We start from the raw sequence: 72,089 nt of genomic DNA, 5'->3' as shown, positions 1-72,089 counted from the left end.
ATTACTTGATGCTCTCATGATGTATTTTATTTTTTTGTTTAGAATTAATATTTAAAAAAAAATTATGATCATGCTAGTAATTTTGAAAATGATAATATTGCTTATTTTATGATAAACAAACAAAATGATTTTGATTGAAAATATGAAATCATGGTTAAGAAGTAATAATGTGTATCATGGTGATGTCCATTATTATTTCTCGATTTTGAGTATATTAAATCATGTTTAATTTGAAGTTATGATTAATGAGTATATATTTTTGAAATTATGTATGATGATTCTTGATAATTATGGATTATCGATTTTCATGATAATAAACAGTGGCTTTAAAAACTAATGCATGTTTGACATAAATGAAATAGGCATGGTTATATGAAATAGTGTAAGTGCCATGCTTGACGATTGTATACTCAATGATGCATAATGATGTAAGAAAAATACTAAATGTTTGGATACCATGATTTATGATTTTATGCATGAGATTTTAAAGTTATACATGATGATTTTTGTGACTTATTGGTCTTGATGGTTTTACGAAGAAATTCATTTTACGATCCTAAACGTTGATGCATGTTTTCATTTGACATAAATGAAAAGGCATGCTTACATGAAATCGGTCACTTAAGATGAAACACTTAAAAAAGGGGAAAAAATATATTATCAATGAAATCATGAATCTATTTATGTTATAAATTTTGTGAGCCATAAAAATGATTTTGACGATTTAAATTTGAAATGAGTTTTATCAAAACATGATCATGATTTGTCAAATTGAATGAATTGAAAATGAATGATGATTTTTCTCTTGAATGATTGTGACCTGTATTCCTTGTTTTCATGATATGATTTTTATGCAATTCTTTGTATTCATGAAAGGTTTATCTCATCACCCAATTATTTTCTTCTTGATATTCCTTATGTGATGATATGAATACATGAAATATTCATTAATTTATTTTGATGTATACAAATGAAAAGTTATGATCATGCATGGTAGGATATAATTTAACAAAATTGATACCATCATGATATGAAACATCTATGATTTGCAATGATGCACGTAATACTTGAGCTTTTTAATTATGATGTGATGTATTGCATATGATATGAATCATGATTTAAAATGCTATGAGTTGTTGCCAAAATGAAGTATTATAAATGTTGATTTAATGTCATGAATGTTGGTATCATGATCAAAATGAAGTGATAAATACTTAAAAAATATTGATTTAATGTTCGGTATCATGAACACTTTATTATCATACATGAAAATAGTGATAAATACTTTGAAAATAAATGTTTGTATCATGTTAGATGGTTTGACATATTGTGCATGATAAGCTATAAAGATGATTGAAACAATGATTGAAATAATAGGAATGATGATTTGGAATCATATAATAATGAGTTTATATATGATGATAATGATGCATGCAATGATGAAATATTCATGATAAAATAATTGTTTTGACATTCAAGACTTGAATTTTCAATAATGCTATTTACCTTTGTCATAATTTAGAAATTAACATAAAGGGTCTTCCCTTCTTTTTGACAATGACAAAGGAGGAGCAAAACATGCTTGAAAGCTAATTTGCTAGCTCATATAATTGAAAATAAAAGGAGAAAGAAAATAATTACACTTCTCAAAAGAAAAGGAATTGCTATCTTGAACATCACCAAGAAGTGCTATCTTACAAATCTCAAGATGCTCAAATGCAAACATGCAAAATTTGTAATTTTGCACATCATTAAAATTTATGATGCTTTAGTGATTATGCTGTTAGGATCGAGAGCACTAAGAGGGGGTGGGGGTGAATTAGTGCAGCGGAAAACTTTCTGCGATTAAAATCGAAAGCTGCGTTTAAACGATAAAAACAACTTCTGTATGAAAGTTGATACTAAGCAAGGTTAAAGTCAATCTATGCAGGCAGTTTGCAGCTATGATGAAAACCAGAATATCGACGCAAACTAAAATCCGACGTTCGTACGAAGAAACTGATTTACGTCTAAATGCTGATTCGTAAATCACTTGATTAGATAAGATGCAGTTTAAGCAGGAGTATAAAGGCAGTGTGCAGTTATGGTAAAGCTCAAAACGTAAACGCAATTTGCAATATGATGATCATACGAAAAAGCAGATTTACGTCTAAACGCAGATTTACGTTTGAACCTTGAAACTCGTTCGTAAAATCGCAATAAGCTATTGAGAAGTTTGCAGTGAAGGTAAAATGCTTAGAGGAAATGCAAACCGAGATTTTAGAGTGGTTCGGTCAATCTTGACCTACTCCACTTTTGGCTTCCTCCACCGACGAGGTCACCGACGTCAACTAGAGGCCTTCCTTCAATAGGCGAAGGCCAACCACCCTCTTACAGATTCACTCCTTTTGACGGGCTTAGGAGACAACCCTTACAGCAGTTTTCTCTCCTCTCTTTACAACTCAAACTTTGAAGAACAGAAAGAGGAGAACTAGCAGTTTTGAGCTCTAAGAACCACCGAAAGATAGCAAGATTTCGAGTGTGAGTTTTGTGCTTTCAGTGCTGAATGGGTAGGGTATTTATAGGCCCCAACCCAGTTCAAATTTGGAGCTCAAATCTATCAATTCACGGAATTCCTGGATCAGGCGGTTGCACCTCCTGACTGGGGCGGTTGCACCGCCTAGCAGAGCTCGAAGACTGAGCCTCTGGGTGGTGCCACCTCTGTCAGGGGCGGTTGCACCTCTCTGCCAGAGCTCGAAGACCGAGCTTAGGCGGTTGCACAACCTGACTGGGGAGGTTGCACCGCTTGGCAGAGCTCGAAACTTGAGCTCTAGCGGTGCTACCTCTTGACAGAAGAGGTTGCACCGCCTAGTCTCGCTCGGAGACTGAGCCCGGGGCGGTGCCACCTCTTGGCTGGGGCGGTTGCACCGCCCAGTCTCGCTGGGAGACATAGCCTGGGCGGTGCTACTTCCTGGCTTGGGCGGTTGCACCTCCCACAGCAATCAGGGTCCGAATGGGTTAATCCATTCGGCCCAATTTGATTCTTTCAGGGGCCCAATTGCCCCAAGATTAAGCTAAAGGGATCACCTCCCATTTCTAACTTAATCAATGTGCTAACTACGATTATTTCCTAAGATATATTCTGCAGCTTGCTCCGGTGCGTCAATTGCTTCTTCTGGCGAGTTTCCGACGAACTTCCGTCGATTATCCGACGAACCCTCGGTGATCCTCCTGAGGACTTCCGGCAAACTCCTGGACTTGCGATGATCCACTTGGCAAGTTCCGACGAGCTCCTTTGGCAAGCTTCTGGACTTCTCGGATTTGTTCCAGTAGAACCTCCGACGATTGTCCGAACTTTCGTCGAGCTCTCGAACTTCCAACGTGATCATTGTCATGACTCCGGCGTAACTCCTGCTGCATGTCTTAGTGTCATCGTAGTTAATCCTACACATGTAAAACAAAAACTTCGATCGAGACAATTAATCCTAAGCAATTAACCAAGTTGTCCAGCATGTCATTGGTCCCTCGATGCTTCGTCCGATTCTTCGGCGCATCGTCCTCTCCTACGGCCTAATGCCCAATCGGCCAGTTGACTCTGCAACTCCGATATCCTTGGCACAATACCCGCTCTTCTTGGCCCGATGCCCGAGTCCACAGCCCGAAGCCTTCTGTCGATACGTCGACCGATCCACCGGCCCGACGTCCAATCTTCTGACATGTTCCTCCAGCACAACATGATTTTCCTGCTTTAATTGTCTCATCCTGATCGAAGTATCCTGCGTTACTCAAAACACAGATTAAATCATAAACATATATCAAGTGGTTTCATCATCAAAATACGAGATTCAACAATCTCCCCCTTTTTGATGATGACAACCACCTGATGACTGAGTTAACCTTAACTCCCGAAGTTTAAAAAACTCCCCCTATCAATATGCCATATTGATAGAAACTCTTAGATTCAAAAATCTAAGCAACATGTCATCATAATCGGAGTTAACCTTAACTCCCAGAGTTTAAACAAACTCCCCCTATCAATGTGCCATATTGATAGAAACTCTTGGATTCAAAAATCCAAGCAACATGTCATCATAAACTTATGCATAACATGTCATGTCATCAACATACTTCTCCCCCTTTGTCATCAACAAAAAGGAGAAGTACCACAATCAAGTGTTTGTGATATAAGTTTAACTCATTACATGAAAAACATAATATCTACTGTTATTATCATGCAAGTTTGCTATCATCAAATGGTAAGATATCAACATGTAAAATTGCGATTCAAGTTCTTGATATCTTAACATGATATGACATTCATAGCACCTATTCATATGAATGCTGCTTTTGATATCTCATCATAATATGGCATTCATGACATCTATTCATATTCTTCAAATATGGCACTCATAGTATCAATTTATATATTTCTCCCCCTTTGTCATCAACAACAAGGAGAACGATATAAGCAAATTTTAAATATAAGTGCGATGCAATAAGTTGGTTTATGTCATTTTCCAACAGTGAGTGATAGGATACCAATTATGCAAACATCTCGAGGAAAACATGACATGGAGATAGCTTTTATTGCTTCTTCCTTTTTATTTGTTATCTTTTTACATGAAGGAGGAAAGCCATATGTGAAGTTCAAATTGATAAGATATTAAAACACACTTCATTTTTGCAAGGATTAAGATATGTAAGTGAGTCAAATCCTTGTATGTAAAAATATCTTCCTTTTATAAGAGGGAATCATCAAATATGTTTCTCGAAAAATATTTTTCACATGATAAGTGCATTTGCTAGATGATTCCATATGTCAAAAATCAATGATGTGAATTAAACTTGATATGACATATGCTTGTTAAGTTCGGAAGAGGATAATATATCAAGAAAATCCAATTGTTAGGATCAAGAAAATCCGAAAATGAAATTTGACACTTTCATACATTCGGACAGGGTTTTACTAGAGATATTCAATTACAATCATGAAGGTAAAACATGCTTATTATCATGGAAATTTTTGTATTCAAGCACATAATTTCCAACATGTAATCATGGTAAGTAATTGTGTAAAATCATTATGGCAATCAAGTGATTTGATCATTCAATCAAAAAAGTCCGAAAAATAATTTTAACACGTTTAATCATTCGGACATATTTTTGCCATAGTTTTTCAAATATAATCATGAAGATAAGGCATGCTCATCATCATGGTAGTGTGATAGCAAGTTTACCATATACAAGCTAGCAAAAATTTTCAACATTTTAAGGCCCGCAAGCTAGCAATTTTGAGATGTTCAAGAAAGCAACTCTTGCTTCTTGAAATATAAGTTTTGCTAGATGTGCAAGTTGACTTTTTGCTTCTTGAGATAGGCAAGATAGCATTCCTTGGTGATGTTCAATATAGCTAAGTTCTACATCATGCAAGCTAGTGAATCTTATAACATTTTAGAACATGCATAATCACCAAAGCATCATTCATATTATTTCAATCGTTGTTTCACTCATCACTATAGCTTATCATGCATAATATGTAAAACTATCTAACATGATATAAACATTTATTTATTTATTTATTTATTTATTTTTTTAAGCATTCATGATACACATCATACAAAAGCATATGCATCATTCCAAATCATAAATATTTCAAATCATCATGGTATTAATTTGTCACATTGAATCCTACAATGCATGATCGAAGCTTCTCATTTGCATACAGCAAAATAAATTCATGAATATCTCATTCATTTATATTATCACTTGAGGAATATTGAAAAAGAAATAATTGAGTGATGAGATAAATATTTCATGAATACAAAGAATTGCATAAAAATCATATCATGAATACAAGGAATACTAGTCACAATCATTCAAGAGAAAAATCATCATTCATTTTCAATTCATTCAATTTGATAAATCAAGATCATGATTTTGATAAAACTCATTTCAAATTTAAATCATCAAAATCATTTTTATGGCTCACAAAATTTATAACATAAATAGATTCATGATTTCATTCATAATATATTTTTCCCCTTTTTAAGTGTTTCATTTTAAGTGGTCGATTTCATGTTAGCATGCCTTTTCATTTATGAAAACATGCATCGATTTTTTTTTTTAAAGCCACTGTTATTATCATGAAAATCGATAATCCATAAATATCAAGAATCATCATAATTTCAAAAATATATACTCATTAATCATAACTTCAAATTAAACATGATTTCATATACTCAAAATCGAGAAATAAGGAAATCAACATGATACACATTATTACTTCTCAACCGCATATAGCATGATTTCATAAGGTATTTTTAATCAAAATCATTTTGTTTATCATAAATATGCAATTTTCATGATTATTTTCAAAATTACTAGAATGATAAGCATGATTCCTAATTGTTTGTATTTTCATTATAAAATTATTAAACATGCAATTTTCAAGAAAATTAAATAAAAAAGAAAAATGCTTTATGAAAAGCATCATGTAATTTCAAAGTAAATTAAAGGCATTTTGATAACCTCAGCATCGAAAGGCATAAAGGCATAGTTTGCCACCTCGCCTTTGTTGATTTTCTCCTCGTCTTCGGAGGAGCTCGATTCATCCCAATTTTTGTTCTTCTTCTTGCATTCAAAGCAAGTAGTTCCGTTCTTTTTACTTTTTAATTTTTGTTTCATTTGTAGTTTAAGTTCACCATCACTTGAGCCTATGCTCGAGTTGTCTTCAAATGTTCTATGTCCCAAATCCTTCCTGTTCTTTGGAAGGTGGTTCTCAAGTTCTTCACGTGCATTGCACGTCATTTCATATGTGATCAATGAACCAATTAGTTCTTCAAGTGGAAAAATATTTAAATCTTTTGTTTCTTGTAAAGCCGTTACTTTTGAATCCCACTTCTTAGAAAGAGAACGCAAAATCTTGTTCACAAGTTCAGAATTCAAAAAACATTTGCCAAGAGCTCTTAAACCATTGACGACATCCGTAAAACGGGTGTACATGTCACCAATGGTTTCGCTTGGCTTCATTTGAAAAAGCTCGAAATCATGCAGTAAAATATTAACTTTCGAGTCTTTGACTCTACTAGTTCCCTCGTGCGTGATTTCAAGAGTGCGCCAAATAGCGAAAGCCGTTTCGCACAAAGAAACCCGATTGAACTCATTTTTGTCCAAAGCGCAAAATAAGGCATTCATAGCCTTTGCGTTTAAAGAAAAATGCTTCTTCTCTAAATCCGACCATTCGATCATTGGAAGAGAAGACTTCGAAAAACCATTTTCGACAAGATTCCAAAAGTTCAACATCCATAGAAATAAGAAAGATCCTCATTCGGGTCTTCCAATAGGTGTAGTCCAATCCGTTAAACAATGGTGGACGAAAAACCGAAAAGCCTTCTTGAAAGCCATGAAGAGCCATTTCTCTCGGGTGTAAGTCCGAAATGAGAAATACCGGGCTCTGATACCAATTGTTAGGATCGAGAGCACTAAGGGGGGGGGGGGGGGGTGAATTAGTGCAGCGGAAAACTTTCTGCGATTAAAATTGAAAGCTGCGTTCAAACGATAAAAACAACTTCTGTATGAAAGTTGATACTAAGCAAGGTTAAAGTCAATCTATGTAGGCAATTTGCAGCTATGATGAAAACCAGAATATCGGCACAAACTGAAATCCGACGTTCGTACGAAGAAACTGATTTACGTCTAAATGCTGATTCGTAAATCACTTGATTAGATACGACGCAGTTTAAGCAGGAGTATAAAGGCAGTGTGTAGTTATGGTAAAGCTCAAAACGTAAATGCAATCTGCAATATGATGATCATACGAAAAAGCAGATTTACGTCTAAACGCAGATTTACGTCTAAAGGCAGATTTACGTCTGAACCTTGAAACTCGTTCGTAAAATCACAGAGGGCAGTAAGCTATTGAGAAGTTTGCAGTGAAGGTAAAATGCTCAAAGGAAATGGAAACCGAGATTTTAGAGTGGTTCGGTCAATCTTGACCTACTCCACTTTTGGCTTCCTCCACCGACGAGGTCACCGACGTCAACTAGAGGCCTTCCTTCAATAGGCAAAGGCCAACCACCCTCTTACAGATTCACTCCTTTTGACGGGCTTAGGAGACAACCCTTACAGCAGTTTTCTCTCCTCTCTTTACAACTCAAACTTTGAAGAACAGAAAGAGGAGAACTAGCAGTTTTGAGCTCTAAGAACAACAGAAAGATAGTAAGATTTCGAGTGTGTGTTCTGTGCTTTCAGTGCTGAATGGGTGGGGTATTTATAGGCCCCAACCCAGTTCAAATTTGGAGCTCAAATCTGTCAATTCCCGGAATTCCGGGATCAGACGGTTGCACCTCCTAACTAAGGCGGTTGCACCGCCTAGTAGAGCTCGAAGACTGAGCCTCTGGGCAATGCCACCTCTGTCAGGGGCGGTTGCACCACTCTGTTAGAGCTCGACGACCGAGCTCAGGTGGTTGCACCGCCTGACTAGGGAGGTTGCACCGCCTGGCAGAGCTCGAAACTTGAGCTATGACGGTGCTACCTCTTGACAAAAGAGGTTGCACCGCCTAGTCTCGCTCGGAGACTGAGCCCGGGGCGGTGCCACCTCTTGGCTGGGGCAGTTGCACCGCCCAGTCTCGCTGGGAGACATAGCCTGGGTGGTGCCACCTCCTGGCTTGGGCGGTTGCACCTCCCACAGCAATCAGGGTCCGAATGGGTTAATCCATTCGGCCCAATTTGATTCTTTCAAGGGCCCAATTGCCCCAAGATTAAGCTAATGGGATCACCTCCCATTTCTAACTTAATCAATGTGCTAACTATGATTATTTCCTAAGACATATTCTGCAGCTTGCTCCGGTGCGTCAATCGCTTCTTCCGGCGAGTTTCCGGCGAACTTCCGTCGATCATCCGACGAACCCTCGGTGATCCTCCTGCGGACTTTCGGCAAACTCCTGGACTTGCGACGATCCGCTTGGCAAGTTCCGACGAGCTCCTTTGGCAAGCTTTTGGACTTCTCGGATTTGTTCCCGCAGAACCTCCGACGATTGTCCGAACTTCCGTCGAGCTCTAGAACTCCCAACGTGATCATTGTCATGACTCCGGCGCAACTCCTGCTGCATGTCTTACTTTCATCGTAGTTAATCCTGCACATGTAAAACAAAAACTTCGATCGAGACAATTAATCATAAGCAATTAACCAAGTTGTCCGGCATGTCATTGGTCTCTCGACGCTTCGTCCGATTCTTCGGCGCATCGTCCTCTCCTGCGGCCTAATGCACAATCGGCCAGTTGACTCTGCAACTCCGATATCCTTGGCACAATACCCGTTCTTCTTGGCCCGATGCCCGAGTCCAAAGCCCGAAGCCTTCTGTCGATACGTCGACCGATCCACCGGCCCGACGTCCAATCTTCTGACATGTTCCTCCAACACAACATGATTTTCCTGCTTTAATTGTCTCATCCTGATCAAAGTATCCTGCGTTACTCAAAACGCAGATTAAATCATAAACATATATCAAGTGGTTTCATCATCAAAATACGAGATTCAACAATCTCCCCCTTTTTGATGATGACAACCACCTGATGACTGAGTTAACCTTAACTCTCGAAGTTTAAACAAACTCCCCCTATCAATATGTCATATTGATAGAAACTCTTAGATTCAAAAATCTAAGCAACATGTCATCATAATCGGAGTTAACCTTAACTCGCAGAGTTTAAACAAACTCCCCCTATCAATATGCCATATTGATAGAAACTCTTGGATTCAAAAATCCAAGCAACATGTCATCATAAACTTATGCATAACATGTCATGTCATCAGCATACTTCTCCCCCTTTGTCATCAACAAAAAGGAGAAGTACCACAATCAAGTGTTTGTGATATAAGTTTAACTCATTGCATGAAAAACATAATATCTACTGTTATTATCATGTAAGTTTGCTATCATCAAATGGTAAGATATCAACATGTAAAATTACGATTCAAGTTCTTGATATCTTAACATGATATGACATTCATAGCACCTATTCATATGAATGCTGCTTTTGATATCTCATCATAATATGGCATTCATGACATCTATTCATATTCTTCAAATATGGCACTCATAGTATCAATTTATATATTTCTCCCCCTTTGTCATCAACAACAAGGAGAACGATATAAGCAAATTTTAAATATAAGTGCGATGCAATAAGTTGGTTTATGTCATTTTCCAACAGTGAGTGATAGGATACCAATTATGCAAACATCTCGAGGAAAACATGACATGGAGATAGCTTTTATTGCTTCTTCCTTTTTATTTGTTATCTTTTTACATGAAGGAGGAAAGCCATATGTGAAGTTCAAATTGATAAGATATTAAAACACACTTCATTTTTGCAAGGATTAAGATATGTAAGTGAGTCAAATCCTTGTATGTAAAAATATCTTCCTTTTATAAGAGGGAATCATCAAATATGTTTCTCGAAAAATATTTTTCACATGATAAGTGCATTTGCTAGATGATTCCATATGTCAAAAATCAATGATGTGAATTAAACTTGATATGACATATGCTTGTTAAGTTCGGAAGAGGATAATATATCAAGAAAATCCAATTGTTAGGATCAAGAAAATCCGAAAATGAAATTTGACACTTTCATACATTCGGACAGGGTTTTACTAGAGATATTCAATTACAATCATGAAGGTAAAACATGCTTATTATCATGGAAATTTTTGTATTCAAGCACATAATTTCCAACATGTAATCATGGTAAGTAATTGTGTAAAATCATTATGGCAATCAAGTGATTTGATCATTCAATCAAAAAAGTCCGAAAAATAATTTTAACACGTTTAATCATTCGGACATATTTTTGCCATAGTTTTTCAAATATAATCATGAAGATAAGGCATGCTCATCATCATGGTAGTGTGATAGCAAGTTTACCATATACAAGCTAGCAAAAATTTTCAACATTTTAAGGCCCGCAAGCTAGCAATTTTGAGATGTTCAAGAAAGCAACTCTTGCTTCTTGAAATATAAGTTTTGCTAGATGTGCAAGTTGACTTTTTGCTTCTTGAGATAGGCAAGATAGCATTCCTTGGTGATGTTCAATATAGCTAAGTTCTACATCATGCAAGCTAGTGAATCTTATAACATTTTAGAACATGCATAATCACCAAAGCATCATTCATATTATTTCAATCGTTGTTTCACTCATCACTATAGCTTATCATGCATAATATGTAAAACTATCTAACATGATATAAACATTTATTTATTTATTTATTTATTTATTTTTTTAAGCATTCATGATACACATCATACAAAAGCATATGCATCATTCCAAATCATAAATATTTCAAATCATCATGGTATTAATTTGTCACATTGAATCCTACAATGCATGATCGAAGCTTCTCATTTGCATACAGCAAAATAAATTCATGAATATCTCATTCATTTATATTATCACTTGAGGAATATTGAAAAAGAAATAATTGAGTGATGAGATAAATATTTCATGAATACAAAGAATTGCATAAAAATCATATCATGAATACAAGGAATACTAGTCACAATCATTCAAGAGAAAAATCATCATTCATTTTCAATTCATTCAATTTGATAAATCAAGATCATGATTTTGATAAAACTCATTTCAAATTTAAATCATCAAAATCATTTTTATGGCTCACAAAATTTATAACATAAATAGATTCATGATTTCATTCATAATATATTTTTTCCCTTTTTAAGTGTTTCATTTTAAGTGGTCGATTTCATGTTAGCATGCCTTTTCATTTATGAAAACATGCATCGATTTTTTTTTTTTAAAGCCACTGTTATTATCATGAAAATCGATAATCCATAAATATCAAGAATCATCATAATTTCAAAAATATATACTTATTAATCATAACTTCAAATTAAACATTATTTCATATACTCAAAATCGAGAAATAACAATGGAAATCAACATGATACACATTATTACTTCTCAACCACATATAGCATGATTTCATAAGGTATTTTTAATCAAAATCATTTTGTTTATCATAAACATACAATTTTCATAATTATTTTCAAAATTACTAATTGATAAGCATGATTCCTAATTGTTTGTATTTTTATTATAAAATTATTAAACATGCAATTTTTTAAGAAAATTAAATAAAAAAGAAAAATGCTTTATGAAAAAGCATCATGTAATTTCAAAGTAAATTAAAGGTATTTTGATTACCTCAGCGTCGAAAGGCGTAAAGGCGTAGTTTGCCACCTCGCCTTTGTTGATTTTCTCCTCGTCTTCGGAGGAGCTCGATTCATCCCAATTTTTGTTCTTCTTCTTGCGTTCAAAGCAAGTAGTTTCGTTCTTTTTACTTTTTAATTTTTGTTTCATTTGTAGTTTAAGTTCACCATCACTTGAGCTTATGCTCGAGTGGTCTTCAAATGTTCTATGTCCCAAATCCTTCCTGTTCTTTGGAAGGTGGTTCTCAAGTTCTTCACGTGCATTGCACGTCATTTCATATGTGATCAATGAACCAATTAGTTCTTCAAGTGGAAAAATATTTAAATCTTTTGTTTCTTGTAAAGCCGTTACTTTTGAATCCCGCTTCTTAGAAAGAGAATGCAAAATCTTGTTCACAAGTTCAGAATTCAAAAAACATTTGCCAAGAGCTCTTAAACCATTGACGACATCCGTAAAACGGGTGTACATGTCACCAATGGTTTCGCTTGGCTTCATTTGAAAAAGCTCGAAATCATGCAGTAAAATATTAACTTTTGAGTCTTTAACTCTACTAGTTCTCTCGTGCGTGATTTCAAGAGTGCGCCAAATATCGAAAGCCGTTTCGCACAAAGAAACCCGATTGAACTCATTTTTGTCCAAAGCGCAAAATAAGGCATTCATAGCCTTTGCGTTTAAAGAAAAATGCGTCTTCTCTAAATTCGACCATTCGATCATTAGAAGAGAAGGCTTCGAAAAATCGGTTTCGACAAGATTCCAAAGTTCAACATCAATAGAAATAAGAAAGATCCTAATTCGGGTCTTCTAATAGGTGTAGTCCAATCTGTTAAACAACGGTGGACGAAAAACCGAAAAGCCTTTTTGAAAGCCATGAAGTGTCATTTCTCTCGGGTGTAAGTCCGAAATGAGAAATACCGGGCTCTGATACCAATTGTTAGGATCGAGAGCAATAAGAGGGGGGGGGGGGGGTGAATTAGTGCAGCGGAAAACTTTCTGCGATTAAAATCGAAAGCTGCGTTCAAATGATAAAAACAACTTCTGTATAAAAGTTGATACTAAGCAAGGTTAAAGTCAATCTATGCAGGCAGTTTGCAGCTATTATGAAAACCAGAATATCGGCGCAAACTGAAATCCGACGTTCGTACGAAGAAACTGATTTACGTCTAAATGCTGATTCGTAAATCACTTGATTAGATAAGACGCAGTTTAAGTAGGAGTATAAAGGCAGTGTGTAGTTATGGTAAAGCTCAAAATGTAAATGCAATCTGCAATATGATGATCATACGAAAAAGCAGATTTACGTCTAAACGCGGATTTACGTTTGAACCTTGAAACTCGTTCATAAAATCGCAGAGGTCAGTAAGCTATTGAGAAGTTTGCAGTGAAGGTTAAATGCTCAGAGGAAATGGAAACCGAGATTTTAGAGTGGTTCAGTCAATCTTGACCTACTCCACTTTTGGCTTCCTCCACCGGCGAGGTCACCGACGTCAACTAGAGGCCTTCCTTCAATAGGCGAAGGCCAACCACTCTCTTACAGATTCACTCCTTTTAACGGGCTTAGGAGACAACCCTTACAGCAGTTTTCTCTCCTCTCTTTACAACTCAAACTTTGAAGAACAGAAAGAGTAGAACTAGCAGTTTTGAGCTCTAAGAACCACAGAAAGACAGCAAGATTTCGAGTGTGTGTTCTGTGCTTTCAGTGCTGAATGGGTGGGGTATTTATAGGCCCCAACCCAGTTCAAATTTGGAGCTCGAATCTGTCAATTCCCGGAATTCCGGGATCAGGCGGTTGCACCTCCTGACTGGGGCGGTTGCACCGCCTGGCAGAGCTCAAAGACTGAGCCTCTGGGCAGTGCCACCTCTGTCAGGGGCGGTTGCACCTCTCTGCCAGAGCTTGAAGACCGAGCTCAGGCGGTTGCACCGCCTGACTGGGGAGGTTGCACAGCCTGGCAGAGCTCGAAACTTGAGCTCTGGCGGTGCTACCTCTTGACAGAAGAGGTTGCACCGCCCAGTCTCGCTCGGAGACTGAGCCCGGGGCGGTGCCACCTCTTGGCTGGGGCGGTTGCACCGCCCAGTCTCGCTGGGAGACATAGCCTGGGCGGTGCTACCTCCTGGCTTGGGCGGTTGCACCTCCCACAGCAATCAGGGTCCGAATGGGTTAATCCATTCGGCCCAATTTGATTCTTTCAGGGGCCCAATTGCCCCAAGATTAAGCTAATGGGATCACCTCCCATTTCTAACTTAATCAATGTGCTAACTACGATTATTTCCTAAGACATATTCTGCAGCTTGCTCCGGTGCGTCAATCGCTTCTTCCGGCGAGTTTCTGGCGAACTTCCCTCGATCATCCGACGAACCCTCGGTGATCCTCCTGCGGACTTCCGGCAAACTCCTGGACTTGTGACGATTCACTTGGCAAGTTCCGACGAGCTCCTTTGGCAAGCTTTTGGACATCTCGGATTTGTTCCCGCAGAACCTCCGACGACTGTCCGAACTTCCGTCGAGCTCTCGAACTCCCAAAGTGATCATTGTCATGACTCCGACACAACTCCTGCTACATGTCTTACTTTCATTGTAGTTAATCCTGCACATGTAAAACAAAAACTTCGATCGAGACAATTAATCCTAAGCAATTAACCAAGTTGTCCGGCATGTCATTGGTCCCTCGACGCTTCGTCCGATTCTTCGGCGCATCGTCCTCTCCTGCGGCCTAATGCCCAATCGGCCAATTGACTCTGCAACTCCGATATCCTTGGCACAATACCCACTCTACTTGGCCCGATGCCCGAGTCCACAGCCCGAAGCCTTCTGTCGATACGTCGACCGATCTACCGGCCCGACGTCCAATCCTATGACATGTTCCTCCAGCACAACATGATTTTTCTGCTTTAATTGTCTCATCTTGATCGAAGTATTCTGCGTTACTCAAAACGCAGATTAAATCATAAACATATATCAAGTGGTTTCATCATCAAATTACGAGATTCAACATATGCATGTTCTAAAATGTTATAAGATTCACTAGCTTGCATGATGTAGAAATTGCTATATTGAACATCACCAAGGAATGATATCTTGCAGAAGCAAAAAGTTAACTTGCACATGTAGCAGAACTTATATTTCAAGAAGCAAGAGTTGCCTTCTTGAACATCTCAAAATTACTAGCTTGCGTGTCTTAAAATTGTAAACTTGCCATCGTACTACCATGATGATGAGCATGCCTTATCTTCATGATTGTATTTGAAAAACTGTGGCAAAAATACGTCCTAATGATTGAACGTGTTAAAATTATTTTTTTGAACTTTCTTGATTGAATGATCAAATCACTTGATTGGCATAATGATTTTACACAATTACATGTTGGAAATTATGTGCTTGAATACAAAACTTCCATGATAACAAGCATGCTTTACCTTCATGATTGTAATTGAATATCTATATCAAAACCTTGTCTGAATGCAAGAAAGAGTCAAATTTCATTTTTGAATTCTCTTGATCCTAACATATCATGTTTACTCTCTTCCGAACTTAACAAGCATATGTCATATCAAGTTTAGTTCATATCATTGATTTTTGACATAATGTAGTCAACTAGCAAATACATCTCTCATACACATATCATGTGAAAAATATTTTTTTTGAGAAATGGATTTGATGAATATGGATGAAAGTATTTTTACTTGCAAGGATTTGTTTCACATACATATCTTGATCCTTGTAAAAATGAAGCATGATTTAATCTCTCATCGATTCTAACTTCACTCGAAGTAAACTCACAAATAGCATGTATCACAAATAGTCTTCCTCCTTCATGCAAAAAGATAATAACAGATAAAAAAGGAAGAAGTTTTCAAAGCTATCTCCATGTCAAGTTTTCATTGAGATGTTTGTACAATTGATATCCTATCACTCACTGTTGGAAAATGACATGAACCTAGTTATGACATGAATAATTACAAGCACTTATGCTTAAAATTTGCTTATATCGTTCTCTGTTTTGTTGATAACAAAGGGGGAGAAATATATGAATTGATGCTATGAACACTGATGCTATGCTTGCATCATCAAGAAATATATGAATTGATATGATTACCATATTTGCAATGCTTGCATCATCAAGAGATATATGAATTGATGCTGTGATTGCCAAACTTGCATTATGCCATGTTTGCATCATGCGTTAAGATATCAAGAACTTGTATCGTAATTTTACGCATTGATATCTTACCATGTGATAAAATGCTACAATTGATAAACACTTGAAATGTTTGCGTTATGATATCAAAAGCTTACATCGCAATTTTACATGTTGATATTTGATAATAGCAAACTTGCATGATGATAAAACTTGATATTATGTTTTTCATGCAATGAGTTGAACCAATATCACAAACACTTGATTGTGGTACTTCTCATTTTTGTTGATGACAAAGGGGGAGAAGTATGTTGATGACATGACATGTTATGCATAAAGTTTATGCATAAGTTCATGATGACGTGTTGCAAGTATTAATGATGAATATTGCAATGACTTGAATTCAGTTTGAATTCAAGGTTCTATCAATATGGCATATTAATAGGGGGAGTTTTGGAGTTAAGTTTAACTCCGTAATCAAGTGATTGTCATCATCAAAAAGGGGGAGATTGTTGAATCTCGTATTTTGATGATGAAACTACTTGATATAAGTTTTAAGTGACGCAAGATGCTTCGATCAGGATGAGACAATTAAAGTAGGAAAATCATGTTGTGCCGGAGGAACATGTCAGAAGATTAGACGTCGGGCCGATGGATCGGTCGACGTATCGACAGAAGGCTTAGGGTCATGAACTCGGGCATCGGGCCAAGAAGAGCGGGTATTGTGCCAAGGATATCGGAGTTGCAGAGTCAACTGGCCGATTGGGCAATAGGCTGCAGGAGAGGACGATGCGCCGAAGAATCGGATGAAGCGTCGATGGACCAATGACATGCCGGACAACTTGGTTAATTGCTTAGGATTAATTGACTTGATCGAAATTTTGTTTTAAGTGTGCAGGATTAACTACGATGGAAGAAAGACATGCAGTAGGAGTTGCGCCGGAGTCAAGACAATGATCACGTTGGGAGTTCAAGAGTTCGACGGAAGTTCGGACAATCGTCGGAGGTTCTGTGGGAACAAATCCGAGAAGTCCATAAGCTTGCCAAAGAAGCTCGTCGGAACTCGCCAAGTGAATCATCGCAAGTTCAGGAGTTTGTTGGAAGTCCGTAGGAGCATCACCGAGGGTTCATCGGATGATCGACGGAAGTTCGCCGGAAGCTCACCGGAAGAATCGATTGACGCGCCGGTGCAAGTTGCAGTAAATGTCTTAAGAAAAATCGTAGTTAGCACTTTGATTAAGTTGGAAATGGGAGGTGATCCCATTAACTTAATCTTGGGGCAATTGGGCCCCTAAAAAACCCGAATTGGGCCGAATGGATCAACCCATTCGGACCCTGATTTCTGCCAAGCGGTTGAACCGCCCAAGGTAGGTGGTTGCACCGCCTGGGCTCAGTCTCCGAGCGAGACTGGGAGTTGCAATCGCTCCAGCCAGGCGGTGGCACCGCCTGGGGCTCAGTCTCCGAGCAAGACTGGGCGGTGCAACCTCCCCTGACAGGAGGTGGCACCGCTTGAGCTTAGTCTTCGAGCTCTGCCAGGCGGTGCAACCGCCTCAGTCAGGAGGTGCAACCGCCTAAGCTCGGTCTTCGAGCTCTGTTAGGAGGTGCAACCGCCCTTGATAGGAGGTAGCACCTCCCAGAGGCTCAGTCTTCGAGCTCTGCTAGGCGGTGCAACCGCTCCAGTCAGGATGTGCAACCGCCTGATCCCGGAATTCCATGAATTGACAGTTTTGAGCTCCAAATTTGAACTAGGTTGGGGCCTATAAATACCCCACCCATTCAGCACTGAAATGGTATGAACTTACACCGAAATCTTGATCTTTTTTGTGATTCTTAGAGCTCAAAATTGTTGTAAAGGCCAAAAGTTCTTCTCTCTCTTTTCTTCCAAGTTCTGAGTTGTAAAGAGAGGAGAGAAAATTCTGTAAGGGTTGTCTCCTAAGCCCGTCAAAAGGAGTGAATCTGTAAAAGGGTGGTTGGCCTTCGCCTATTGAAGGAAGGCCTATAGTTGACGTCGGTGACCTCGTCGGTGGAGGAAGTCAAAAGTGGAGTAGGTCAAGATTGACCGAACCACTCTAAATCTCGGTTTGCATTTACTTTGAGCATCTTATCTTTACTGCAAACCTCCTCAATAGCTTGCTGCCTTCTGTGTTTTTACGAACGTGTTTCAAAGTTCAGTGCTTTTCGAATCGGGGTTTAAGACGCAAATCAGTTTTATCGTACGAACGTCGTATTTCAGTTTGCGCTTACATTCTGATTTCAATTATAACTGCAAACTGCCTTTATATCTTTGCTTTAACTACATCTCGCCTTATCTCTAGTTAAAGTGGTTTACGTATCAGCTTTTCTTACTAAAAGCACTTCTATCGAACGAACGTAGTTTTCGATTTTAATCGCAGAAGGTTTTCCGCTACACTAATTCACCCCCCCTCTTAGTGCTCTTGATCCTAACAATTGGTATCAGAGCACAGTTTTTCTCATTTCGGATTTACACTCGAGAGAAATGGCTCTTCATGGCTTTCAAGAGGGCTTTTCGGTCTTTCGTCCACCGTTGTTTAACGGATTGGACTACACTTATTGGAAAACTCGAATGAAAGTTTTTTTTATTTCTATGAATTTGGATTTATGGAATATCATTGAAAACGGTTTTCAACTTCCCTCTAAACCGATGAACGAATGGTCGGATTTGGAGAAGAAGTATTTTTCTTTAAACGCAAAGGCTATGAATGCCTTATTTTGCGCTTTGGACAAAAATGAGTTCAATCGGATTTCAACGTGCGAAACGGCTTTTGACATTTGGCGAACACTTGAAATCACGCACGAGGGAACTTGTAGAGTCAAAGACTCGAAAGTTAACATTTTATTGCATGATTTTGAGCTTTTTCGAATGCAACCAAGCGAGACTATAGGCGACATGTACACCCGTTTCACAGATGTCGTCAATAGTTTAAGAGCTCTTGGAAAATGTTCTTCGGATTTTGAACTCGTAAACAAGATTTTGCGTTCTCTTTCTAAGAAGTGGGATTCAAAAGTAACTACAATACAAGAAGCTAAAAACCTAAACAACTTACCACTTGAAGAACTAATTGGTTCGTTGATGACATATGAAATGGTGCATAATGCACATGTTGAACATGATGAACAAAATCACCTTCTAAAGAATAGGAAGGATTTGGAACTCCGGACAAATGAATACCACTTGAGCGATGACTCAAGTGATGATGACAATGATGAACTTGAACTTCGAACACTAAATCTTAATAAGTTTATTAAACAAAAATCTAAAATAGACAATGAACTTGAACGAAGGAAGAGGCCAAAAAAGAGGAAGGCAACCAAGGATGAATCAAGAACTTCCAAAGGTGAAACGGCGAATTGGGCTTTGACGGGCTTCGACTACAAGGTAAGTAACTCAACTCTCTTGAATTATTTTGAAATTACTTGATGCTCTCATGATGTATTTTATTTTTTTGTTTCGAATTAATGTTTAAAAAAAAATTATGATCATGTTAGTAATTTTGAAAATGATAATATTACATATTTTATGATAAACAAACAAAATGATTTTGATTGAAAATATGAAATCATGGTTAAGAAGTAATAATGTGTATCATGGTGATGTCCATTGTTATTTCTCGATTTTGAGTATATTAAATAATGTTTAATTTGAAGTTATTATTAATGAGTATATATTTTTGAAATTATGTATGATGATTCTTGATAATTATGGATTATTGATTTTCATGATAATAATAGTGGCTTTAAAAACTAATGCATGTTTGACATAAATGAAATAGGCATGGTTATATGAAATAGTGTAAGTGTCATGCTTGACGATTGTATACTCAATGATGCATAATGATGTAAGAAAAATACTAAATGTTTGGATACCATGATTTATGATTTTATGCATGAGATTTTAAAGTTATACATGATGATTTTTGTGACTTATTGGTCTTGATGGTTTTATGATGAAATTCATTTTATGATCCTAAACGTTGATGCATGTTTTCATTTGACATAAATGAAAAGGCATTCTTACATGAAATCGATCACTTAAGATGAAACACTTAAAAAAGGGGAAAAAATATATTATCAATGAAATCATGAATCTATTTATGTTATAAATTTTGTGAGCCATAAAAATGATTTTGATGATTTAAATTTGAAATGAGTTTTATCAAAATCATGATCATGATTTGTCAAATTGAATGAATTGAAAATGAATGATGATTTTTCTCTTGAATGATTGTGACCTGTATTCCTTGTTTTCATGATATGATTTTTATGCAATTCTTTGTATTCATGAAAGGTTTATCTCATCACCCAATTATTTTCTTCTTGATATTCCTTATGTGATGATATGAATACATGAAATATTCATTAATTTATTTTGATGTATACAAATGAAAAGTTATGATCATGCATGGTAGGATATAATTTAACAAAATTGATACCATCATGATATGAAACATCTATTATTTGCAATGATGCACGCAATACTTGAGCTTTTTAATTATGATGTGATGTATTGCATATGATGTGAATCATGGTTTAAAATGCTATGAGTTGTTGCTAAAATGAAGCATTATAAATGTTGATTTAATGTCATGAATGTTGGTATCATGATCAAAATGAAGTGATAAATACTTAAAAAATATTGATTTAATGTTCGGTATCATGAACACTTTATTACCATACATGAAAATAGTGATAAATACTTTGAAAATAAATGTTTGTATCATGTTAGATGGTTTGACATATTGTGCATGATAAGCTATAAAGATGATTGAAACAATGATTGAAATAATAGGAATGATGATTTGGAATCATATAATAATGAGTTTATATATGATGATAATGATGCATGCAATGATGAAATATTCATGATAAAATAATTGTTTTGACATTCAAGACTTGAATTTTCATCAATGCTATTTACATTTGTCATAATTTAGAAATTAACATAAAGGGTCTTCCCTTCTTTTTGACAATGACAAAGGGGGAGCAAAACATGCTTTAAAGCAAATTTGCTAGCTCATATAATTCAAAATAAAAGGAGAAAGAAAATAATTACACTTCTCAAAAGAAAAGGAATTGCTATCTTGAACATCACCAAGAAGTGCTATCTTACAAATCTCAAGATGCTCAAATGCAAACATGCAAAATTTGTAATTTTGCACATCATTAAAATTTATGATGCTTTGGTGATTATGCATGTTCTAAAATGTTATAAGATTCACTAGCTTGCATGATGTAGAACTTGCTATATTGAACATCACCAAGGAATGATATCTTGCAGAAGCAAAAAGTTAACTTGCACATGTAGCAAAACTTATATTTCAAGAAGCAAGAGTTGCCTTCTTGAACATCTCAAAATTACTAGCTTGCGTGTCTTAAAATTGTAAACTTGCCATCGTACTACCATGATGATGAGCATGCATTATCTTCATGATTGTATTTGAAAAACTATGGCAAAAATACGTCCTAATGATTGAACATGTTAAAATTATTTTTTTGAACTTTCTTGATTGAATGATCAAATCACTTGATTGGCATAATGATTTTACACAATTACATGTTGGAAATTATGTGCTTGAATACAAAACTTCCATGATAACAAGCATGCTTTACCTTCATGATTGTAATTGAATATCTATATCAAAACCTTGTCTGAATGCAAGAAAGAGTCAAATTTCATTTTCGAATTCTCTTGATCCAAACATATCAAGTTTACTCTCTTCCGAACTTAACAAGCATATGTCATATCAAGTTTAGTTCATATCATTGATTTTTGACATAATGTAATCAACTAGCAAATACATCTTTTATACACATATCATGTGAAAAATATTTTTTTTGAGAAATGGATTTGATGAATATGGATGAAAGTATTTTTACTTGCAAGGATTTGTTTCACATACATATCTTGATCCTTGTAAAAATAAAGCATGATTTAATCTCTCATCGATTCTAACTTCACTCGAAGTTAACTCACAAATAGCATGTATCACAAATAGTCTTCCTCCTTCATGCAAAAAGATAATAACAGATAAAAAATGAAGAAGTTTTCAAAGCTATCTCCATGTCAAGTTTTCATTGAGATGTTTGTACAATTGATATCCTATCACTCACTGTTGGAAAATGACATGAACCTAGTTATGACATGAATAATTACAAGCACTTATGCTTAAAATTTGCTTATATCGTTCTCCGTTTTGTTGATAACAAAGGGGGAGAAATATATGAATTGATGCTATGAACACTGATGCTATGCTTGCATCATCAAGAGATATATGAATTGATATTATTACCATATTTGCAATGCTTGCATCATCAAGAGATATATGAATTGATGCTATGATTGCCAAACTTGCATTATGCCATGTTTGCATCATGCGTTAAGATATCAAGAACTTGTATCGTAATTTCACGCGTTGATATCTTACCATGTGATAAAATGCTACAATTGATAAACACTTGAAATGTTTGCGTTATGATATCAAAAGCTTACATCGCAATTTTACATGTTGATATTTGATAATAGCAAACTTGCATGATAATAAAACTTGATATTATGTTTTTCATGCAATGAGTTGAACCAATATCACAAACACTTGATTGTGGTACTTCTCATTTTTGTTGATGACAAAGGGGGAGAAGTATGTTGATGACATGACATGTTATGCATAAAGTTTATGCATAAGTTCATGATGACGTGTTGCAAGTATTCATGATGAATATTGCAATGACTTGAATTCAGTATGAATTCAAGATTCTATCAATATGGCATATTGATAGGGGGAGTTTGGGAGTTAAGTTTAACTCCGTCATCAAGTGATTGTCATCATCAAAAAGGGGGAGATTGTTGAATCTCGTATTTTGATGATGAAACTACTTGATATATGTTTTAAGTGACGCAGGATGCTTCGATCAGGATGAGACAATTAAAGCAGGAAAATCATGTTGTGCCGGAGGAACATGTCAGATGATTGGACATCGGGCCGGTGGATCGGTCGACGTATCGAAAGAAGGCTTCGGGCCGTGAACTCGGGCATCGGGCCAAGAAGAGCGGGTATTGTGCCAAGGATATCGGAGTTGCGGAGTCAACTTGCCGATTGGGCAATTGGCTGCAGGAGAGGACGATGCGCCGAAAAATCGGACGAAGCATCGAGGGACCAATGACATGCCGGACAACTTGGTTAATTGCTTAGGATTAATTGTCTCGATCGAAGTTTTGTTTTAAGTGTGCAAGATTAACTACGATGGAAGAAAGACATGTAGCAGGAGTTGCGCCGGAGTCAAGACAATGATCACATTGGGAGTTCGAGAGTTCGATGGAAGTTCGGACAGTCGTCGGAGGTTCTACGGGAACAAATCCGAGAAGTCCATCAGCTTACCAAAGAAGCTCGTCGGAACTCGCCAAGTGAATCGTCACAAGTCCAGGAGTTTGCCGGAAGTCCGTAGGAGCATCACCGAGGGTTCATCGGATGATCGACGAAAGTTCGCCGGAAGCTCGTCGGAAGAAGCGATTGACGCACCAGAGCAAGTTGCAGTAAATGTCTTAGGAAAAATCGTAGTTAGCACTTTGATTAAGTTGGAAATTGGAGGTGATCCCATTAACTTAATCTTGGGGCAATTGGGACCTTGAAAAACCCGAATTGGGCCGAATGGATCAACCCATTCGGACCCTGATTTCTGCCAGGCGGTTGAACCGCCCAAGGCAGGAGGTTGCACCGCCTGGGCTCAGTCTCTGAGCGAGACTGGGAGGTGCAACCGCTCCAGCCAGGCGGTGGCACCGCCTGGGCTCAGTCTCCGAGCGAGACTGAGCGGTGCAATCTCCCCTGACAGGAGGTGGCACCGCCTGAGCTCAGTCTTCGAGCTCTGCCAGGTGGTTTAACCGCCTCAGTCAGGAGGTGCAACCGCCTGAGCTCGGTCTTCGAGCTCTATCAGGAGGTGCAACTGCCCCTGACAGGAGGTAGCACCGCCCAGAGGCTCAGTCTTCGAGCTCTGCCAGGCGGTGCAACCGCTCCCGTCAGGAGGTGCAACCGCCTGATCTCGGAATTTCGGGAATTGACAGTTTTGAGCTCCAAATTTGAACTGGGTTGGGGCCTATAAATACCCCACCCATTCAGCACTGAAATGGTATGAACTTACACCGAAATCTTGATCTTTTTTGTGATTCTTAGAGCTCAAAATTGTTGTAAAGGCCAAAAGTTCTTCTCCCTCTTTTCTTCCAAGTTCTGAGTTGTAAAAAGAGGAGAGAAAATTCTGTAAGGGTTGTCTCCTAAGCCCGTCAAAAGGAGTGAATCTATAAAAGAGTGGTTGGCCTTCGCCTTTTGAAGGAAGGCCTCTAGTTGACGTTGGTGACCTCGTCGGTGGAGAAAGCCAAAAGTGGAGTAGGTCAAGATTGACCGAACCACTCTAAATCTCAGTTTGCATTTACTTTGAGCATCTTATCTTTACTGCAAACCTCCTCAATAGCTTACTGCCTTCTGTGTTTTTACGAAAGTGTTTCAAAGTTCAGTGCTTTCCGAATCGGGGTTTAAGACGCAAATCAGTTTTATCGTACGAACGTCGTATTTCAATTTGCGTTTACGTTCTGATTTCCATTATAATTGCAAACTGCCTTTATATCTTTGCTTTAACTGCATCTCGCCTTATCTCAAGTTAAAGTGGTTTACGAATCAACTTTTCTTACCAAAAGCACTTCTATCGAACGAACGTAGTTTTTGATTTTAATCGCAGAAGGTTTTCCGCTGCATTAATTTACCCCCCCTCTTAGTGCTCTTGATCCTATCACGCCACTTCATCTTCATCGGTTTGCTCCTCGTCTTCAAATACATTCATTTTGTCCCAAGTTATCTTAATTGATTTCTTCTTCTTTGGCAGCTTCTTCTTTTTAAGTTCATTTTTATTCTTTGATTCTTGTTTTAAGCACTTTATAATCTTTATTGTTAAGAGTTCAAAGTCATCATCACTTGAGCTTTCTTTCGAGTGGTCTTTATTGGTTCTAAGTGTCATATCCTTCCTATTATTTAGAGGTTGTTCTCAAGTTCATCATGTGCTATGCATATCATTTCATAGGTCATCAAGGACCCGATAAGTTCTTCAAGCAGAAAGTTATTTAGGTCATTTGCCTCTTGTATTGTAGTTACTTTTGAATCCCAATTTTAAAAAGAGATTGTAAAACTTTATTAACAAATTCAAAATTAAAAAAACATTTGCCAAGAGCTTTTAAACTATTGATGACATTCATAAAATAGGTGTATATGTCAACAATAGTTTCACTTGGCTTCATTTGAAACACCTTAAAATCATGCATCAAAAGATTTATTTTAGACTCTTTTACTCTATTCGTGTTTTCATGAGTTCTCCTAGTGTGTGTCAAATCTCATGTGTAGTTTCGCATAAAGAAATATAATTAAACTCATTTTTGTTTAAAGCACAAAATAGAGCGTTCATAGCTCTAACATTTAAAGAAAAAGTTTTTTTTTCCAAATTATTCAATTTATTCATTAATTAGAAGACTTTTGAACCATTTTCAATGATATTCTATATATTGAAATATAAAGAAAGCAAGAAAACTCTCACTCGGACTAAGTCGGCACTAAGCGAGGGGGGGGGGGTGTGAATTAGTGCTATCATAAAACTTTATGTCAATTTGACAATCTCGTATGATAAAAGTTGATATTGGAAATGAGCTTGACATAGAGTGCATGTTCGTAGTAAATGTTAGGATCAAGAGCGGGGTCGGCACTAAGAGGGGGGGTGAATTAGTGCAGCGGTAAAAATTACGTCTTCAAAAACATTTCATTTTGATAAAATCTATTTACGTTGAAAACCAATTTCAGAAACTTAACTTGAAAGCATACGTAAAAGAGTAGTGGATATAAAGAGCAAGTAAGGAGGTTTGTAGTTAAAGTAAATTGCTCAAAGAAATGCAAACTAAATTTTAGAGTGGTTCGGTCGTCATGACCTACATCCACTTCATCAATTCCTCTTCCATCGAGGCCAGTGGCATCCACTATCGATCTTTCTTTAATAGGCGAAGATCAACCTCCTTCTTACACCCCTCTTCTCCTTTTCACAAGTTTAGGAGTCAACCTTTACAAGTACTCACTCCTCTCTTACAGAATTCTAACACTTAGACTAAAGGAGGATTCTTACAAGAGATTTCTACAGTGTTTTTCTACTTTTAAACTCTCTGTGCTTGTGTGTTTTAACCAAGGATGAGAGGGGTATTTATGGGCTTCAAGCTGATTCAAACTTAGAGCCTAAAAATATCTCATCCTAGATTTCCCGGCCACGGGTGGTACCACCGCTTGCGTTGGACGGTATCACCACCTAGTCTGGCGGTACCACCACTTGGGATGCTGTTCTAGGTGGTATCACCACCCAGACTGGCGGTACCACTGCTTGGCACCCTGTTAGGGGAGGTACAACTACCCAGATTGGCGGTACCACCGCTTGACATAGTCTTAAAGACTGTGCCACGACGGTGCCACTTCTTCGGGCACTATTTGGGCCTCTTATTGGGCCCAACATAGTCCTTACATGGGCCTAGCTGGCCCCTAATTAGGTTGGCCCAAATCCAAACCCAATTACATGCTAACTGTAATTCCTAAGACATTTGCTAAGCTAAATAAGTCCCTATGTCTTGGTTTCTTCCGGTGAGCTTCCAATGATCTTCCGGCGAACGTCCGATGATCTCTCAGTAATGTTCTGACGGACTCCCAGCAAGCTCCTGGACTTCACGATGATCTTCTTGGCGAGTTTCGATGAGCTTCTCTGGCAAACTTTGAGACTTCTCGGCTGGTTTCGCCATAATTTTCGACGAAAGTCCGGACTTCCGATGAACTCTCGAACTCCCAACGAAATCGTGTCCTTAACTCCGGGACTTCATTTTGCTTTATGTCTTGCTATCATAGTTAATCCTGCACATGTAAAATACACTTTGATCTAGACAATTAATACTAAGCATTAATCATGTTGTCCGGCATGTCATTGATCCCTCGACGCTTTGTCCGATTCTTTGGCGCATCATCCTCTCTTCTGGCCTATTGCCTAATCGGCCAGTTGACTCCGCAACTCTAATATCCTTGGCACAATATCTGCTCTTCTTGGCCCGATGCCTGAATCTATAGCCCCAAGCTTTCTATCGATACATTGACCGATACACCGACCCGACATCTAATCTTCTGATATGTTTTCCCCCGGCCCAACATGATTTTTTCTACTTTCATTATCTCTTCCTGATCGAAGCATCCCGTGTCACTCAAAATGCAGATTAAATTATAATCACTTATCAATTGGTTTCATCATCAAAATGCGAGATTCAACAATCTCTCCCTTTTTTATGATGACAACCAATTGATGACAGAGTTAACCTTAACTCCCGGAGTTTAAACAAACTCTCCCTATCAATATACCATATTGATAGAACCTTGAATTCAAGCTGAATTCAAGTCATTGCAAATTTCATCATGAATATTTGTAACACTTCATCATGCATAACATGATCATACTTCTCCCTCTTTGTCATCAACAAAAAGGAGAAGTGTACCTTTCATGGGTTTGGACATAAAATTTAAATCATTGCATAATTAACATAATTTTCAGTTTTATCATCATGCAAGCTAGCAATTTTGAGATGTTCAAAAAAGCAACTCTTGCTTCTTGAAATATACAAGTTTGTAAATTTTGCTAGATGTGCAAGTTACAAGTTTTGCTTCTTATAAGCAAGCTAGTGATATTCAAGATAGCAAGCTCTTTCTTCTCGAAATATGTAACTTAGAACACATTGCTTCTCTTGAGATTTGCAAGCTAGCTAGCAAGCTAGCAAAATTTGCTTCCCCTATGTCATTATCAAATAGAAGAGAATAACAATACAATAGTGTAATTCATTTCCCTTTACTATAATCTTCAAATCATGACAAGGGTTAAGTATCAACCTTATTTCAATATGTTTGTGCATCATTATAGTTTTAATTTACAACATACACAATTTTAGTGTAGCAGGGTCGGCACTAAAGGGGGGGGGGGGGTGAATTAGTACAGTGGTAAAAATTACGTCTTAAAAAACATTTCGTTTCGATAAAATCTGTTTACGTTGAAAACTGATTTCAGAAACTTAACATGAAAGCATACGTAAAAGAGTAGTGGATGTAAAGAGCAAGTAAGGAGGTTTATAGTTAAAGTAAATTGCTCAAAGATTTACAAACCAGATTTTAGAGTGGTTCGGTCGTCGTGACCTACATCCACTTCACCGATTCCTCTTCTGTCGAGGCCACTGGCATCCACTATCGATCTTCCTTTAATAGGCGAAGATCAACCTCCTTCTTACACCCCTCTTCTCCTTTTCACCGGTTTAGGAGTCAACCTTTACAAGCACTCACTCCTCTCTTACAGAATTCTAACACTTAGACTAGAGGAGGATTCTTACAAGAGATTTCTACAGCGTTTTTCTACTTTTAAATTCTCTGTGCTTGTGTGTTTTAACCAGGGATGAGAGGGGTATTTATAGGCTTCAAGTTGATTCAAACTTGGGGCCTAAAAACATCTCATCCTGGGTTTCCCGAGCACGGGCGGTACCACCGCCCAATCTGGCCGTACCACCGCCTGGGATGCTGTGTTGGACATTACCACCGCCTGGCACCCCGCTAGGGGTGGTACAACCACCCAGACTAGCAGTACCATCACTTAACACAGTCTTGAAGACTGTGCCACGACGGTGCCACTTCCTAGGGCACTAAGAGCAGGGTCGGCACTAAGAGGGGGGGTGAATTAGTGCAGGAGTGTGCCATATATCAAACACCAACTGCAAACTGAATTAGTGTAAGAGTGTGGCAAAATCAAGAGTGTGCCATATATCGAACGTCGTTTCGCATGTAGAAACCCGATTAAATTTCTTTTTGTCTAAGGCACAAAATAAGACATTCATAGCCTTTACATTTAGAGAAAACGTCTTCTTTTCCAAATCATTCCAATGGTTCATTGGACGAGAAGAACTTTGAAAACCAAATTCGACTATGTGCCATAAATCAAGATTCAATGAAGGTAAGAAAACTCTCATTTGAGTTTTTCAATAAATGTAGTTCGTCTCATTGAAAAAGGGAGGATGAATGAGAGAGTGGTCCTCTTGAAAGCCAAAAAGAGCTATTTCTCTTTGGGTGTTAAACCAAATGAGAAAACAAGGCTCTGATACCAATTGTTAGGAATGGGGTCGACACTAAAAGGGGGGGTGAATTAGTGTAGGGTAAAACTTATGTCTTCAAAAACTTCATTGCGATAATACCGGTTTTGTAAAGATGTTAACTTGAAATTGTATGGAAATGTAGTGAAGGAGGAATTCAGTTTGTAGTAAGGTAAATAGCAAGAGGTAAACACAAATCAGATTTTAGAGTTGTTCAGTCGTCGTGACCTACATCCACTTCGTCGATTCCTCCTCCGTCGAGGCCATCGGCATCCACGATCGATCTTCCTTTAATAGGCAAAGATCAACCTCCTTCTTACACCCCTCTTCTCTTTTTACCGGGTTTAGGAGATAACCCTTACAAGCACTCACTCTCCTCTCTAAACATAAATCTAAGTTTAAGCTAGAGGAGGGATTTCTCAAGTGATTTCTATAACGTTTCTTCACTTTTAAACTCTCTTTGCTTATGTCTTTTAATCAGGGATGAGAGGAGTATTTATAGGCCTCAAGTTGATTCAAACTTGGAGCCTAAAAACATCTCATCTTGAGTTTCCCGAGCACGGGCGGTACCACCGCCTATGCTAGGTGGTACCACCGCTAGTGTCAGTTTGACACTGATACTGCACTGGGTGATGCCACCGCCTAGTCTGGCGGTGCCATCGCCTGACATTGGGTGGTACCATCGCCCAGACTAGTGGTACCATTGCCTGCAGCCTCTCAGAGGCTATGTCTAGGTGGTACCATGTTAGGACCATTTTTCTGAGCTTTTGAATAATGTTTATTGAGTTTGTTTAGTCCAATTGTTTATTGAGTCGGTTTGGTTCAGTTAGAGTCAAGTAGAGGTTTATTTAATATTTATTTATTATTAGAGTTCAAGTCCTGATGGCCTTTGGGTGGAACTTTATAAATAGGGATGTAACTGCTTCTTTTCAGTAATCTATGAAAAATACTATTCTGTCTTATGACAAACCCTAGGAGGCCGATCCCCTCGAAGTAATCAAGGAGGGCCGATCCCCTCGAAGTGATCAAGGAGGGCCGATCGCCTCGAAGCGATCAAGGAGGCCGATCCCCTCAAAGTGATCATTATCATCCTCATTTCTCCCCTTTCTTCGATGATAAGACTTTAGGGTCTTATCATTTGGTATCAGAGCCTACGATAAGACTTTAGGGTCTTATCAATTGGTATCAGAGCGGCGATCCTCAACGTTCTCGCTGCAACTTAACAAAAAAAAAAAAAAGGCAAAGAAAGAAAGAAAGAAAGAAAGAAAGAAAAGAAAGAAGAGAGAGAAGAAAAAGAAGCCGCAGCCACGCACCCCTGCTTCCCCTGCTTGCGGCCAGCCCACCGCCGGCCGTTGCTGCTCTCCGGCCAGCGACCGTCCCTGCCCCGCTTCCGCCCAGAGTCCACTGTGGCCGTCGCCTCCCACTCGAGCCACCATCGCTGCTAGGAGATGACGCTGCCAGCATCTCATCCTACCGCAGCCCCGCTTCCCTTCTGCCCCACTGCCGCTGCAAGGCAACTTCTTCCCCACCGCCGCCGCTGCTTCCTAGCCGCTCCATCACCACCGCCCGCCTCTCAGCCGCAAAACTAACCGAGCCCCGCCCCCCCCCCCCCCCCCCCCCCCCTCCCTTGGGTCACAGCCGCAGTCGTCGGTTGCCGCAGCCCCTCGTTGCAGCAGTTGCAGAAACAGAGCTTCCTCCGTTGGCGCAGCCCCTCGTCGATGGCAGCCACGCCTCGAGCGTCGTCGCCTTCCAGCCGACCCACCACCACTGCCAGCCACCGTGCGACGACCGCTGCTCGCCTCCCAGCCGCCGCTCCCCCTGGCTCGAGAGAGAACGACTACCGCCACTCCCCCTTGCTCTGCCCCCTTGGTGACTGAAACAGGGCAATCCTCTTGCTGCTACGAACGGTTCCCACCACCGTCGCCGCTGCTGCCCAGCTAGCGACAACGCCACTCGCCGCCCAGCCTACCACCGTCGATTCTTATTTTCCCCTGCAGCCTCAGCCTCGGTAACACCACCGCAGCCACCCTCCAACAGCCCACGGAGCAAGCTCTTGTGCGGCCACTTCAACCTAGGCGATGCACGCACCGACTCCTCTTCTCAACCTCGGCCGCTTCAACGACACCGTTGTGTCCTCAACCGCACGCAATCCCTCAACGTCACCAACACCTCCGTAGTGCGGTAGAGACAGAGCAACACTGCCTTCCATCCGCACCATCGCAACCACCGCTGCGACAGGCCCTTGGCGACGCTGCCCCCAACTGCAGCCACATCAACGCAGTCGTCTTCCAATCCCGGCGCTCTCACCCCACGCAGCGATAGAAACAGGGGATCTACTCTTCCTCCAACGCAGCGACCGCAGCACTACCTTTGTCGTCCACCTCCTCGGCAACTTCACATCGACAATGTTGATGCCCTTGACCGACACCAAAAACAGGAGTTGAGATTACAGATTTGCAGTCTTATGCAATGGCCACTGATAACTCGGTGAAAGCACAAATGGAAGCATTGGAAATCAAAATTGAGAACCGACTATAACAAACACTTAATGATTTCAAAAAGAGCCTACTGGAGAGCCTTAGTAAATTTCAACAAAATGGGGGCTCAAGTTCTACGTTGAACAGATCTGAAAACATAGGAAAAGGGCTCCAAGATTGTAACACAAATTACTCACATATGAAGATGGAATTTCCGAGATGGAAAGATGGAGATCCGACCAATTGGGTCTCTAAGGCAGAAAATTTTTTCCGTTTTTACGGAACCCCTGAAGAATCCAAGGTAGAAGTGGCCTCAATCCAGCTCAAGCGAGATGCACTCTAGTGGTACGATTGGTATGAAACTTTCCACGGAGTTCCTTCGTGGGAGCTGTTCAAAAGAGGGCTTCTTGTTCGCTTTGGCCTATCCGAGTATGAGAATGCTGATTGCCAGCTCACCAAAATTCATCAAACTTCTACAGTGTTAGAATATCAGAGTAGGTTTGAAAGATTATCAAATCAAGCTAGAGATTGGTCGGACCGACAACTTCTGGATACATTTATTGAAGGACTTATTCCAGAGATCCGGTGTAAAGTTAAGGCTCGTCAACCCCGTACTATGGTAGCTGCAATCTCGTTTGCAAATCTACATGAGAAAAAAATTAGCAAGGAAAGATCAGCAAGGGGTTTGTATTATGATAAAAAATGGAGTATGGAGCACCGATGTAAACAAGGGCAACTTCTGATGATTGAACCAATTGGAGAGGAACCGAAAGCTAAGAATGTGGACTCCGATCATGAAGGTATAAATTCTAATGAAGATGTTGGACCCACCATACATACAATGCATGCATTAGTCGACTACTCTAACCCGCAAACTATGAAAGTTGGCAAAACTTTGGAACATCAGCCTGTTATAGTTTTGATTGATACCGGTAGCACTGACAATTTTATGAACAGTGAGACTATTGACCGATTGGCCCACCATATTGAAGACTATGATAGATTCGAAGTAAAGATCATTGATGGACGAATTTTCACTTGTGATAGCAAAGGTTCAAAGATAAAATTGATTATACAGGGCCAGAAGTTTCATGCAACGATTACTACACTAAAAGACCGACCTGTTGGTTACACTATCAAAAAGTAGAGACCATACTTACTTGATCAACGGGTTGTGATGTGTTGCAGATAGTCTATGGCTAAAGTGTTGAAAGAGAAGCTCCCTGAGATTGATGTTGCTCAGCCTTGAGGACAAGGCTGATTTGAAGAGGGAGGAACTATTAGGACCCTTTTTCTGAGCTTTTGAATAATGTTTATTGAGTCTATTTAGTCCAATTGTTTATTGAGTTGGTTTGGTTCAGTTAGAGTCAAGTAGAGGTTTATTTAATATTTATTTATTATTAGAGTTCAAGTCCTAATGGACTTTGGGTGGAACTTTATAAATAGGGATGTAAGTGCTTCTTTTCAGTAATCTATGAAAAATACTATTTAGTCTTTTGACAAACCCTAGGAGGCTGATCCCCTCGAAGTGATCAAGGAGGGTCGATCCCCTCGAAGCGATCAAGGAGGGCCGATCCCCTCGAAGCGATCAAGGAGGTCGATCCCCTCGAAGTGATCATTATCATCCCCATTTCTCCCCTTTCTTCGATGATAATACTTTAGGGTCTTATCATTTGGTATCAGAGCCTACGATAAGACTTTAGGGTCTTATCAATTGGTATCAGAGCGGCGATCCTCGGCGTTCTCGCTACAACGTGACAAAAAAAAAAAAAGGCAAAGAAAGAAAGAAAGAAAGAAAGAAGACAAAAAAGAGAGAGAAGACAAAGAAGCCGCAGCCACGCACCCCTGCTTCCCCTGCTTGCGGCCAGCCCACCGCCGGCCATCACTGCTCTCCAACCAGCGACCGTCCCTGCCCCGCTTCCGGCCAGAGTCCACTGTGGTCGTCGCCTCCCACTCGAGCCACCATCGCTGCTAGGAGACGACGCTGCCAGCGTCTCATCCTACCGCAGCCCCGCTTCCCTTCTGCCCTACTGCCGCTGCAAGGCAACTTCTTCCCCACCGCCGTCGCTGCTTCCCAGCTGCTCCATCACCGCTGCCCGCCTCTCAGTCGCAACCCTAACCGAGCGCGCCCCCCCCCCCTGGGTCGCAGCCATAGTCGCCGCCGCCGGTTGCCATAGCCCCTCGTTGCAGCGGTTGTAGAAACAGAGCTTCCTCTATTGCCGCAGCCCCTCGTCGATCGTAGCCACGTCTCGAGCGCCGTCGCCTTCTAGCCGACCCACCACCACTACCGGCCACTGTGCGGCGACCGCTGCTCGCCTCCCAGCCGCCGCTCCCCCAGGATCGGGCGAGAACGACCGCTGCCACTCCCCTTTGCTCTGCCCCCTTGGTGATCGAAACAAGGCAATCCTCTTGCTGCTGCTAACTGTTCCCACCACCGTCGTCGCTACTGCCCAACTAGCGACGACGCCACTCGCCGTCCAGCCTGCCACCGTCGATTCCTATTTTCCCCTGCAGCCTCGGCAACACCACCGCAGCCGCCCTCCAACAGCCCACGGAGCAAACTCTTGTGCGGTCGCTTCAACCTAGGCGACGCACGCACCGACTCCTCTTCTCAACCTCGGCCGCTTAAACGACACCGTTGTGTCCTCAACCGCACGCGATCCGTAGTGCGGTAGAGACAGAGCAACACTGCCTTCCATCCGCACCATCACAACCACCGCTGCTACAGGCCCTTGGCGACGCTGGCCCTAGTTGTAGCCACATCAATGCAGTCGCCTTCCAACCCCGGCGCTCTCACCCCACGTAGCGATAGAAACAGGGCAGCTACTCTTCCTCCAACGCAGCGACCACAGTACTGCCCTTGTCGTCCACCTCCTCGGCAACTTCGCATCGACAGTATTGATGCCCTTGATCGACACCAAAAACAGGAGTTGAGATTACAGATTTGCAGTCTTACGCAATGGCCACTGATAACTCGGTGAAAGCACAAATGGAAGTATTGGAAATCAGAATTGAGAACCGACTACAAGAAACACTTAATGATTTCAAAAAGAGCCTACTGGAGATCCTCAGTAAATTTCAACAAAATGGGGGTTCAAGTTCTACGTTGCACAGATCTGAAAATACAAGAAAAGGGCTCCAAGATTGTGACACAAATTACTCACATATGAAGATGGAATTTCCGAGATGGAAAGATGGAGATCCGACCAATTGGATCTCTAAGGCAGAAAATTTTTTCCATTTTCACAGAACCCTTGAAGAATCCAAGGTAGAAGTGGCCTCAATCCAGCTCAAGGGAGATGCACTCCAGTGATACGATTGGTATGAAACTTTCCATAGAGTTCCTTCATGGGAGCAGTTCAAAAGAGGGCTTCTTGTTCGCTTTGGTCTATCCGAATATGAGAATGTTGATTGTCAGCTCGTCAAAATTCATCAAACTTCTACAGTGTTAGAATATCAGAGTAGGTTTGAAAGATTATCAAATCAAGCTAGAGATTGGTCGGACCGACAACTTCTGGATACATTTATTGAAGGGCTTATTCCAGAGATCCATCGTGAAGTTAAGGCTCGTCAACCCCGTACTATGGTAGCTGCGATCTCATTTGCAAATCTACATGAGAAAAAAATTAGCAAGGAAAGATCAGCAAGGGGTTTGTATTATGATAAAAAATGGAGTATGGAGCACCGATGTAAACAAGGGCAACTTCTGATGATTGAACCAATTGGAGAGGAACCGAAAGCTAAGAATGTGGACTCCGATCATGAATGTATAAATTCTAATGAAGATGTTGGACCCACCATACATACAATGCATGCATTAGCCGACTACTCTAACCCGCAAACTATGGAAGTTGGCAAAACTTTGGAACATCAGCCTATTATAGTTTTGATTGATACCGGTAGCACTAACAATTTTATGAACAGTGAGACTGTTGACCGATTGGCCCACCATATTAAAGACTATGATAGATTCGAAGTAAAGATCATTGCTGGATGAATTTTCACTTGTGATAGCAAAGGTTCAAAGATAAAATTGATTATAAAGGGCCAGAAGTTTCATGCAACGATTACTACATTAAAAGACTGACCTGTTGCTTACACTATCAAAAAGTAGAGACCATACTTACTTGATCAACGGGTTGTGATGCGTTGCAGATAGTCTATGGCTAAAGTGCTGAAATAGAAGCTCCCTAAGATTGATGCTGCTCAGCCTTGAGGACAAGGCTGATTTGAAGAGGGAGGAACTGTTAGGACCCTTTTTCTGAGCTTTTGAATAATGTTTATTGAGTCTGTTTAGTCCAATTGTTTATTGAGTCGGTTTGGTTCAGTTAGAGTCAAGTATTGGTTTATTTAATATTTATTTATTATTAGAGTTCAAGTCCTGATGGACTTTGGGTGGAACTTTATAAATAGGGATGTAACTGCTTCTTTTTAGTAATCTATGAAAAATACTATTCAGTCTTTTGACAAAACCCTAGGAGGCTGATCCCCTCGAAGTGATCAAGGAGGGCCGATCCCCTCGAAGCGATCAAGGAGGCCGATCCCCTCGAAGCGATCGAGGAGGCCGATCCCCTCGAAGTGATCATTATCATCCCCATTTCTCCCCTTTCTTCGACGATAAGACTTTAGGTTCTTATCATTTGGTATTAGAGCCTACGATAAGACTTTAGGGTCTTATCATACCACTGCCCAGACCGGTGATACCACCGCTTGACATAGTCTCGGAGATTGTGCCATGACGGTGTCACCTCTTGGGGCACTATTGGAGCCTTTTTATTGTGCCCAACACAGTTCTTAAATGGGCCCAACTGGCCCCTAATAGGGTTGATCCAAATCCAATCATAATTTCATGCTAACTACGAAATCTAAGACATACTTAAGCTAAACAAGTCCGTAAGTCTTGGTTTTTCCGGCGAGCTTCCGATGAACTTCCGACGATTTCTCGGCAATGTTCTAGCGGACTCCCGGCAAGTTCCTGGACTTCACGACGATCTTCTTGGCGAGTTTCGACAAGCTACTCTGGCAAGCTCCAAGACTTCTCGGCTGGTTCCAACGGAACTTCCGACGAATATCCGGACTTTCGACGAACTCTCGAACTTCCAACGAAATCACATCCTTGACTCTGGGACTTCATTTTGCTTCATGCTTGCTATCATAGTTAATCTTATACATGTAAAACACACTTCAATCTAGACAATTCATACTAAGTATTAATCATGTTGTTCGGCATGTCATTGGTCCCTCGACACTTAGTCTGATTCTTCGGCACATAGTCCTCTCTTGCGGCCTATTGCCTAATCGGCTAGTTGACTTTGCAACTCCGTTATTGTTGCCATAATATCCGCTCTTCTTGGCTCGATGCCTGAATCCATGGCCCGAAGCTTTCTGTCGTTACGTTGACTAATCCACTAGCTCGACGTCCAATCTTCTAACATGTTTTCCCTCGGCACAACATGATTCTTCTTGCTTTAATTGTCTCATCCTAATCGAAGCATCCTACATGGGGCCTATAAATACCCCTCAATTATCAGTAGAGAATATAACTTTTGAGAAGCAAGAGATTGAGATAAAAGTCTTAGCAAAGCCTTTAGCAAGTTTTTGTTTTCAATAGCTTGAGTGTTCACCTCCCTCTTTCTCTTTGAAAATTTGTAAGAGTGTGAACCACTTGTAAAAGGTTGTGAGAGGGGTATTTGTCCTTCCCCTTCAAAGTGATTTGCTAGTGGAAGTTGGGAGCCTCTTCGAAGAAGGCTTCGCAAGTGGATGTAGGTCATTTTGACCGAACCACTTTAAATTGATGTGTTCCTTGAATGTGTGAGTTCTTACTTTCTTGAAATTTTTATTTACACTACTGCTAGTTTTCGGTTTTCATCTACTCAAGTTACTATCGAAACGAAATCTCCTCATATTTACGAATTCGGTTTCAAACTTACAAGTTTTAATCTGCTGCACTAATTCACCCCCCCCCCCCTCTTAGTACCGCTCCGATCCTAACAATTGGTATCAGAGCCTAGCATTTCTCATTTCGGATTTACACCCGAGAGAAATGACTCTTCGTGGCTTTCAAGAGGGCTTATCGGTTGTTCGTCCATCGTTGTTTAATGGATTGGACTACACTTATTGGAAAACTCGAATGAGAGTTTTCTTGATTTCTATGAATTTGGATTTATGAAATATTGTTGAAAATAGTTTTCAACTTCCCTCTAAACTGATGAACGAATGATCGAATTTGGAGAAGAAGTATTTTTCTTTAAACACAAAGGCTATGAATGCCTTATTTTGCGCTTTAGACAAAAATGAGTTCAATCGGATTTCTACATACGAAACGACTTTTGATATTTGGCGAACACTTGAAATCACACACGAGGGAACTAGTAGAGTCAAAGACTTAAAAGTTAACATTTTATTGCATGATTTTAAGCTTTTTCGAATGCAACCAAGCGAGACTATAGGCGACATGTACACCCGTTTCACGGATGTCGTCAATAATATAAGAGTTCTTGGTAAATCTTTTTCGAATTTTAATCTCATAAGCAAGATCTTATTATCCCTTCAAAAAAGGTGGGATCCTAAAATAACCGCAATACAAGAAACAAAAGATTTAAATATTTTTCCACTTGAAGAACTAATTGGTTCGTTGATGACATATGAAATGGTGCACAATATACATGATGAACAAAATCACCTTCCAAAGAACAGGAAGGATTTGGAACTCCGGACAAATGAATACCACTTGAGCGATGACTCAAGTGATGAGGACAATGATGAACTTGAATTTCGAACACTAAATTTGAATAAGTTTATTAAACAAAAATCTAAAATAAACAATGAACTTGAACGGAGGAAGAGGTCAAAGAAGAGGAAGGCAACCAAGGATGAATCAAAAACTTCCAAAGGTGAAACAGCGGATTGGGCTTTGACGAGCTTCGAATACAAGGTAAGTAACTCAACTCTCTTGAAGTATTTTGAAATTACGTAATACTTTTCATGAGTTATTTTTAATTTAGTTTAGGATTAATTTTCTTAAAAATTACATGAAAATAAAAAAAAAAAAGAAATCATGCTTATCATTCTAGTAATTTTGAAGATAATCATGAAAATTATATGTTTATGATAAACAAAATGATTTTGATTAAAATGCCCTATGAAATATGATATCATGCCTAATAAATTTATTTTTTGAAGCTATGCATGATGATGATAAGTTTTGGGTAATTTATAGTTTATTGATTATTGATGATTTCCATAATGATCTTTTACGATTTATGGATTATCGATTTATACCATGATGAAAGTTGCTTTCGAAAATGATGCACGGCTTTTGTATGCAAACTAAGCATGAAAAGATAGATTCACCTAAAAAGAAAAATGTATGACTACAACAAATAACAAATGATTTTGGTTGAAAATACTTTATACTCAATGAAACCATCATTGATGAATATGCTTTATGTTTAATAGTTTCTTTGGCTTATATGCTCTATCATGATAAATATTTTGAAAATAAATGAAATCATGTTTGATTTGAAGTAATGCATAATGATCATGCTTAATGATGTATTTTTTGATTTGACATAAAAGTGGCTTTAAAAAATGATGTATGTATTGATTTGACATAAATGAAATAGGCATGCTTATATGAAATAGTGAAGTGTCATGCTTGACAATTGTATACTTAATGATGCATAAAGTTGTAATGAAAATATTAAAATTTTAATACTATGATTTGATGATTTTATGCATGACATTGTAAAGTTATATATAATGATGCATAATGATGAAATTGTGTAATAAAAATATTAAATATTTTGAAACCATGTTTTAGTGTCATGCATATTGATCATGCTTAATAAATTTCAAAATTATGCATGATGAATCTTGCGATTTATGGATTATTGATTTTTACCAAAATGAAAGTACCTTATTGATCTTTGTTGTAATAAATCTTACTCTTTCGGTTTTAAGCATGATACATGTTTTTATTTGGCATAAATGAAACAAAATCATATGTTTTGAAACAATCGAAAAGAGGAAAACATTCTTGAAAATTATTTTGCTCAATCTTATTGATTTTGATGAATCCATTTGTATCATCTTTGTAAATCTCTTAGATTTTGATAATGATTTTGATGATTTAAATTTGAATAATTTTTTATCGAAATCACGATCTTGATCTCTTGAAATTTATAACATGAAATCTTTTATGAATCAAGATTATTTTCTATTTAAAAGGAGATTTGTCGAAATGTTTCATAGTCTTTTAGTATTCATGATATTGATAATTATGTTTTGAAACTTTATGTAAACCAAGAATGTTCATCATGATTCTCTCTTTGAATATTTAAAGAGGAGATTTTCTAGATGAATCATGATTTTGATGATTGAATATTTGATATGCATGAATTGAGATCTTGCTCTCCTACTATTCTTTTTGCTATTCACCAAAAGGAAGACTAATTCTAATAAACCTTGATATGCTATATGAATTTTATTGTATTCATGAAGTAATATCTCATTACTAATTTTTGTTTATATTCCTTCATGTGATGATATGAATGTATGAAACACTTATGATATGATTTTTTATACAATTCCATGTATTCGTGAAATATTTATCTCATCACCCAATTAATTCCTCTTGATACTCCTAATATGATGAAGTGAAATTATGCATGAAATACAAATGGGGAGAAGTTTTGATCATGCATGGTAGGATATAATTTGATAAGTTGATACCATCATGATATGAAACATTTATGATTTGCAATGATGCATGCAATACTTGTGCTTTCTAATTATGATGTGATGTATTACATATGATGTAAATCATGATTTAAAATACTATGAGTTGTTGCTAAAATGATGTATTATAAATATTGATTTAATGTTTTGTATCATGAATACTCTAAATGATGAATGTTTGGTATCATGATCAAAATGTTGATAAATAGTTAAAAATTTTAGTATCATGTATGATATCCTCATAATGTTGATTGATTTATTCAATATCATGCATGAATGAATATAAGGTTTTTGAAAATGTGCATATTCTAATTTGAAAATATGATAATGCACAAATAAGATTGATAATTACCTTTGTCATAATTGATGTAAAGGGTCTTCCCTTCTTTTTGCCAATGACAAAGGGGGAGAAAGAGTTGCTAATGTGCTATCTTAAATTGATATAAAGGGTCATCTCAAAAAGAAATTAGCTAGCTTGCACAAGTCAAGAATATGCTAACTTGCAAATCTTTAAATTTGCTAGCTTGTATGTAGTAAAACTTGCATATCATAAAAATTGCTAGCTTGTAGAGAAGCAAACAGTTGCTATCTCAAAAAAAGCAAAAATGCTAAACTTGCACATCTTTAATTGCTACATTGCATGATGATAAAACTTGATATTATATATTTTTCATACAATGTATTGAACTTTTTATCTCTAAACACTTGATACTTGGAATATTTTAAAATGTGATCTTGATAAGAATGTTTCAAGTTGCTCTTTGTGCTATATCTTTTCAAATGAATCATGAGCCTTGATATCATATATTTCATAATATAGAAATAACAAGATTTCTTTGCCTTGTATGCCTTATGTGATGATTGTATATCAATTTACTTTATTATGAATTATATGAATCTTGATCGTGAACTTGTTAAGAAGAATTTTAATGAACCATGAATCATATCTTTGGTATTCGTGAATTGATCCTTATTGATATATTTCATGAATTCTTTGCATATTTAGCTTGTTGAATGGTTGAAATTTTTAGCCATTGAGTCCTCCCTTTCTTTTTGACTTTGATAAAGGGGGAGAAGGTTTTGCTAGCTTGTGCATTGAAAATGAAAGTAAACTTTGTAGCATGCTAAGGAAGTAAAACTTGCAAGCTTGCACTTCTCAAAAAGAGAAGAAAGGTCTTGCCTATCGAAAGAAGCAAAAAGTGCAAAACTTAAAAAACTTACAACAAAATTGCTCTTGCCATGCTTTGTATCAAAAATAGGTTGATATCCTTAAAAGCATCACATTAAATTTTTTAGTGTATCGCAATGTATCACATGTATCGCAAATTGAAATTTTTGAGACTATTATTATATCATGTTTAACAATTGAAGTCTTTCATTGATATGATAAATTATCATCTCATGATGTATCGCATAATGATATCATGATTTGCGATTGTATCATGTGATCCTTGGTGAATTTTCACATTGATATCCTTCATGAAATGATTTCTTTGCATTATTGTCTTGTATGCATCATGTGATGATTGAAATATTGATTGATGCAAAGTTGATGTAAAAGTCTAAATCATTGGTTCCTCTCCTTCTTTTTGACATTGACAAAGGGGGAGAAAGTTATTGCTAGCTTGCACACTTGAATGAAGAATTTGCTAGCTCGATCATTGTAATGAAGAAATTTGCTATATCAAACATCATAAATATTGTTACTTGCAAAGAAAAGCAAAGTGCAATCTTGCACAAAAATTCAAGTGTTGAATTGCCATGATTGAACTTAAGAATCTGGCTATGCTTTTGTGCTTATATGTTGTGATAAAAATCTAGCTTCGTGTTGCAAAAACTTGCATATCTTTTAAAATAGCTAGAGCTACTTCTCCTTTTTGTTGATGACATCGGGGGAGAAGTATATTGATGACTTCATGCATTGAATTGAATATTTTATATATATTTGCATGATGGTTTAAATGTTTTTCATAATAGGTGATGAATGTTACTTGGATTTGGGATAATCCAAGTGTTCTATCAATGGCATATTGATAGGGGGAGTTTGGTTAAACTCCGGGGAGTTAAGGTTAACTTCGTTAGTCATCAATTAGTTGTCATCATCAAAAAGGGGAAGATTATTAAATCTCGGATTTTGATGATGAAACTAATTGATTGTGTTTAGATGTTTAACTGCATTTTGAGTGATGTAGGTCTCCTCGATCAGGATTAGACAGTTGACGCAGGAGGAATTGACGTTGCGCCGGAGGAGATCACGTAAGGATATTAGACGATAGAATGCTTCAGACCTCGGGCATTGGGCCAAGGAGAGCGGAATTACGCCAAGGATATCGGGGTTGCGGAGGTCAACCATCGATTGGGCAACAAGCCACAAGAGAGGACGATGCACTGAAGAATCGGACGAAAGGCCAACCAATGACGTGCTGGGCTACAGAATGTCAATTCGCGTTGTAATAATTGTCTAGATCGGAGTAGAGTTTTGGTTTGTGTGTGCAGGATTAACTACGATAATGATGAAGACATAAAGCGAAACAAAGTGCCAGAGTCAAGTGCGAAGGATTCGTTGGGAGTTTGAGAGTCTGACGGAAGTCAAAGGGTTCATTGGGAATGTTGCCGGAACTAGCCGAGAATGAGTAGGGAGCTTGCCGAAGGGTTTTCGGAAGCTTGCCAGAAGGTACGTCGGAAGTTCGCGGAGCTCGCCGAGAAAGATCGTAGCTTGCCAAAGAAGCTTGTCGGAACTCGCCAAGATCAAATCGTGAAGTCTAGGAGCTTGCCGGGAGTCCGCAGAATGGTTTCTGAGAGTTTATCGGAAGACCGCCGGAAGTTCGCCGAAAGCTCGCTGGAAGAAGTCTTGACTTGTGGACTTTGTAATAGCTTAGGAAATGTCATTAAATTCATAGTTAGCATGTTAATTAGGGTTAGGATTAGGTGTTAATCCTATAACCCAAGTAGGGGCCAATTTGGCCCGAGTTCGGACTGGTTTGGGCCAAGTTTGGAGCCCAACCAGTGAGCTGAAATAGTGTAGGCGGTGGCACCGCTGGATTAGGCAGTGGCACTGCTTAGAACCTGAGAACTGAGTGGTGGCACTGTTGGACTGAGTGGTGGCACCGCCCAGCACCCGAGAGGTCCGATAGTGGCACCGCCGGACTGGGCGGTGGCACCGCCAGTATACTGTCAGTGTCAGACACTAATAGGCGGTGGCACCGCCAGCCTTAGAAGCCCAAGAGAATTCAAAATTTGGAGCCCAAATTTAAATCCTCTTGGGGCCTATAAATACCCCTCAATTCTCAGCAGAGAATACAACCTTTGAGAAGCAAAAGATTGAGATAAAAGTCTTAGCAAAGCCTTTAGCAAGTTTTTGTTTTCAATAGCTTGAGTGTTCACCTCCCTCTTTCTCTTTAAAAATTTGTAAGAGTGTGAACCACTTGTAAAAGGTTGTAAGAGGGGTATTTGTCCTTCCCCTTCAAAGTGATTTGCTAGTGGAAGTTGGGAGCCTCTTCGAAGAAGGCTTCGCAAGTGGATGTAGGTCATTTTGACCGAACCACTTTAACTTGGTGTGTTCCTTGAATGTGTGAGTTCTTACTTTCCTAATATTGTTATTTATACTACTGCTAATTTTCGGTTTTCATCTACTCAAGTTACTATCGAAACGAAATCTCCTCGTATTTACGAATTCAGTTTCAAACTTACAAGTTTTAATCCGCTGCACTAATTCACCCCCCCTCTTAGTGCCGCTCCGATCCTAACAAAAGGTTTTTCAAATCTTGAACTTATGAATAAAGTTTTACATTCTCTTCCTATGAAATGACTTATGTGGCACATGACAAACTTGAGAATAACTTTCCAAAGAATAGGAAGGATTTGATACTTCGAACTTAAGAAAACTACTCAAGCGAAAGCTCAAGTGATGAAGACGACCGTTAGTGTATGCCGGTGGGTGATGATGAAACTAATTGAAACTGGTGGATCAAGAAATGCAAACTCGGTTTTATAGAGGGGGTGTCGTTCTTCATTGTGGGGTGTAAAATCGGTGAGTAATGTTGAATCTCAAATTTTGATGATGAAACTAATTGATAATGTTATGATATAATCTGTGTTTTGAGTGAGCAAGACTAGCTTCGATCAGGAGAGGCAAATTGATTGAAGCAGGAGGAATCAAATGTTGGGCCGAAGTGGAACATGTAAGAAGATTAGACGTCGAGCCAGAGGATCGGTTGACATGTCGGCAGAAGGCTTCGTACCATGAGTTCAAGCATCGGGCTTAGAAGAGTGGACATTACACCAAGAAGATCGGAGTTGCGGAGGTCAACATACAGATTGGGCAAAAGGCCACAAAAGAGGACGATGCTCCTAAGGATTGGATGAAGCGTCGATAAACCAATGACATTCCAAACAACTTAGTATTGTTGCATATAATAATTTGTCTAGATCGAGTTAGTTTAGATTGTAATTTGGTTGGTTTACATTGTAATTAAACCAACTTAATTATGGGCCAATTGAGCGCAAAGTGGGGCTATTTTGGGCCAAGAAAAAGACTCATTTAGTGACCTAAAAGTTGGGTCAGGCGGTGGCATTGCTAGTGGCTTACTCTCCGAGACACAGTCTCCAAGACTGTGCTAAGGTGGTAGTACCGCTAGATTAGGCGGTGGTACTGTCTAGTGTCAGGCGGTGGTACCACCCCAGCATAGTCTCCCAAACTGTATCAAGTGGTGGTACTGCTAGATTGGACGGTGGTACCACCCAATATCAGTGCTGCAGGCAGTAGTACTACCCAACGCAGGCGGTAATGCCACTAGTACCCCAAAAATCAGGGATGAGATAATTTTAGGCTCCAAGTTTGAATCTATTTAGGACCTATAAATACCCCTCTCATCACTGCATAGATCACATAAGAATTGAGAGCAAAAAAGGAAGAAAACGCTATTGTAATCTTGTGATAACTCCTCTCAAGCTCTAAGTGTTGGTGAAGTTTAAGAGAGGAGGTAGTGGGGGCGTAAAGTTTCTCTCCTGAACTTGTCGAAAGGAGAATCAAGTTATACGGGTAGTTGGTTTTTTCTCATTGAAGAAAGACTATTAGTTGAAGGTGGTGGCCTAGACGGAAGAGGAATCAGGAGTAGATGTAGGTCGCGACGACCGAACCACTATAAAACTCAGTTTGCATTTCTATTTTACTTTTCATTCCTTTACTGTAAACTACTTTACTTGCTTACTACTTTTACTATACTTATGAACACTTTCAAGTAAAACTCACATTTCCGATATGAGCTTTATTGAACGAAAGATTTTTGAACTGATGTGGTTTTTTTTTATTGCTGCAATAATTCACACCCCCCCCCCCCTTCTTAGTACCGAATCAATTCTAATAGTTTGGACGAAGTGCTGGATGAATAGATGATAGTGTTAAAGGCTTCATGATTGTAATTAGAGTGGTTAAGTCTTGATCGAAGTGGCTTGGAGTTTAATTGAGTTTGTTTTGAGTCGTAACCATGTCAACTTAATTAGAAGTCGATTGGGATTGAATCACGGTTGAATTGGGCCTGTTGAAAGGCCAATTCAGTGGCCTAGAGTTGGGTTGGTTGAATCTCGTATTTTGATGATGAAATCAATTGATAATTGTGTTTATGTTTTAATTTATGTTTTGAGTGACGCAGGATGCTTCGATCAGGATGAGACAATTAAAGAAGGAAAAATCATGTTCAGCTAGAGGAACATGTCAAAAGATTAGATGTCGAGCCGGTGGATCGGTTGACGTATCGACAAAAGGCTTCAGGCCATGGTTTCGAGCATCGGGCTAAGAAGAGCGGGTATTGAGCCAAGGATATCGGAGTTGCGGAGTCAACTGGCCAATTGGGCAATAGGCCGTAAGAGAGAACGATGCGCCGAAGAATCGAACGAAGTGTCAAGGGACCAATGATATGCCGGACAACTTGATTATTGCTTAGTATTATTTGTCTAGATCGAAGTTTGTTTTATATGTGCAAGATTAACTATGATGGTAGTAAGACATGCAGTAGGTATTGAGCCGGAGTCAAGACAAATATCACATTGGGGGTTCGAGAGTTCGTCGGAAGTTCGGACGGTCGTCGGAGGTTCCGTAGGAACAATCCGATAAGTCCAGGAGCTTGCTAAAGAAGCTCATCGGAACTCACCAAGAGGATCATCGCAAGTCTAGGAGTTTGTTGGGAGTTCGCCGGAGCATCGCCGAGAGTTCGCCGGAAGTTCGCCGGAAGCTCGCCGAAAGAAGTGATTGACGCACCGGAACACAATCTGCAATATTGATGTCTTAATTATCATAGTTAGCATGTAGATTAAGTTAGAATTGGGAGGTGATCTCATTAACTTAATATGGGGCCAATTGGACCCTGAATAGACCCAAATTGGGCCGAATGGATCAGTCCATTTGGACCCAGAATTCTTGCCAGGCGGTGGCACCGCAAGGGCCGGTGGTGCCACTACCCAAGAGACTTAGTCTCCCAGGAATTCTGGGCAGTAGTACCGCCCCTGTCAAGCGATGGTACCACCGGTAGTTATTACTGCCAACGGTGGTACCGTCCTTGTCAAGCGATGGTACCGCCTAAGCTCAGTCTCCGAGGGATGTCAAGTGGTAGTACCACCCAGACTGAGTGATAGTACCACTCAGTGTCAGATGCCAGGCGGTAGTACCGCCTAGCTCTAGCAGTGGTACCATCAGGACCCCGGAAATCCGGGAGATAACACTTTTGAGCTCCAAATTCAAACTGATTGGGGCCTATATAAACCCCACCCATTTTGCATGAAAGGGCAACCGAAAGCTTGCTTTTATTCTGAGTATTTGAGAGCTTAAAAGTATTGTAAAAGGCTAGAGTTCCTCTCCCTCTTTTCTTTCTAAGTCTTGATCATTCAAGAGAGGAGCGAAAACTTATAAGGGTTGTCTCCTAAGCTTGTCAAAAGGAGAAAAGTTGTAAAAGGATGGTTGGCCTTTGCTTATTGACGGAAAGCCTCTAGTGGACGTCGGTGACCTCGTCGGAGGAGGAAGCCAAAAGTGGATGTAGGTCAAGATTGACCAAACCACTATAAATCTCAGTTTACATTTATATTCTGCTCTTTATCTTAACTGCAAACTGTCTCCGTTGCTTTACATCATCTATACTTCCATTTGCTCTCAAGTTAAATTTCTTTCTGAAACGGTTTTCATACGAAAGTCTTTTTAACCAACGAAAGTTTTCCACTATACTAATTCACCCCCCTCCCTCTTAGTGCTATTGATCCTAACTATTGGTATCAGAGCCTCGTTATTTCTCAGTTGGTTTAACACCTAAGAAAAATGACTCATTTCGACTTTCAAGAGGGTTACTCTCTTATTCGTCCTCCCTTTTTCAATGGGATGGACTACACTTATTGAAAAACTCGAATGAGAGTTTTCTTACATTCTTTGGATTTGAATTTATGGCACATAGTCGAAAATAGATTGGAAATATCTTTTCTTCCCGTGAACCATTGGAATGATTAGGAGAAGAAGATGTTTTCTCTAAATGCAAAGGCTATGAATGCCTTATTTTGTACCTTAGACAAAAACAAATATAATCAGATTTCTTTGTATGAAATAACTTTCAATATTTGACGCACTCTTGAAATCACACACGAAAGCACAAGCAGTATAAAAATTCTAAAGTAAATTTTTTTATGCACGATTTTGAGATGTTTTATATGGAACCAAGAGAGACTATTATAGACATGTACACCCATTTTACGGATGTCGTCAATAATCTAAAAGTACTTGGTAAAAGTTTTTCGAACTTTGAACTCATGAACAAGATTTTGTGTTCTCTTTCTAAGAAGTGGGAATCAAAAGTAACAACTTTACAAGAAACAAAAGATTTAAATATTTTTCCACTTAAAGAACTTATCGGTACATTAATGACATATGAAATGGTGCATAATGCACTTAATAAACATGGTGAACAAAATCACCTTCTAAATAATAGGAAGGAGGATTTGGAATATAGAACATTTGAAGACCACTCGAGCATAAGCTCAAGTGATGGTGAATAAGAACTACTCACTAAGAAATTTAAAAAGTTAATGAAACAAAAATTAAAGAACAAAAAGAACGAAACTACTTACTTTGAACGCAAGAAAAAGAATAAAAATTGGGATGAATCAGGTTCCTCCGAAGACGAGGAAAAAATCAAGAAAGACGAGGTGGCAAACTACGCCTTAACAGCATTCAACGATGAGGTAATCAAAACCCTTTTAATTTATTTTGAAATTACTTGATATTTTCCATGATGTATTTTCCTTTTAAAATAATTATTTTTCTAGAAAATTATATGTTTAAAAAAATTAAAAATGCAAGAATATGATCTTGCTCGTAATTTGAAAAATAATAAAGAAAATTACATGTTTTATGTTAATGGAATAAAATGTTAGATTTAAATCTAATGATCATATGCGTATCTTGATGATTTCCGATTTTGATTGAAACCATACTTGATGTCTTAATGAAAATATTAAGAAGTTTAATATCATGCTTAATGATGATGCATGGCTTTTGTATGAAAAACTAAGCATGAAAAGATAGATTCACCAAAAAAGAAAAATGCATGGCTATAACAAATAACAAAATGATTTTGGTTGAAAATACCTTATGCTCAATGAAACCATGATTGATGAATATACTTTATGTTTAATAATTTCTTTGCCTTGTATGTCCTATCATGATGAATATTTTGAAAATAAATGAAATCATGCTTGATTTGAAGTAATGCATAATAATCATGCTTAATGAGTTTTCTTTCGAAATGATATATAATGATTTTTGTGATGTATGGATTATCGATTTTCACGATAATAAAAGTGGCTTTTTTGGTTTAAAAAATGAGACATATTTTGATTTGACATAAATGAAATATGCATGCTTATATGAAATAATGTAAGTGTCACGATTGTATACTTAATAATGCATAAAGTTGTAATGAAAATATTGAAATTTTGATACCATGATTTGATGATTTTATGCATGAGATTTTAAAGTTATACATGATGATTTTTGTGGTTTATTGATCTTGATGGTTTTTATAATGAAATTTATTTTTCGATCCTAAATGATTGATGATATGTATTTTTTTTTGACATAAAAAGGACAAAGGCATGCTTGTATGAAACAACTAAATAGATAAAAGTATTTTTCTTCAAAATTCTTTTTCTCTACCTTATTGACTTTGATGAATCTATTTTACCATCTTTTTATTAATCTCTTGAAAATGATTTTGATTTGATGATTTGAATTTGAATGAGCTTTATCTTGATTTTTCAAGATTTATAACTTGAGATTTACTCTATAAAAATTGAGATCTTTTATACTCAATGTTTCTTTTTGCCATCTACCATCCAAATGAATCATGATTGGTATCATTGCTATATTTCTTCTTGTCGTGTACTAAAGAGAAAATTTTTCTAAATAAATTATGATTTTTCGGAACCATAATTTTTTTATGATTCATAATGAATTGAGAAATTTTATATAGTTAAATTAATATCTTGTTCTCCAATAAGATTGAATGAATTTTATCTATCTCATGATCTCCTAAGAATTCCTTTCATTTATTAAAAAGGAGATATGTCAAAATGAATCATGTATTTTGCTATTCACATGATTTTATCTTTTCATGATATGATTTTTAAGCAATTCCTTGTGTTCATGAAATATTTATCTCATCACCCAATAATTCTTCTTGATATTCCTTATGTGATGATATGAATACATGAAATATTCATTAATTTGTTTTGATGTATACAAATAAGAAGTTTCAATCATGCATGGTAATGATGATTTTAATTTGATAAAATTAGTATCATCATGATATGAAATAAATAATAATTTGGAATCATGCATGTAATGATGATTTTATATACATGATGATTTGGAATTGTACATGCAATACTTTAACTTATGATAATGATGCATGCATGAAATATTCATGATAAAATAATTGTTTTGACATTCATGACTTAAATTTTCATCTATGCTATTTACCTTTGTCATAATTTAGAAATTAACTTAAAGGGTTTTCCTTTCCTTTTGACAAAAATGAAGGGGAGCAAAACATGCTAGAAAGCTAATTTGCTAGCTCGCACAATTTAAGAAGAAAGCAAAAATTACACTTCTCAAAAGAGAAGAAAGAAATTGCTATCTTGAACATCACCAAGAATTGCTAGCTTGAAATTTCAAGAAGAGGCAAAAATAGCTATCTTGAACATCACCAAAAATTTGCTACCTTGCATGATGTAAAATTTGCTAGAATTGCTAACTTGTGATCTAAAGAGAAGCAAAGAATTGCTATCTCAAAAGAAGCAAAAGTGCTATCTTGCCTATCTCAAGAAGCAAAACATGTTAAATTTGCACATCTCTAATTTGCTAGCTTGTATGAAGTAGAACATGCTATCTTACTACCTTACATATCTATGATGATAGCAAAATTGCATGATGGTAAAACATGGAGATTATGTTTATCATGCAAATGATTAGAACTTATATTACAAACACTTGATTGTGGTACTTCTCATTTTTGTTGATGACAAAGGGGGAGAAGTATGTTGATGACATGTTACTTGGATTTTTGAATCCAAGAGTTTCTATCAATAAGCATATTGATAGGGGGAGTTTGTTTAAACTCTAGGAGTTATGTTTAACTCCATCATCAATTGTTTATCAACATCAAAAAGGGAGAGATTGTTAAATCTCATATTTTGATGATGAAACAAATTGATAATTGTGTTTATGTTTTAATCTATGGTTTGAGTGACGTAAGATGCTTCGATAAGGATGAGATAATTAAAGCAGGAACAATCATGTTGGGTCGGAGGAACATGTCAAAAGATTGGACGTCGGGCCGGTGGATTGGTCGACGTATCGACAAAAGGCTTCGGGCCATGGATTTGGGCATCGAGCCAAGAAGAGCGGGTATTGTGCCAAGGATATTGGAGTTGCAGAGTTAACTAGTCGATTGAGCAGTAGGCCGCAAGAGAGGACGATGCGCCGAAGAATCGGACGAAGTGTCGAGGGACCAATGACATGCCGGACAACTTGATTAATGCTTAGTATTAATAATCTAGATCAAAGTTTGTTTTACATATGCAGGATTAACTATGATGGCAGTTAAACATGCAGCAAGTGTTGAGCCGGAGTCAAGACAAAGATCACGTTGGGGGTTCGAGAGTTCGTCGGAAGTCCGGACGGTCGTCAGAGGTTCTACGGGAATAATCCGAGAAGTCCAGGAGCTTGCCAAAGAAGCTCATTGGAACTCACCAAGAGGATCGTCACAAGTCCAGGAGTTGCCGGGAGTCCGTCGGAGCATCACTAAGGGTTCATCGGATATTCACCGGAAGTTCGTCGGAAGCTCGTCGGAAGAAGCGATTGATGTATCGAAACACAATATGCAGTACTGATGACTTAATTATCATAGTTAGCATGTAAATTAAGTTAGAATTGGTAGGTGAACCCATTAACTTAATATGGGGCCAATTGGGCCCTGAACATACCCAAATTGGGCCAAATGGATCAGTCTATTCGGACTTAGAATTCCTACTAAGCGGTAGCACCACCAGGGCCGGCGGTTGCGCCACCCAGGAGACTTGGTCTCGCAGGAATTCTGGGTGGTAGAATCGCCCCTATTAGATAGTGGTACCGCTAGCAGTTATTACTACTAGCGGTGGTACCGCCCCTATCAGGTAGTGGTACTGCCCGAGCTTGGTCTCCGAGCGATGTCAGACGATAGTACCACCCAGACTGAGTGGTTGTACCACTCAGTGTCAGATGCTAAGTAGTAGTACCGCCCAGCTCTGGCGGTGGTACAATCAAGACCTTGGAAATCTAGGAGATGACACTTTTGAGCTCCAAATTCAAATTAATTGGGGTCTATATAAACCCCACCCTTTCTGCATGAAAGGGCAACCGAAAGCTTGCTTTTATTCTGAGTATTTGAGTGCTTAAAAGTGTTGTAAAAGGCTAGAGTTCCTCTCCCTCTTTTCTTTCTAGGTCTTGATTATTCAAGAGAGGAGTGAAAACTTGTAAGGGTTGTCTCCTAAGCTCATCAAAAGAAGAAAAGTTGTAAATGGGTGGTTGGCCTTCGCTTATTGAAGGAAGGCCTCTAGTGGACATTGGTGACCTTGTCGGAGGAGGAAGCCAAAAGTGGATGTAGGTCTAGATTGACCGAACCACTCTAAATCTCGGTTTGCATTTACATTCTGCTCTTTATCTTAACTACAAACTGCCTCCATTGCTTTACATCATCTATACTTCCATTTGCTCTCAAGTTAAAGTTCTTTCCGAAATGGTTTTCATACGAAAGTCTTTTTAACCGACGAAAGTTTTTCGCTACACTAATTCACCCCCTCTCCCTCTTAATGCTCTTGATCCTAACAATTGGTATCAGAGCCTCGTTATTTCTCAGTTGGTTTAACACCCAAGAGAAATGGTTCATTCCAGCTTTCAAGAGGGTTAGTCTCTCATTCGTCCTCCCTTTTTCAATAGGATGGACTACACCTATTGGAAAACTCAAATGAGATTTTTCTTACTTTCTTTGGATTTGAATTTATGGCACATAGTCGAAAACGGATTTGAAATGTCTTCTCTTCCCATGAACCATTGGAATGATTTAGAGAAGAAGATGTTTTCTCTAAATGCAAAGGCTACGAATGTCTTATTTTGTGCCTTAGACAAAAACGAATTTAATCGGATTTCTTTGTACGAAATAGCTTCCGATATTTGGCGCACTTTTGAAATCACACATGAAGGCACAAGTAGTGTAAAAAATTCTAAAGTAAATTTTTTTATGCATGATTTTGAGATGTTTTATATGGAACCAAGAGAGACTATTGGAGACATGTACACCAATTTTACGAATGTCGTCAAAAATCTAAAAGCACTTGGTAAAAGTTTTTCGAACTTTGAACTCATGAACAAGATTTTGTGTTCTCTTTCTAAGGAGTGAGATTCAAAAGTAACATCTTTACAAGAAACAAAAGATTTAAATATTTTTCTACTTAAAGAACTTATCGGTACTTTGATGACATATGAAATGGTGCACAATGCACTTGATGAACATGATGAACAAAATTACCTTTTAAATAATAGGAAGGATTTGGGATATAGAACATTTGAAGACCACTCAAGCATAAGCTTAAGTGATGGTAAATAAGAACTACTCACTAAGAAATTTAAAAAATTAATGAAATAAAAATTAAGAACAAAAAGAATGAAACTACTTGCTTTAAAAGCAAGAAGAAGAACAAAAATTGGGATGAAAATTAAGAAAGGCGAGGTGGCAAACTATGCCTTAACGACATTCAATGATGAGGTAATCGAAACCCCCTTAATTTATTTTGAAATTACTTGTTGTTTTCCATGATGCATTTTTTTTAGAATAATTATTTTTTAAAAAATTACATGTTTAAAAAAAATTGAAAATGCAAGAATATGATCATGCTTGTAATTTTGAAAATAATAATAAAAATTACATGTTTTATGTTAATGGAATAAAATGTTAGATTTAAATCTAATGATCATATATGTATCTTGATGATTTTCGATTTTGATTGAAACCATGCTTGATGTCTTAATGAAAATATTAAGAAGTTTAATATCATGCTTAATGATGATGTGTGGCTTTTGTATGGAAAACTAAGCATGAAAAGATAGATTCACCTAAAAAGAAAAATGCATGACTATAACAAATAACAAAAAGATTTTAGTTGAAAATACCTTATGCTCAATGAAACCAGGATTGATGAATATGTTCTATGTTTAATGATTTCTTTTCATTGTATGTCCTATCATGATGAATATTTTGAAAATAAATGAAATCATGTTTGATTTGAAGTAATGCATAATGATCATGCTTAATAAGTTTTCTTTCGAAATGATGTATAATGATTTTTGTGATGTTTGGATTATCGATTTTCACGATAATAAAAGTGGCTTTTTCGGTTTAAAAAATGATGCATGTTTTGATTTGACATAAATGAAATAGGCATGCTTATATGAAATAGTGTAAGTGTCATGCTTCATGATTGTATACTTAATGATGCATAAAGTTGTAATGAAAATATTGAAATTTTTATACCATGAAGATTTTATGCATGAGATTTTAAAGTTATACATGATGATTTTTGGGGTTTATTGATCTTGATGGTTTTTATGATGAAATTTATTTTTTGATCCTAAATGATAGATGATATTTTTTTTTTTGGCACAAAAAGGACAAAAGCATGCTTGTATGAAACAACTAAATAGAGAAAAGCATTTATCTTGAAAATTCTTTTTCTCTATCTTATTGACTTTGATGAATCTATTTTATTATTTTTTTTATGAATTTCTTGAAAATGATTTTGATTTGATGATTTGAATTTGAATGATCTTTATCTTGATTTTTCGAGATCTATAACTTGAGATTTACTCTATAAAAATCAAGATCTTTTATTCTCAATGTTTCTTTTTGCCATCTATCATCAAAATGAATCATGATTGGTATTATTGCTATATTTCTTCTTGTCGTGTATTAAAGAGAAAATTTTCCTAATTAAATCATGATTTTTCGGAACGATAATTTTTTTATGATTCATAATTAATTAAGAAATTTTATATAGTTGAATTAATATCTTGTTCTCCTACAAGATTGAATGAATTTTATCTATATCATGATCTCCTAAGAATTCCTTTCATTTTTTAAAAAGGAGATATGTCAAAATGAATCATGTCTTTTGGTATTCACATAATTTTATCTTTTCATGATATGATTTTTAAGCAATTCCTTGTGTTCACGAAATATTTATCTCATCACCTAATAATTCTTCTTGATATTCCTTATGTGATGATATGAATACAAGAAATATTCATTAATTTGTTTTGATGTATACAAATAAGATGTTTCGATCATGCATGATAGGATGTAATTTGACAAAATTGGAACCATCATGATGTAAAATAAATGATGATTTGGAATTATGCATGTAATGATGATTTTATATACATGATGATTTGGAATTGTGCATGCAATACTTTAACTTATAATAATGATGCATGCATGAAATATTCATGATAAAATAATTGTTTTGACATTCATGACTTAAATTTTCATCTATGCTATTTACCTTTGTCATAATTTATAAATTAACTTAAAGGGTCTTCCTTTCTTTTTGACAATGACAAAGGGGAGCAAAACATGCTAGAAAGCTAATTTGCTAGCTAGCACAATTCAAGAAGAAAGCAAAAATTACACTTCTCAAAAGAGAAGAAAGAAATTGCTATCTTGAACATCACCAAGAATTGCTAGCTTGAAATTTCAAGAAGAGGCAAAAATAGCTATTTTGAACATCACCAAAAATTTGCTACCTCGCATGATTTAAAATTTGCTAGAATTGCTAACTTGTTATCTAAATAGAAGCAAAGAATTGCTATCTCAAAAGAAGCAAAAGTGCTATCTTGCCTATCTTAAGAAGCAAAACATGTTAAATTTGCACATCTCTAATTTGCTAGCTTGTATAAAGTAGAATATGCTATCTTACTACCTTACATATCTAATTTGCTAGCAAAATTGCATGATGATAAAAATGAAGATTATGTTTATCATGCCTATCTTAAGAAGCAAAACATGTTAAATTTGCCTATCTTCTCCTTTTTGTTGATGACAAAGGGGTAGAAGTATGTTGATGACATGTATGATTTGATCATGACATGTTGCTTGGATTTTTGAATCCAAGAGTTTCTATCAATAAGCATATTGATCGGGAGAGTTTGTTTAAACTCTGGGAGTTAAGTTTAACCCTATTATCAATTGGTTGCCATCATCAAAAAGGGGGAGATTATTGAATCTCATATTTTTATGATGAAACAAATTGTTAGTTGTGTTTATGTTTTAATCTACGTTTTGATTGACGCAAGATACTTCGATCAAGATGAGACAATTAAAGTAGGAAAAATCATGTTGGGTCGGAGGAACATGTCAGAAGATTGGACATCGGGCCGGTGGATCGATCGACGTATCGGCAAAAGGCTTCGGACCATGGATTCGGGCATCAGGCCAAGAAGAGCGGGTATTGCGCTAAGGATATCGGAGTTGCAAAGTCAACTGGCCGAGTGGGCAATAGGCCACTAGAGAGGACGATGCACCGAAGAATCGGATGAAGCGTCGAGGGACCAATGACATATCAGACCACTTGATTAATGCTTAGTATTAATTGTCTAGATCAAAGTTTGTTTTACATGTGCAGGATTAACTACGATGGCAGTAAGACATGTAGTAGTTGTTGAGCCAGAGTCAAGATAAAGATCACGTTTGGGGTTTGAGAGTTCGTCAGAAGTTCGGACGGTCATTAGAGGTTCTGCGGGAACAATCCAAGAAGTCCAGGAGCGTACCAAAGAAGCTCGTCGAAACTCGCCAAAAGGATCGTCGCAGGTCCAGGAGTTTGCCGGGAGTCCGTCGGAGCATCGCTAAGGGTTCATCGGATGTTCACCGGAAGTTCGCTAGAAGCTCGTTGGAAGAAGCGATTGATGCACTAGAACATAATCTATAGTATTGATGTCTTAATTATCATAGTTAGCATGTAGATTAAGTTAGAATTGGGAGGTGATCCCATTAACTTAATCTGGGACCAATTAGGCCCTGAACAGACCCAAATTGGGCCGAATGGATCAGTCTATTCGGACCTAGAATTCCTGCCAAGCGGTGGCACCGCCCAAGAGACTTGGTCTCCCAGGAGTTCTGGGCGGTAGTACTACCCTTGTCAAGCGATGGTACCGCTAGTAGTTATTATTGTCAACGGTGGTACCACCCTTGTCAAGCGGTGGTACTGCCTGAGCTCGATCTTCGAGCGACGTCAGGTGGTAGTATCGCCCAGACTGAGCAGTAGTACCACTTAGTGTCAAATGCTAGGTGGTAGTACCTCCCAGCTCTGGCGGTGGTACCACCAGTACCCCGGAAATCTAGGAGATGACACTTTTGAGCTCCAAATTCAAACTGATTAGGGCCTATATAAACCCCACCCTTTCTGCATGAAAGGGCAACCAAAAGCTTGCTTTTATTCTGAATATTTGAGAGCTTAAAAGTGTTGTAAAAGCTAGAGTTCCTCTCCCTCTTTTCTTTCTAGGTCTTGATCATTCAAGAGAGGAATAAAAACTTATAAGGGTTGTCTCCTAAGCCCGTCAAAAGGAGAAAAGCTATAAAAGGGTGGTTGGCCTTCATCTATTAAAGGGATGCCTCTAGTGGATGTCGGTGACCTCATCGAAGGAGGAAGCCAAAAGTGGATGTAGGTCAAGATTAACCAAACCACTCTAAATCTCGGTTTGCATTTACATTCTGCTCTTTATCTTAACTACAAACTGCCTCTGTTGCTTTACATCATCTATACTTCTATTTGCTTTCAAGTTAAAGTTCTTTCCAAAACGGTTTTCATACGAAAGTCTTTTTAACCGATGAAAGTTTTCCGCTACACTAATTCACCCCCCTCCCTCTTAGTGCTCTTGATCCTAACAGGGTTGGGCGATGGTATCACCAAGCCCAGGCAGTGGTACCGCCAGAGCCTAGGTTCTTAAGCTCTATCGGGCGGTAGTATTGCCTGGCGTAGACGGTAGTACTGCCACTACCCCGGAAACATAGGGATTTGAATTTTTGGCTTTATTTTTTAAGGAATTTAAGGTCTATAAATACACCACTCATGCTTGTTTGATAAAGTAAGAAAGGAGTAAGAATTTTTAAGTATAAAATTATTGTAAACTCTCTTGAAAAGTGTTGAGTCTCTTCCTCCTTGAGTTTAGAGGATAAAATTCATATGACTCCTTTGTATTCATAACTTGTAATCCCCCATTATCAAATTGATCTCTCATGACTTGAACTTATTTTTTATATTAATATCCTTATGTGATATTAAAATAACTTTATAAATGACACATTGATGTAAATGAAGAAAAATAGCACCATAAATCCATGATATCCTTCTATTCTTTTTTATGATGATAAAAGGGGAGAGAGAAGTAGTAGCTTACACATTTCAAAGAGAAGTAAAACTTTATACATTTCTCCTTTTTGTCGATGACAAAGGGGGAGAAGTCAATTGTTATTTTTTATGACATAAAAAATTATGATATTTTAACTTATGATGATTTAGAACTATGCATATGAAGTGTGTAATAATTATTTTGATATTGATGTTTTGCATATGACTTTTGCAACAAAAGTCACTATGACTATTTTGATTTTTGCAATGAAAAGTAAAATTATACATATGACCTTGGCAATGTAAGATACTATAATTTTTTTTTCATTTCGACTTGAATTCAAAAAGTTTCATTGAAAGGTTATCATTTTTTTTTAATTTGATTTCATTTCAAAATGACATATAGATAGGGAGAGTTTAGTTCAAACTCTGTCATCAATTGGTTGTCATCATCAAGAAGGAGGAGATTATTGAATCCTAAATTTTGATAATAAAATCAATTAATAAGTTTATGGTCTAATAAGCATTTGAGATAAGTGATGTAGGAGAAACTTTTAAACCATTGAAAGGTAAATAATTGAAGAAGGAGAATCAAACATTGGGCCGGAGAGCATCATGTAAGAGATTATACGTCGGGCCGAAGGATTGGTTTTTATGCCAAGGGATGCACTTAGTGCCATGAATTTGGGTATCAGGCCGGAAAGATCGAGTATTACATCAAGAAGATCGAATACTATGGGAGATCAACATACCGATAGATCAAGTAATACACCGAATGATCAAGCAATACACCGAAGCAAAGGACGATGAGTCGAAGGTTCAAACGTAGTATCGAATGAATAAATGACATACCAAACAACATGCTGAAGGCTTCATGATTGTAATTAGAGTGGTTATGTCTTGATCAAAGTGGCTTAGAGTCTAATTGAGTTATTTTTGGGTGATAACCATGTCAACTTAATTAGAAGTCTATTGAGCCTAAACCAAGGCTGAATTGGGTCTATTGAAAGGCTAATTCACTATCTTGGGGTTGGACTAGGTAGTGGTACTACTAGAGCTTGGGTTCCTAGCCTATTAGGTGGTACCGCTAGAGCCTGTGTTCATAGGCTTTCAGGTGGTCGTACCGCCCAAGCAGGTAATGGTACCGCTAGAGCCCAGGTTCCTATGCTATCAAGCAGTAGTACCACCTAAGTAAGCAGTAGCACTGCCAGAGCCCGGGTTCCTAGTCTCTATCAAGCGGTAGTACCGCTCGGTGCAGGTAGTAGTATCGCTAGTACCCCAGAAACCCAGAAATTTAAATTTTTAGCTTTATTTTTAAATCTATTTAGGGTCTATAAATGCCCTACTTATGCTTGCTTGATAAAGCAAGAAAGGAGCAAGAATTCTTGAGGATAAAAGTGTTGTAAACTCTCTTGAAAAGTGTTGAGTCTCTTTCTCCTTGAGTTTTGAGGATATACTAAGGAGGTGTGAGGTCTTTTGTAAAAGAGGGGTATAAAGGTTCTCTCCTAAGCATGTGAAAAGAAGAAAGGATTGTAATAAGAGTTGTTGATTTTTGCCCATTGAAAAGAAGATCATTGGTGAAAGCCGACGGCCTCAAGGGAAGAGAAATCGGGAGTAGACATAGGTCGGGATGACCGAACCATTATAAATCGGTTTGTATTTCTTTTTATACTTTTTCTTTCTATTACTAACTAATTTAGTTGCTTACTAACCTTACTCATATTTTAAGTTAAACACATTTCCGATACAGATTTATCAATCGAACTTTAAAATCAGAACTTTATTTCGAAAGCACTAATTCACCCACCCCCCGCTCTTAGTGCTTTTTCGATCCTAACAATTGATATCCAAGCCTAGTTCTATCAATTGGATTAACACCAAGGGATATTTAATGACTTTTTATGGTAATCAAGAGGGTCACTCTATCACTCGCCCTCCTATATTTAATAGGACGAACTACACGTATTGGAAAATATAAATGCAGATTTTCTTGCTTTATATAGATTTTGATCTATGGAATGTTATTGAGTTTGGTTTTTAAGAATCCTCTAAACTAATTAATGAATGAAATAATCTTGAGAAGAAAATATTTTTTTAAAATGTTAAAGCTATGAACATTTTATTTTGTGATTTGAACAAAAATGAATTTAATTATGTTTTATATATGAAATTATACATGATATTTGACACATACTTGAAGTTACTCATGAAGGCACAAATAGAGTAAAAGAATCTAAGATTAATCTTTTAGTACACAGTTATGAATTATTTATAATGAAGCCAAGTGAAACCAATGATGACATGTACACTCATTTTACGGATGTTGTCAATGGTTTGAAAGCTCTTGCTAAATATTATTCTAATCTTGAATTGGTTAATAAAATTTTAAGATCTCTTTCGAAAAGTTAGGGTCCAAAGGTAATTATAATTTAAGAAGCAAAGGACTTGAACAATTTTCCTCTTGAAGAACTCATAGGATCATTAATGACCTATAAAATAATTTGCAAAGCACATGATGAATATAAGGGAAACCTTCCAAAGGATAGGAAGGATATTTTACTTAGAACCAAAGAAAATCACTCAAGTGATGATGATGACAGCACTCTCTACAAGAAGTTTTAAAAAGTTTATGAAAAAGAATAAGACTAATTCTAAAAAATGAGAATTTATGAATAAAAATAAATTTAAAAATGATATAATAATTTGTTATGAATGAAAAAAGCCATGACACTTTAAAAATGCGTGTCTATAATTGATGAAGAAACTGTCAAAGAAGAAGAAAGCATTCAAGGCAATATGTGATGAATCAAGTGTATTAGAAGACGAAAAGCAAACCAATGAAGACAAAGTGGCGAACTATGTATTGATGGTTTTCAAAGATAAGGTATGTGACTCACTTAAAATCTTCTTATCTTATGATAAATTACTTAATGCATTTCATGATTTATATGATGAGCTTAAAATAATTGATAAAAAATATAAATTACTAAAAAAGGATCATGTATCTCTCTAGTGAATTTGATAAATTAAAAAATGAGTATGATAAGCTAAGTTCAAGATATCTTATCATAAAGAAAGACATTTATCTACAATGCATATGAAGTACATTTTGATATGTTTCAAGCATTTGCGATGTGTTGCAATGTATATGATAATTCCAATTATATTTCAAGCATACCACAAAGTATATAAGTGTTTATAATAAGCATTTATGATAAGATACATTGCATACATCTACAATACCAATTTGTCATCAATTTATCACATTTTGGTATTATTTCTCCCCCTTTGTCATCAACAAAAAGGAGAACAATTTAACAACACAAGTGTGGTAAAAAAAAAAAATTCAAGTATCAAACTAATTTATCCAATCGATATTGCATCGTTGCATGGTAACATTCACAAATTCTCAACATCAAAATTTATCAACATTAAAGTGATAGATTTTATCTACTTCTCCCCCTTTGTCATCAAAACATTTGCATGAAGGAGAGGAAGGAAAGTAAGGAGAAAATCCATTAAGAACAAAATTTGTGAAGTCAAAAACATTAAATAAGTTTTCATTAAAACATGCTTTAATTAAAGAGAAGGGATTCATGAAAAGGATCATACGAAATCAAATCCTCATTCTTGCAAGTGATTATCACGTACTAAAATTTATTTTTCAAGGATCAAGATATCCATTGAAATTTATAAAATTCATCTTTCATGAGAAGAATAAGGAGAGGACCATCATATGAAAAAGAAATTCATAAGTCAAATCCATTTCTCATTAAAAATTTACAAGAGATAAACCCGTGAGAGATGTATTTGTTATTGAAATCTATGAAGTGATTAAGTGTATCAAAAATCATTAAGTAATGGAGCAAGGGTATGAAGTAAGCTTGATACCAAGGAAGATAAAAATGAAATAGATTTATGAACGCCTCATTCATGAAATACATTAAGAGAAGGATAGTCTAGAAAAGAAATACAATAAACTCAGGCATTCGGACAATTTAGCATTCCTATTTCTCTTCTAATGAAATCAAATTATTCTTCATATAAGGGTTTTGTAAAGATTGTTGGGAAATCTTGGGGGCGACATCACATGCGCAGCAAAAGAACAAGAAAACAAAATCCCCGATTCCCAAAGAGATGTTCGTCATCGTGCGAAACTTAAAACTGCGTATAGAGTAGATTGTGTTACCTAGGGAGATCGTATATCCCTGTTTCCTTACAGATCCTTAGGAGAGGGTGAAGGAGGTCAAGCGTCCACCTCTCTAGCGGTGATCCAAACAGTAGGGTTACGACGACGCTCCTCAAAACTCCAAGCCTGCTCTGAGGTGGAGAGGGAGAGGAGAATAGGAAAGGCAAGCAAAGGCTCTAGCCTATGAGGATCTGAATCCCTCCTATTTATAGAGATCCCCTGTCAAACCCTAATGGGTCCTCCCCTAGTGGGTATTGGATCTGCATCCAATAAGACAAGGGCTCCATCGGATATCTCATATCCGAACCTCTACTCATCGCAATGCCTACCATATGTGTGTGACCCTCTAGACCCAATATCGAGCTGGCCGTGAGTCATACATGTCAGAACTCCTTCTAACTCAGTGAATTATTATCTCTGTAATAATTCACTTGACTCATCGACTATGGAAGTACTAGGCCATTACGCCGTAGTCCCCAAACGATATAGGGGAATCCAATCCATTGGACCTGTCTGTCCTCAGTTACCATGTACCTATAGCCCCTCATCCATCTAATATCCTAGAGACCGTATATCAAGCATGGTGTTGTCAGACCCATACGGTTTCTACTCGAGTCTCGCTCTAATTGGATTCTCCCGGAGAACTCTTTCTCTCTCAACCCGAATGACCCTGGCCAGGGATTTGTTTGAGCAAGAACACATGGGATATTCCTCTCATGATGCCGAGAGTGGATGATCCTCTATCGACACTCAATAGCCCTCGTAAGGTCGACTACCACTCCCAATGACCAGTTGTACTAGATCTGGGACAGCCAAACCTATAAGTCTGGTATCAAAGAGTGGAGCACTCATATAGGACATCCTTGGTGTCTCAAGTCTAAGGACCAGATACACCACTAGGACTATGGAATCGCTGTCTGACAATAAGGCATCATCAACCATCTAGCATTCCGTAAGCGGATCAATCAGTGAACTCATTCTCCAATGAGCACCTGTACTGTATCCCTAGTGTCCCTACACGAGCAGCTATGAGACCAGCTGCATCCATCATATGGACGGGTATACAGCACACCAGTCTATCCGGTTATCACGATGTCCCTCTCGAGTAACCTATGACCGGGATTATTTAGGATATGTGTTTAAAGGTGAATCGATCTCATTATCGTGATCTCATCATGATCCGATTCCCATTACACAAATCCAAGGACATCACAATATATATATGCACATATGCAATAGTTATAAAGTGATATACGCCAAAATATAATAAGCAAAAAGATTCTGTATCAGGTCACACGTGCCATCACTCATGTGATTGGCTTGCTGGGCACCTATGACTAGCAATCTCCCACTTGACCTAAAGCCAATCACCTATGTATCTGATCCCCATCAGACCCCTGTGACGCTCAAAGATAATTTGAGACAACGACTTTGTTAGTGGATCTACAATGTTATCTTCGGATGGAACTCTTTCCACTGCTACATCTCCTCGGGTTACGATCTCTCTGATAAGCTGGAACCTCCTCAGAACACTTCTGATGAGACCCAGGTTCCCTTATTTGAGTAATCGCCCCATAGTTGTCGCAATATAAGGAAGTCGGCTCCTCGCTACTCGGCACGACTCCCAAATCTATGATGAACTTCTTCACCCAGACTCCCTCCTTTGCTGCATCTGATGCAGCAATGTACTCCGCCTCTGTTGTCGAGTCAGCAGTGGTATTTTGCTTGGAACTCTTCCAGCACACTGCTCCTCCATTCAAGGTGTACACATACCCTGAATTCGACTTGCTATCATCGACATCAGATTGAAAACTTGAGTCAGTGTAGCCTTCAACCTTAAGGCTATTACCTCCATATACTAATAAAAGATCCTTAGTCCTTCTCAAGTACTTAAGGATACACTTTACTGCTTTTCAGTGCTCCAAGCCTGGATCCGCCTAATACCTGCTCTTGACACTCAGAGCATGCGCTATATCAGGCCTAGTACATAGCATGGCATACATGATAGACCCTATTGCTGAGGCATAAGGTATCATATTCATGTTCGCCCTTTTTTCTGGAGTCTTTGGGGACATACTCGTAGAAAGCGATATCCCATGTCTCATCGGTATGAGACCTCTCTTGGAATTTTCCATGCCAAACCTTTTGACAATGGTTTCTATGTACCTGGACTGGGACAAGCCAAGCATCCTCTTGGATCTATCTCTATAGATTCTAATCCCCAAGATATAGGATGCTTCCCCTAAGTCCTTCATGGAGAAGTGTCTAGATAACCAAGTCTTTACTGTGGATAGCATTCCTAAGTCGTTCCCAATGATGAGGATGTCATCCACATATAACACCCAAAAGGTGATAGCACTTCCACTTACCTTTCTATACACACAAGGCTCATCTTCATTCTTCACGAAGTCATAAGATCTGATTGCCTCATCAAATCTTATGTTCCAACTTCGGGAAGCTTGCTTTAGTCCATAAATGGATCTAAGTAACCTACACACCTTATCTGGGCAGTTCTTGGACACGAATCCCTCAGGTTGCATCATATATACCTCCTCCTCGAGGTTCCCATTGAGGAATGCGGTTTTCACATCCATCTGCCAGATCTCATAATCATAGTGTGCTGCAATAGCCAATAGAATTCTGATGGATTTTAGCATTGCTACGGGTGAGAAGGTTTCGTCGTAGTCAACACCTTGCCTTTGACGATACCCCTTAGCAACTAGCCTTGCTTTATAGGTCTCTACCTTTCCATCTACTCCGATCTTTTTCTTAAAGATCCACTTGCAACCGATGGGTACAATACCTTCGGGTACATCAACTAGGTTCCAAACCTTATTGGAGTACATAGAATCTATCTCAGAATTCATGGCTTCTTGCCACTTCCCGGAGTCTATACTCATAATAGCCACCTCGTAGGTCTGAGGATCAATATCCTCAACATTCTCTCCTCTAATATGTCCCACATATCTCTACTCTATTAGACCTGTGTAAAGTTGAAACTTGTGTATTAGGTGTTGAATCTCGGATTTTGATGATGAAGTCAATTGTCATTTGTTATCTAATCTATATATTGAGATAAGTGTGCAGGATTAACTACGATGAAAGTGAAACATGCAGCAGGAGTTGCGTCGAGAGTTCGACGGAAGTTCGGACAGTCGTCGGAAGTTCTGCGGGAACAAATCCGAGAAGTCCATAAGCTTGCCAAAGAAGCTCGTCGGAACTCGCCAAGTGAATCGTCGCAAGTCCAGGAGTTTGCCGGAAGTCCGCAGGAGCATCACCGAGGGTTCATCGGATGATCGACGGAAGTTCGCCGGAAGCTCACCGGAAGAAGCGATTGACGCACCGGAGCAAGTTGCAGTAAATGTCTTAGGAAAAATCGTAGTTAGCACATTGATTAAGTTGGAAATGGGAGGTGATCCCATTAACTTAATCTTGGGGCAATTGGGCCCCTGAAAAACCCAAATTGGGCCGAATGGATCAACCTATTCGGACCCTGATTTCTGCCAAACGGTTGAACCGCCCAAGGCAGGAGGTTTCACCGCCTGGGCTCAGTCTCCAGGCGAGACTAGGAGGTGCAACTGCTCCAGCCAGGCGGTGGCACCACCTAGGGCTCAGTCTCCGAGCGAGACTGGGCGGTGCAACCTCCCTTGACAGGAGGTGGCACCGCCTGAGCTCGGTCTTCGAGCTCTGCCAAGCAGTGCAACCGCCTCAGTCAGGAGGTGCAACCGCCTGAGCTCGGTCTTCGAGCTTTGTCAGGAGGTGCAATCGCCCCTGACAGGAGGTAGCATCGCCCAGAGGCTCAGTCTTCGAGCTCTGTCAGGCGGTGCAACCGCTCCAATCAGGAGGTGCAACCGCTTGATCCCGGAATTCCGGGAATTGACAGTTTTGAGCTCCAAATTTGAACTGGGTTGGGGCCTATAAATACCCCACCCATTCAGCACTGAAAGGGTATGAACTTACACCGAAATCTTAATCTTTTTCTGTGATTCTTAGAGCTCAAAATTGTTGTAAAGGCCAAAAGTTCTTCTCCCTCTGTTCTTCCAAGTTCTGAGTTGTAAAGAGAGGAGAGAAAATTCTGTAAGGGTTGTCTCCTAAGCCCGTCAAAAGGAGTGAAACTGTAAAAGGGTGGTTAGCCTTAGCCTATTGAAGGAAGGCCTCTAGTTGACGTCGGTGACCTTGTCGGTGGAGGAAGCCAAAAGTGGAGTAGGTCAAGATTGACCGAACCACTCTAAATCTCAGTTTGCATTTACTTTGAGCATCTTATCTTTACTACAAACCTCCTCAATAGCTTACTGCCTTATGTGTTTTTACGAACGTGTTTCAAAGTTCAGTACTTTCCGAATCGGGGTTTAAAACGCAAATCAATTTTATCGTACGAACGTCGTATTTTAGTTTGCGCTTACGTTCTGATTTCCATTATAACTGCAAACTGCCTTTATATCTTTGCTTTAACTGCATCTCGCCTTATCTCAAGTTAAAGTGGTTTACGAATCAGCTTTTATACCGAAATCGCTTTTATCGTACGAACGTCGTATTTCAATTTGCGCTTATATTCTGATTTCCATCATAACTACAAACTGCGTTCATATCTTTGCTGCATCTCTCCTAGTCAAAAGTTAAAGTGATTTACGAATCGGCTTTCTTACCAAAATCACTTCTATCGAACGAAAGTAGTTTTTGATTTTAATCGCAGAAGGTTTTCCGCTGCACTAATTCACCCCCCCCCCCCCCACCTCTTAGTGCTCTTGATCCTAACAATTTGTATCAGAGCGGGGTTAACTTTCTAACGGATTAAAACCCAAGAGAGATGGCTTACGTCGGAAACCAAGAGGGTCATTCTATTACACGTCCACCCATATTCAATGGGACGGACTACACCTATTGGAAGACCCGAATGAGGATCTTTCTTATTTCTATGGATTTTGAACTTTGGAATCTTGTCGAAAATGGATTTTCGAAGCCTTCTCTTCCAGTGATCGATTGGAATGAATTGGAGAAGAAGGCTTTCGCTCTTAATGCAAAGGCTATGAATGCCTTATTTTGTGCACTTGATAAAAACGAGTTTAACCATGTTTCGACTTGTGAAACTGTATTTGATATTTGGCACACACTCGAAGTGACTCACGAAGGCACAAGTAGAGTGAAAGAGTCAAAAATCAATCTTCTGTTACATTCTTTCGAACTTTTTCGGATGAAACCGAGTGAAACCATTGGCGACATGTTACCCGTTTCACGGATGTCGTCAACGGTCTAAAAGGACTCAGAAAAAGTTTTTCGGATTTTGAGCTCGTAAATAAGATTCTAAGATCCATTCCTAAGAGTTGGGATCCTAAAGTCACTGCTATTCAAGAGGCAAAAGATCTAAGCAACTTCCCTCTTGAAGAACTAATCGGGTCATTAATGACCTACGAGATGACTTACAAAGCTCATGAAGAGCAAGAAGATATCCTTCCAAAGAACAAGAAGGATATGGCACTTAAAACTTCAAAAGGCCACTTGAGAGAAAACTCAAGTGATGAGGACTATGATGATGACTTGGCACTTCTAACAAGAAATTTTAAAAAATTCATTAAAAGAAACAAGTTTAAAAATGACGTAAAAAATAAACTTGAACCCAAGAAGGACCAAGTTATTTGCTATGAGTGCAAAAAGCTGGGACACTACAAGAGTGATTGTCCCCAAGCCAAAAAGAGAACATCAAAGAAGAAGGCGCTCAAAGCAACGTGGGATGACTCGAGCGCGTCCGAAGAAGAGGGGTCCAACACCGAGCAAGTTGCTCACTACGCCTTAATGGCCATCCGAGAGGAGGTAACAAATTTAATAGATGCAGATTTATCATTTGATGAATTATTAAATGCCTTCCATGACTTATTTGATGAATGCAAGATTATTAGTAGAAAATACAAATTGCTAAAAAAGGAGCATGATAGTCTTACTTGTAATTTTGATAAGTTAAAAACTGAATATCATGATAGTTTAAGTTCATGCATAAAATGTCATGATCTAGAAACTCTCCAAAAGGAAAACTTGCTACTTAAGGACACCTTGAAGAAATTCGAGGTTGGTAGCAAGTCATTGAACATGATCCTTGCAAACAAAGGTCACGTTCCTAAAAGAAGTGGAATTGGATTTGTGAGAAGTCCTCACCAAAATCCAACCACTTTCATAAAAGGCCCAATCTTACATGTTCGACACCAAAGCAAATGTCACTTTTGTTGCAAATTTGGACACAAAACGTATTATTGTCCATTCAAGAAAATTAGTCCAAACAAATTAATTTGGGTTCCTAAAGGAACCATAATAAATTCTATGCAACATGATAAACAATGTAGATCTATTTTTGAGGCACCCAAAAGCAAATGGGTTCCTAAAAATCATCCTTTTTTGTAGAAACCTATACCATCGCAAGCTAGGAGCAAGAGATGGTACCTTGATAGTGGATGCTCAAGGCATATGACCGGAGATCCATCTCAATTCTCTAAGCTCACTAGCATAGACGAAGGCTATGTCACCTTCGGAGACAACAACAAGGGTAAAATCATTGGCAAAGGAACCATAGGTAACAAATCCAACTTCTTTATTGAAGATGTTTTGTTAGTTAATGGTTTAAAACATAACCTCTTGAGTATTAGTCAACTATGTGATAAAGGATACATTGTCAGATTCGAATCTAATGCTTGCATCATTAAAAAATCACACAAAAACATGTCTATGATTGCATTAAAACAAAATAACGTATACACTATTGACATCAATGATTTGTGTAATGAAATGTGTTTTTCGGTTTTGAATGAGGATGCTTGGCTATGGCATAGAAGATTAGGTCATGCTAGCATGAAACTAATCACTCAAATATCATCTAAAGAACTTGTAAGAGGAATTCCTTATATCAAGTTCATCAAAGATAATGTATGTTATGCTTGCCAATTAGGTAAATAAATTAAGGGTAGTTATAAATCTAAGAATCAAATAAGCACCTCTAGGCCCTTACAACTGATCCATATGGACTTGTTCGGACTAATCTCTACATCAAGTCTAGGAGGTAGCAAATACGCCTTCGTCATTGTGGATGACTATAGCAGATATACATGGACTTACTTCTTAAAATAGAAAAATGAATGCTTTAGATATTTTACCAAGTTTTGTAAACTTGTTCAAAATGAGAAGGGGTCTATGATTTCATCAATTAGAAGTGATCACGGTGGAAAATTTCAAAACCATGATTTCCAAGAATTTTGTGAACTCAATGGATACAACCATAATTTCTCTACTCCAAGAAATCCTCAACAAAATGGAGTAGTAGAAAGAAAAAATTGAAATTTACAAGAAATGGCAAGAACCATGTTGAATGAACATAGCCTACCCAAATATTTTTGGGCCGAAGCCGTAAACACCGCATGCTATATTTTGAATAGAGTTCTGGTAAGACCCTTACTCACCAAAACTCCTTATGAGTTATGGAACAACAAAAAACCCAATGTTTCATATTTTAAAGTCTTTGGGTGTAAGTGTTTTATCTTGAATGAAAAGGATAACTTAGGAAAATTTGATGCTAAATCCGATGAAGGAATCTTTCTTGGTTATTCTTCGGTTTCTAAAGCTTTTCGTATCTTCAATAAAAGAACATTAATTATTGAAGAATCCATTCATGTTGTTTTCAATGAGATTTCCGAAATCAGGAAAAACGATTTTGATGATGATGTTAATTTTGATTCCTTAAATTTAAATGAAACCCCATCTCCAACTAGCAACTTGGATGCATCCACTTCCGAAACATCCTTACCCAAGGATTGGAAGTATGTAGATGCTCATCCCAAGGAGCTAATCTTAGGAGACATATCAAAGGGGGTTCAAACACGATCTTCTCTTAAAAATTTTTGTGCGAACGTCGCTTTTCTCTCCCAAATTGAACCCAAATGTGTTGACGAAGCCATGAAAGATGATTCATGGATTATCGCAATGCAAGATGAATTGAATCAATTTGAAAGAAATGAGGTGTGGAAGCATGTTTCTAGGCCAAATGACCATTTAGTTATTGGTACTAAATGGGTCTTTAGAAACAAGCAAGATGAAAATGGTATTGTGGTTAGAAACAAGGCTAGATTAGTGGCCAAAGGTTTCAACCAAGAAGAAGGTATCGATTACGAAGAAACCTTCGCTCCTGTGGCTCGATTGGAAGCCATAAGGATGCTCCTTGCCTACGCTAGTAGTAATAATTTTAAGTTGTTTCAAATGGATGTTAAAAGCGCTTTTCTTAATGGCTTTATTTCCGAAGAAGTCTATGTTCAACAGCCTCCTAGATTTGAAAATAATAGCCTCCCTAATCATGTGTTTAGATTAATTAAAGCTCTCTATGGTTTAAAACAAGCCCCAAGGGCTTGGTATGAGAGACTTAGTTCTTTTCTTATTGAAAATAATTTCACAAAAGGCAAGGTTGATACTACATTATTTATCAAGAATTTTGAAAATAATTTTCTCATTGTTCAGATTTATGTTGATGATATTATCTTTGGTTCCACGAATGAATCTCTTTGTGAATCGTTTGCTAAAACTATGAGTCTTGAATTCGAAATGAGTTTAATGGGAGAATTAACATTCTTCTTAGGCTTACAAATCAAACAACTAAGCAATGGCATCTTTATTAGTCAAACTAAATATGCTATGAATTTATTAAAAAAGTTTAATATGAATAACTCAAAGGCTATTAACACTCCTATGAGCACCTCCACTAAGTTAGAAATTGATGAAAGTGGAGAAAGCTTCGATCAAAAAACTTATAGGGGTATGATAGGAAGTTTACTTTACCTCACTGCAACTAGACCAGACATCATGTTCAGTGTAGGACTTTGTGCTAGATTTCAATCAAACCCTAAGATATCTCATCTCAAAGTAGTTAAAAGAATACTTAGATATCTTAATGGTACCACAAATCTAGGATTATAGTACCCAAAATCAAAGAATCTTGAGTTAATTGCTTATGCTGATGCGGACTTTGCTGGCTGTAGACTAGATAGAAAAAGCACATCAGGATCATGTCAAATTTTAGGACATGCCCTTGTTTCCTAGTCATCTAAGAAACAAAACTCGGTTGCACTATCAACAACCGAAGCTGAATATATTGCAGCAAGTGCATGCTGTGCACAAGTTATATCGATGAAAAACACCTTAGAAGATTACAAAGTT

The sequence above is a fragment of the Musa acuminata genome, chromosome BXJ3-10, assembly GCF_036884655.1.
Source record: "Musa acuminata AAA Group cultivar baxijiao chromosome BXJ3-10, Cavendish_Baxijiao_AAA, whole genome shotgun sequence".
Classification (NCBI taxonomy): domain Eukaryota; kingdom Viridiplantae; phylum Streptophyta; class Magnoliopsida; order Zingiberales; family Musaceae; genus Musa; species Musa acuminata.
This window is presented reverse-complemented; position numbering follows the sequence as displayed.